Here is a 72089-nt window from a genome sequence, read left to right on the forward strand (position 1 = left end):
AACCGCTCAGTCTCAAGTTTTCACTTGACACCTTCACGCCACAAGCACATGGTTAGGGACAGCTTGGTTTAGCCGCTTAGGCCAAGATTTTATTCCTTTAGGCCCTCCTATCCACTGATGCTCAAAGCCTTGGGATCTTTTTTATTTACCCTTGCCTTTTGGTTTTAAGGGCTATTGGCTTTTTGCTCTTACCTTTTGGTTTTAAGAGCTTTTGGCTTTTTCTGCTTGCTTTTTCTTTTTCTTTCTATTTTTTTTTGCCATTTTTTTTCTCTTTTTTTTTTTCTGCAAGCTTTGTATTCACTGCTTTTTCTTGCTTCAAGAATCATTTTTATGATTTTTCAGATTATCAAATAACATGTCTCCTTGTCATCATTCTTTCAAGAGCCAACATATTTAACATTCATAAACAACAACTTCAAAAGACATATGCAATGTTCAAGCATTCATTCATAAAACAAAAAGTATTGTCACCACATCAATATAATTAAACTAAGTTCAAGGATAAATTCGAAACTCATGTACTTCTTGTTCTTTTGAATTAAAAACATTTTTTTCATTTAAGAGAGGTGATGGATTCATATTCATTACTTTAAGGCATAGACACTTAAATACTAATGATCATGTAATGAAGACACAAACATGGATAAACATTTAACATAAGAAAATGAAAAACAGAAAATTTAAGAACAAGGAATGAGTCCACCTTAGTGATGGTGGCGTTTTCTTCTTGAGGAACCAATGATGTCCTTGAGCTCTTCTATGTCTCTTCCTTGTCTTTGTTGCTCCTCCCTCATAGCTCTTTGATCTTCTCTAATTTCATGGAGGATGATGGAGTGCTCTTGGTGCTCCTATCCTTAGTTGCTCCCAATAATTGTGTGGAGGAAAATGTATCCCCTGAGGTATCTTAGGGATCTCTTGATTTGCAGTCAAATGTTCTACCACTGAGCTATAGACCCTTGAGATGAATCTCTCCATCTCCTATGACTTGGAGGTGGAAGCTTTTGTCTTCCCTTTCCTCTTTCTAGAGGTTTCTCTGGTCTTAGGTGCCATCAATGGTTATGGAAAAACAAAAAAAAGCTCTGCTTTTACCACACCAAACTTAGAATGTTGCTCACCCTCGAGCAAAAGAAGAAAGAATAGTAGTAGAAGAAGAAGATATGGAGGAGATGGAGGGATGTGTGTATTCGGCTATATGGGTGGGATTGGGTGGGAAAGAGATTTTAAATTTTGAAGGTAGGTGGAGTGTATGATGGTTTTGGAGGGGAATTGGAGGTGATTGGTGAAGGGTTCTTGGGAAAGGGTGATATAGGATTATGAGGAGGTAAGGTGAGCGAAGGTATGTTGGGATCCTGTGGGGTCCACAGATGCTGAGATGATCCTGTGGGGTCCACAGATCCTGAGGTGTCAAGGAATTGCATCCCTGCACCAATTAGGCATGTAAAATGCCTTTGCATGCAATTCTGGCGTTTAAACGCCGAATTGGTGCTTGTTCTGGGCGTTCAGCGCCCAGATGCAGCATGTTTCTGGCGTTGAACGCCAGTTCTATGCTTGTTTCTAACGTTCAGTGCCAGCTTTCCTCAGTGTGCATTCCTGGCGTCTGAACGCCAGGATGCTGCTTGTTTTGGGCGTTCAACGCCAGATCCATGCTCTGTTCTGGCGTTGAATGCCAGCCAGATGCTCCTTACTAGCGTTTAAACGCCAGTAAGTCCTTCCTCCAGGGTGTGATTTTCTTCTACTGTTTTTGATTCTGTTTTTTATTTTTCTATTTATTTTGTGACTCCACATGATCATGAACCTAATAAAACATGAAAGAACAATAAAAATAAAAATAAAATTAGATAAATAAAAATTGGGTTGCCTCCCAACAAGCGCTTCTTTAATATCAATAGCTTGACAGTGGGCTCTCATGGAGCCACACAAGTGATCAGGTCAATTTTATAGACTCCCAACACCAAACTTAGAGTTTGGATATGGGAGTTCAACACCAAACTTAGAGTTTGGCTGAGGCCTCCCAACACCAAACTTAGAGTTTGACTGTGGGGGCTCTTGTTGACTCTGTTTTGAGAGAAGCTTACTGTGCCTTTTTTCCATGTTTACAGAAAGGTGACCTTGAGTTTTAAACACAAGGGAGTCCTCATTCAATTGAAGGACTAGTTCACCTCTGTCTACATCAATGACAGCTCTTGCTGTGGCTAGGAAGGGTCTTCCAAGAATGATGGATTCATCCTCATCCTTCCCAGTATCTAGGATTATGAAATTAGCAGGGATGTAAAGGCCTTCAACCTTTACTAACACGTCCTCTACTTGTCCATAAGTCTCTTTTCTTGAGTTGTCTGCCATCTCTAATGAGATTTTAGCAGCTTGCACCTCAAAGATTCCCAGTTTCTCCATTACAGAGAGTGGCATGAGGTTTATTCCTGACCCAAGGTCACATAAAGCCTTCTCAAAGGTCATGGTGCCTATGGTACAAGGTATTAGGAACTTTCCAGGATCCTGTTTCTTCTGAGGCAATCTCAGTTGATCCAATGCATGTAGTTCATTGGTGAACAGGGGAGGTTCATCTCCCAAAGTCTCATTACCAAATAAATTGGCATTCAGCCTCATGATTGCACCAAGGTACTTGGCAACTTACTCTTTAGTAACATCCTCATTCTCTTCAGAAGAAGAATACTCATTAGAGCTCATGAAGGGCATAAGGAGGTTCAATGGAATCTCTATGGTCTCTAAATGAGCCTCAGATTCCTTTGGTTCCTCAAAGGGAAACTCCTTGTTGATCACTGGACGTCCCAGGAGGGCTTCCTCCTTGGGATTCACGTCCTCCCCTTCCTCCTTGGATTCGGCCATGATGGTTATATCAATGGCCTTGCACTCTCCTTTTGGATTTTCTTCTGTATTGCTTGGGAGAGCACTAGGAGGGGTTTCAGTGATCCTTTTACTCAGCTGGCCCACTTGTGCCTCCAAATTTCTAATGGAGGACCTTGTTTCATTCATGAAACTCAGAGTGGCCTTAGATAGATCAGAGACTAAGTTTGCTAACTTAGAGGTATTTTGTTCAGAGTTCTCTGTCTGTTGCTGAGTGGATGATGGAAAAGGCTTGCTATTGCTAAACCTGTTTCTTCCACTATTATTAAAGCCTTGTTGAGGCTTTTGTTGATCCTTCCATGAGAGATTTGGGTGATTTTTCCATGAGGGATTATAAGTGTTTCCATAAGGTTCACCCATGCAATTCACCTCTGCTATTGCAAGGTTCTCAGGATCATAAGCTTCTGCCTCTTGAGTACTGCTAGATGCGGATTGCATTCCATTCAGACTATGAGAAATCATATTGACTTGCTGAGTCAATATTTTATTCTGAGCCAATATGGCATTCAGAGTATCAATTTCAAGAACTCCCTTCTTCTGAGGCGTCCCATTACTCACAGGATTCCTCTCAGAAGTGTACATAAACTGGTTGTTAGCAACCATGTCAATAAGTTTTTGAGCTTCTGCAGGCGTTTTCTTTAGATGAATGGATCCACCTACAGAAGTATCCAATGACATCTTAGCTAATTCAAACAGACCATCATAGAATATATCCAGGATGGTCCATTCTGAAAGCATGTCAGAATGACACTTTTTGGTCAGTTCCTTGTATCTCTCTCAAGCTTGATAGAGGGATTCACCTTCTTTCTGTCTGAAGGATTGAATATCCACTCTAAGTTTACTCAGCTTTTGAGGAGGAAAGAACTTGGCTAAGAAAGCCTTGACCAGCTTATCCCAAGAGTTTAGGCTATCCTTAGGTTGAGAGTCCAACCATATTCTAGCTCTGTCTCTTACAGCAAACGGGAAAAGCATGAGCCTGTAGACTTCAGGATCTACTCCATTAGTCTTAACAGTATCACAGATCTGCAAGAATTCAGTTAAGAACTGAAAAGGATCTTCAGATGGAAGTCCATGAAACTTGCAGTTTTGCTACATCAGAGAAACTAATTGAGGTTTCAGCTCAAAATTGTTTGCTCCAATGGCAGGAATGGAGATGCTTCTTCCGTGTAAATTAGAATTAGGTGCAGTAAAGTCACCAAGCATCCTCCTTGCATTATTATTATTTTCGGCTGCCATATCCTCTTCTTGTTCGAAAATTCCTGTAAGGTTGTCTCTGGATTGTTGTATTTTAGCTTCTCTTAGTTTCCTTTTTAGAGTCCTTTCAGGTTCAGGATATGCTTTAACAAGAATGTTCTTGTCCTTGCTCCTGCTCATATGACAAAGAAGGGAATAACAAAGAAAATATGGAATCCTCTATGTCACAGTATAGAGATTTCTTTGTGTGAGTAGAAGAAGAAAAGAATGTAATGTAAGGAAAGAGAAGGGAGGAGAATCCAAACACAAGGGTGAGGAGAGCAGAGATATGAGATGAGGAGAAGTGTTAGTAAGTAATTAAATAAATAGAAGAAGATGAGGGAGAGGGAATTTCAAAAATTAATTTTGAAAAAGAGTTAATGATTTTCGAAAATTAAGATAAAATTAATATTAAAATTAAAAATTGAAACAATTAATTAATTAAAAAGAATTTTTGAAAAAGAGGGAGGTATTTTTTAAAAATTAAAGGTAAAAAGTTAGTTGGGCAGTTTTACTAAAGATAAGAATCAAATAAAAAGTTAAGTGGTTAGTTGAAAGAGATTTGAAATTCAATTTTTAAAAGATAAGAAGATAAGAAGTTAGAAAAGATATTTGAAAAAGATAAGATAAAAAGATATTTTTGAAAAGATATGATTGAAATTAGTTTTGAAAAAGATTTGATTTTAAAACTCAAAATTAATGACTTGACTCACAAGTAATCACAAGATATGATTCTAGAACTTAAAGTTTGAATCTTTCTTAACAAGCAAGTAACAAACTTGAAATTTTTGAATCAAAATATTAATTTTTGATGATATTTTCGAAAATTATGAAATAAAATTAAGAAAAAGATTTTTGAAAAATATTTTTTTAAAATTTTCGAAAATAAATAAGAGAAATTAAAAAGATTTGATTTTTGAAAAAGATTTTGAAAAAGATAAGATTTTTAAATTGAAAATTTGATTTGACTCATAAAAACAACTAGATTTTAAAAATTTTTGAAAAAGTCAATCCAAATTTTCGAAATTTATGAGTGAAAAAGGGAAAGATATTTTTTGAATTTTGAATTTTTAATGATGAAAGAGAAAAACATGAAAATGATGCAATGCATGAAAATTTTGGATCTAAACATGTGATGCATGCATGAACACCTTGAATGTCAAGATGAACACCAAGAACACTTTGAATATCAAGATGAACATCAAGAACTTATTTTTGAAAAATTTTCAAGAAAAGAAAACATGCAAGACACCAAACTTAGAAATTTTTCATGTATAGACACTATGAATGCAAAAATGCATATAAAAAACAAGAAAAGACACAAAACAAGAAAATATGAAGATCAAACAAGAAGACTGGCCAAGAACAACTTGAAGATCATGAAGAACGCTATGAATGCATGAACTTTCGAAAAATGCATAAAAAAATTTTTTAGAAAAAATGCAATTGATACCAAACTTAAAAATTGACTCAAGACTCAAACAAGAAACACAAAATATTTTTTATTTTATGATTTTATTAATTTTTTTTTGGATTTTTGTATATTTTTATTTTTTTTTGAAAATTATTTGAAGAAGAAAAATAAAGATTTCAAAATTTTTAATATGAATTCCAGGAATCTTGTGCTCTTTAGTCTAAAGCTCCAATCTGAGGGTTAGACATGGCTTAATAGCCAGCCAAGCTTTAGTATGCTATTACATGCATTGAAGTAATTAGTTGAATCCTTAGTCCAAAGGAATTTGGACATGGCTTTACAGCCAGCCAGGATTCAACAAATCATCATGAAACACTAGGATTCATTCTTAAAAATTCTAAAATAATTTTCGAAAACAGATGAGAAATTTTTGAAAGATCTTTTGAAAAATTTTTGAAAATAAAACAAAAAGAAAATTACCTAATCTGAGCAACAAGATGAACCGTCAGTTGTCCAAACTCGAACAATCCCCGGCAACGGCGCCAAAAACTTGGTGTACGAAATTGTGATCCCTGGTAATGGCTCCAAAAACTTGGTGCTCTAATCTTAATTCATGATTTGTCACAACTTCGATACAACTAACCAGCAAGTGCACTGGGTCGTCCAAGTAATAAAACATTACGTGAGTAAGGGTCGATCCCACGGAGATTGTCGGCTTGGAGCAAGCTATGGTCACCTTGTAAATCTTAGTCAGACGGATATCAAATGGTTATGGAGTTTTAAACAGAAAATAAAGATAGAAATACTTATGTAATTCATTGGTGAGAATTTCAGATAAGTGTATAGAGATGCTTTCGTTCCTCTGAACCTCTGCTTTCCTGCTGTCTTCATCCAATCCTTCCTACTCCTTTCCATGGCAAGCTTTATATAGGGCATCACCATTGTCAATGGCTACATCCCATCCTCTCTGTGAAAAAGGTCCAAATGCTCTGTCACGGCACGGCTAATCATCTGGAGGTTCTCGATCATACTGGAATAGGGTTCACCCTCCTTTTGCGTCTGTCACTACACCCAGCACTCGCGAGTTTGAAGTTCGTCAAAGCCATCCCTTCCCAGATCCTACTCGGAATACCACAGATAAGGTTTAGACTTTCCGAATCTCAGGAATGGCCATCCATGGGTTCTAACTTATACCATGAAGATTCTAATATCTCGGACTCGGTCCTCTGTATTAGATATCTAAGAGATACTCATTCTAGCTTGTTTGCATTTAGAACGGAAGTGTTTGTCAGGCACGCATTCATGAGTGAGAATGATGATGAGCGTCACATAATCATCACATTCATCATGTTCTTGGGTGCGAATGGATATCTTAGAAGCGGAATAAGTTGGATTAAATATAAAACAGTAGTACTTTGCATTAAATCATGAGGAACAGCAGAGCTCCACAGCTTAATCTATGGAGTGCAGAAACTCTACCGTTGAAAAATACATAAGTGAAAGGTTCAGGCATGGCCGAATGGCCAGCCCCCATGATCTAAGAACTAGACGTCCCAAGATGATCCGAAGATCATAAGATATAAATACAATAGTAAAAAGTCCTATTTATACTAAACTAGCTACTAGGGTTTACAGAAGTAAGTAATTGATGCATAAATCCACTTCTGGGGCCCACTTGGTGTGTGCTTGGGCTGAGCTTGAATGTTACACGTGCAGAGGCTTCTTCTGGAGTTGAACACCAAGTTGTAACGTATTTTTGGCGTTCAACTCTGGTTCGTGACGTGTTTCTGGCGTTTAACTCCAGACTGCAACGTAGAACTGGCGTTCAACGCCCTTTTGCGTTATCTAAACTCGGCCAAAGTATGGACTATTATATATTGCTAGAAAGCCTGGATGTCTACTTTCCAAAGCAATTGGAAGCGTGCTATTTTGAGTTCTGTAGCTCCAGAAAATCAACTTTGAGTGAAGGGAGGTCAGAATCCAACTAAATCTGATTTTTGCTCAAGTCCCTCAATTTCAGCCAGAAAATACCTGAAATCACAGAAAAACACACAAACTCATAGTAAAGTCCAGAAATGTAAATTTAACATAAAAACTAATAAAAACATCCCTAAAAGTAACTAGATCCTACTAAAAACATACTAAAAAGCGTATAAATTATCCGCTCATCAAGGCGCAACCCCAAAGCTATTGCAGAGATTTCCACTAGCAAAGAGACTACCGCTCTCACCTAGAGTATATGTGAAATGACCAACCTACTGAAGCAGATGCAGTTGAATCAACAACAAGCACATCAAGCTCAGCCTTCACCACAACAGAGCCAACAGTTAGTTCCACAAAGAGTATGCGGGATCTGTGCTTATTATAGTCATTATACTGATGAATGCCCACAGCTCCAGGAAGACAACACTGTAGCAGTCACTCATAACTTCTATGACCGCCCAAATCAAGGATACAATCAACAAGGTGGCAATTACAACCAAGGTGGCAACAATAGCCATGGATGGCAGGACAATTCCAACCAAGGTTGGAGAGATAATTCTAACCATGGCTGGAGGGATAACTTTAACAGAGGAGGCAAAGACAATAATGGAAACCAGAGGTGGAATAATAATAACAACAACCGACAGCAGAATCAGAACCAACCTTACAGAGCACCTCACCTAAGACAACCACAAGGACCCCAGCAAACCCAACAACAAGTTTCTCAGACTACTTATTCTAATTCCACATCAAATGACGAGATACTCCATTCTCTTGCACATGGACAACAAGACATGCATGCGCAGCTTAACTCTAGTCTGAATGGCTTAACTGCCACTTTACAAGCTCTCGTCTCCCAGATGGATTCTTTACTTAATTCCACATATCAACCTTCAAGCTCTAATGGAATTCCTTCTCAACCACTGCCTAATCCTAAGGGTGGCATCAATGCCATCACTCTAAGGTCCGGAACCACACTGCAGGAGAGGAACCATGAGGAGCCAAACCCACCAAAAAACGTGCCAACAGAGGATGTGGTGGAAGTAGAAGAAGCTGAAGAAGAAGAGGACGTACAAGACATAGTTGAAGAAGAAGAAGCTCAGCCGCAGAATGAAGCACCAAGGGACGCTGAAGCTACAAATCGCGCCCCTCCTATTCCATTTCCACAGCTTGCAAGGAAAACCAGAAAGCAGATGGAACTTGACCCCAAAATGATAGAAATATTCAAAAAGGTCGAGGTAACTGTTCCCCTTTTTTATGTTATTCAACAGGTACCTAAATACGCAAAGTTTCTAAAAGATCTATGCATATATAAAGATAAAATTAATGAATTAGAAACTATTCCTTTAGGTAGTTCTATATCTGCTTTAATGGGAAATATACCTGAAAAATGTAGTGATCCAGGTCCATGTATGATTAACTGTACCATTGGAGGTGTGATATTTTCTGATTGTATGTGTGATTTAGGAGCATATGTTAGCATAATTCCTTTGTCTATATATGATACTTTGAGGCTCCCTCCCTTAAAAAGGTCGGCAGCTCGTTTTGGGTTAGCAGATAAAAGCATTATTACAGTAGTTGGAATTGCAGAAGATGTACTAGTGAGCATTAAGGGGCTCACGTTTCCCATTGATTTCTACATCCTGGAAATGCCCCCTAATGACTTAGGAAGACCATCATCAATCCTGCTTGGAAGACCATTCCTGAAGACTTCAAAGTTCAAGTTGGATGCATTCTCAGGAACTTACTCTTTTGAGATAGATGGCAGAATAGTGAGTTTCAGTTTAAATGAAGCTATGAAGCATCCTCTGAAAGATCATTCTATATTCCAATGCGACATTATTGATGAAACTGTAGCTGAAGTTCACCAGGAAGAATTAGAAGAGGAGTACATGGAGCAAGGTCCAAGTGTGGGGACACTTTCTGAAAATAATGAGAAAACTTTACCATTATCACCAGCCCCGGATGATCCAGAGCCTAGCTATGAGCAGAAATTAGAGTTAAAGCCCCTTCCTCCATGCCTCAAGTATGCTTACCTAGAGGACAAGCAGAAGTTCCCAGTTATCATTGCAAGGGAACTCACTTCTCAACAAGAAGAACAACTACTCAGAGTGCTGCGAAAACATAAGAAAGAAATTAGATGGAGCTTGGCGGATATAGTAGGCATTAGTCCCCAAATTTGTGAACACATAATATTCTTAGAAAAGGGAGCAAAGCCTGTCCGTCAGCCTCAAAGAAGATTGAATCCCACCATCTTAGAAGTTGTCAAGAAGGAAGTGACCAGGCTACTTAAGGCAGATATTATTTACCCCATCTCAGACAGTGAATGGGTCAGTCCAGTACAAGTGGTGCCCAAGAAGTCTGGAGTCACAACAATAAAGAATGAGCATGGAGAGCTTCTGACAACTAGAGTGCAGAATTCATGGAGAGTTTGCATTGACTATAGGCGTCTCAACCAAGCCACTCGCAAGGATCATTACCCCTTGCCATTCATTGATCAAATGCTTGATCGCCTGTCAGGTAAATCTCATTATTGTTTCTTAGATGGTTATACAGGCTACTTTCAAATTCATATAGCTCCTGAAGATCAGGAAAAGACTACTTTTACATGTCCTTTTGGGACTTATGCTTATAAGAGAATGCCCTTTGGCTTATGCAATGCACCTGCTACTTTCCAAAGATGCATGATGAGTCTTTTCTCTGATCTTATTGAAAACTGTATGGAAGTTTTTATGGATGATTTTAGCATATATGGTGATTCATTTAGCCTTTTCTTGGATAGTTTATCTAGAGTGTTAGACATATGTGTTAATACAAACCTTGTATTAAATTTTGAAAAATGTCACTTTATGGTCATACAAGGAATTGTACTAGGACATGTTGTGTCTAATACTGGCATTTCTGTAGATCCATCAAAGGTGGATGTTATTTCTAGTTTACCTTACCCCTCCTCTGTGAGGGAAGTCCGTTCGTTCCTTGGCCACGCAGGTTTTTACAGGAGATTTATTAAGGACTTCAGTAAGGTAGCATTACCTTTATCCAGATTGCTGCAGAAAGAAATTGAGTTCGAGTTCAGTGAAAGCTGTATGCAAGCATTTGATAAGCTGAAAACCGCCCTGACTCAAGCTCCAATTGTGAGAGGACCAAACTGGAGCCAGCCATTTGAAATCATGTGTGATGCTTCCAACCATGCAGTAGGAGCAGCACTGGCTCAGCACGAAGGTAAGGACCCTTTTGTAATTGCTTATGCATCTAAGACTTTAGATGCTGCTCAGTCTAATTACACTACTACTGAAAAAGAGCTTCTTGCTATTGTTTTTGCTCTGGATAAATTCCGAGCCTACTTACTTTGTACTAAGGTAGTAGTGTACTCAGACTATACAGCTCTAAAATATTTATTAGTTAAAAAGGAGTCCAAACCAAGGCTAATACGTTGGATACTTTTGTTACAAGAATTTGATTTAGAAATTAAAGATAGGAGTGGTAACCAGAATTTAGTGGCAGACCACCTGAGTCGCCTTGAGCACATTAAGGGTGACTCCACTCCTATAAATGATAATTTCCCATTTGATAGCTTACAAGCAGTATCTGAAGTAGTTCCTTGGTATGCACCTGTAGCTAATTATCTAGTTAGCCACACTTTTCCTCCATATTTTACTAAGCACCAGAGAGACAAGCTGAAAAGCGAGTCCAAATATTATATATGGGACGATCCATATTTATGGAGGTGTAGTGCTGACCAAGTAATTAGACGGTGTGTGCCTCAATCAGAATTCCAGTCTATTTTAGAGGCATGCCACTCATCTGAGAGTGGAGGACATTTTGGCCCTCAAAGAACAGCTAGAAAAATTCTAGACTGTGGATTCTGGTGGCCTACTCTTTTTAAAGATGCTGCTGAATTTTGTAAATCTTGTTCCCCATGCCAAAGGTTCGGTAATATATCCAAGAGGGATGAGATGCCTCAACAGCTTATGCTTTTCTGTGAAATTTTTGATGTTTGGAGCATCGACTTCATGGGTCCATTTCCAAATTCTAATGGTTACTCTTATATACTGTTAGCCGTAGATTATGTTTCTAAACGGGTGGAAGCAATTCCTACCCGTACTGATGATGATAACACTGTTGTTTCCTTTGTTAGAAACCATATTATATGTTGCTTTGGATCACCTCGAGCGATCGTGAGCGATCAAGGCACCCATTTTTGTAACAGGAGACTAACAAGATTATTGAAAAAGCAGGGATAATTCACAAAGTAGCAACAGCTTATCATCCCCAGACCAATGGGCAAGCAGAAGTCTCTAACAGAGAGATTAAACGTATTCTAGAGAAGATAGTAAAACCTCACAGGAAGGACTGGAGTGCCAGGCTAAAAGATGCACTCTGGGCATATAGAACAGCGTACAAGACACCCATTGGGATGAGCCCATTCCGCTTGGTATACGGAAAGGCTTGCCACCTCCTTGTACAGGTGAAACACAAGGCTTTATCGGCTATGAAGGAGTGCAACATGAATCTTATGAAAGCTAGTGTAGAAAGAAAGCTGCAACTAGCAGAACTAGAGACCCTCCGCCTAAAAGCATATGACAACTCCAGGCGTTACAAGGAGAAAATGAAGGCTGTCCATGACAAGCACATAAAAAGGAAAGAATTCAGACAAGGGGAGTTAGTTCTACTATATAACTCCAGACTGAGGCTCATGCCAGGTAAACTGAGATCAAGATGGGAAGGTCCATACAGAGTAGAAAAGGTAGAGCCATACGGAGTTTTCCACCTGCGTCATCCTGTTAACTCCAAATTTCTTAAGGTTAATGGACATCGCCTAAAACTTTATCATGGTGAGAAGATGAAGAATCAAAAGGAACTAGAGATCTTCCTCTTGGAAGACCTACCAAGAGGAGCAGAATGAGCCTAAAAAGCGTCCAACTTAAGGACGTAAAAACAAAGTGCTAGATGGGAGACAACCCACCATGGTATGATCGTTCCGTTTCAGTCTTAGTTTTATTTTTACTTTATTTTTATGATGTTAATGACTCTTCTCATCATCCCTGCATTTAGCTGCATACAGTTTGCATGTGCATTTTTCATATTAGTTTTATATAAAAAAAAAAAGAAGCACACAACGCGGCAGCGTCGCTGACGCGTCCGCGTCACCAGTGCGTTATGAAGAAAAGAAAGCTGAGCAACGAGTCATGCGAAAGTGTGGCTGGAGGCGTGCCTTAGGCACAAACATGCCCACGCGTCCGTGTCACCCACGTGGCCACGTCGTTTGCGAAATAGCCTCCCCACGCGACCGCGTCATCCACGCAAACGCGTGGCCCTGTAAAATCGACGTAAATAGATGTATGGCAGCATGTTGCGATGGAGCTGGGCTGGACTGATACTAGAAGCACCAGCTACATCACGCGACCGCGTGCCCTATGCAGCTGCGTCGTTTTGAAAACATCACCATTAACGCGACCGCGTCAACCACGCAATCGCGTCACCTTAAAAATTCGACAAAAAGAGTTTGAAACAGAGAGTCGCGCGAATGCGTGGCTGCTCTCGCGCTATTTGCACAATTCAAGTCACGCGACTGCGTGACCCACTCGTCCGCGTCACTTGGCACATTCACATGCCACGCGACCACGTGACCCACGAGTCTGCGTCGCATGCAGCGCACAGAATATTCAGATCAGCCAAAATATCTTATCTTTTCTTCCCCAAATCCTAATTTTTCTTTTCCTTTGTTATTTCTTTCTTCCCCCTTCTTCTTCCTCTACTCATTCTCACTTTTTACCTTATCCTTCCTTATTTTTCACACCCATCATCAAGGTTCTTTTCTTTCTTTCTTTACTTTTTACTTTCCCTTATCAATTTTATTTATGTTTTAAATTTTTCTTTTCACCTTCATTATCTATATTTTCCCTTATTTTTCTTTCTTTTTATCCTTTTTTATTGGTGTTGAAAATTTATTTCAGTCTTTATTTTCCATATTTTGCTTGTGGATTATCATGGATTTGTTTGACAATTATATATTACTTTTCATAAGGGTTGCTTGCATGTTCAAATTTCCTACTTTTAATAACATTTTCATCATGCATGCCAAGTATTTGTGAAAAAGCCCGTATGGCGTTGCACATTATTTTAAGTTATTCTATTCCACTACTTTAATGACTGCTTTTCACAAAACCCCTTTTATATTTTATTGATTAAAATATAATTGTCCATACAAACATGTTGTTATTTTGAATGATGTGGTAATCTAACTTGGACATTGAATGCTTGATCTATGCTACTCATGCCTTTGCCGGCATGCCAATAAACATCTTGCATTTAATTGCCATCACATGCATTTACTATCTTACCTTTGATGAACTTTTCACATGTAATCTAGACCATGTGTTAACGACATCCCTCTTTACCGTGCATTGATTACCACGGCTTCAGCACTTACCTTGGAGGCTCGAGTATGGGTACAGATTATGTCTCATTATGTCTGCAGTGAAGGAGGACTCCTTCACTGCAGACATGGCTGTTTTACTCTGGTGTATCCTTACAGACCAGCACCTAAACTTACCAAGACACATCCGGAATGCAATGGGACACGTACAAATTGCGGGCAACCTACCTTTTCCCGCCTTGGTTTCAGATCTCATCTCGGCAGCTGGAGTCTCCTACAGAGCTAGGGACACCAAAGCCTTCCTTCCACGGGATGATCAGTATGTCCCTAACGGGAAATATATCAGACCATCAGCAGCCACTACAGGTCAGCCTACAGAATCGGCTGAAGACATTCCTCCTTCAACACCACAAGCACCTACAACAAACCAACTGCTCCATCAGATACTTGAAAGGTTGGATCAGCAGGAACACAAAGCAAAGCTAAGAGAGCATCGTAACAAGCGCCGATTTACATACCTCAAGGAGCTACTTTTGGGAAACTACAAAGACCCAGATACCTCGGAGTCCACTTCATTTACCAGCACAGGGAGCCATGACGATCCCGATGGTGGAGATGCTGCTACCAGCCCCCCTCTGTTCCTGACAGATGGCACCAAGGACGGTGCAAAGCCTTAAGTGTGGGGAGGTCGGTCAGTACCTGACTTCCAGAGGTAATTTCTTTTCCTTAAACACCAGTAAAATAGGATATTTAGTTAATTTTTCTTTTGTTTAGATTAGAATTGATTGCATAGTAATAATTAGTTGCATACATGTTATACTTGATTGAAGATAATGAGTTTCTTCTAAGACCCTATTTTTTGAAAAATTTCACTAATTCAAATCAAAACCTTTGTGTAAAATTGTTTGAAGTTGTATTTGGAAAATAGTTTAAAAAGCTAAGAACACACAACCTGTGAGATTTGAGCTTAATTTCATGGTTACATTATTTAACCATAAATATTTTATTCTTGTGTGTTTGCTTCTCTATGATTGTAATCTTATTTTGTTTCATCCTATATGTCCAATGTTTAATATGTTATATGCATGCGTATGATTGAGGCCATTATTTGTTTAGCTCACTTATCCCAAATAATGCCTACCCTTTAAATTACCTTTGTCAGCCACTTTGAGCCTTTTTATCCCATTTGTTCTATATTTTACCACATTACTAGCCTTAAGCGGAAAAATAATTAAATATCCCAATTGAATCTTTGGTTAGCTTAAGATAGGAATGGTGTGTTAATTGAGTATGGGAAAATTGTGGGAACAAGGGATAATAAGGGAATGTGTCACGATAAAATAATGGAAATTTGGGTACCTACTCATGTGAGACTAGAAAAATTAAAAATCCATGTGCGTTGATAATGTTATGTTTACTTTTACTTTTAGTTAAAAAAAATCCAAAAATATTCAATAAATATCTAAATGAATAAGGGGACAAAATTACCCCAATGTTAAACTAATGAAAAATCAATGCATATGTGATAAAATTAAAGAAAAATTGATACATGAGTATATAATGCAAAAGTGAAGACAATGGGTAGCTAGGCATGATTATAGAGTTATATAGAGTGTATGTATGTTAGGTGAAAGCTTAGGTTAATTAAAGATTCAATTTATAAAGCTCACTTAGCCATGTACATATACCCTTACCCTTACCTTAGCCCCATTACAACCTTGAAAAGACCTCATGATGTTTGCATTGGTATGTTAAATATTGTTGATTGGTTAGGTGAAGAACAAATTTTAGAAAGCATGACTAGAGAAGAGTATAGTGATTACCCTATACACCTGAGTGATTAGAGTGCACATACACTACCAGTAAGGGTTCAGTGCTTAATTCTATGTTCCCTGCTTTCATGAGCTGTCTTCTTACAACGTTACCTGTATTTACTATATGAATTAAGTCAGTGAAATCTAAATTATAATTTTCTTGAAGAGCTTATTTACTTTTAACCAAGTAGACAAGAAGCATATAGTTGCATTTACATATATATATATATATATATATATATATAGATTGCATTGCATTGCATGAGTTCTACATGTCCCTACTCATTCACTCTATCTCCTTCAACTAAGCATGAGGACATGCTGATGTTTAAGTGTGTGGAGGTTGATAAACCATTATTTTATAATTTATATTGTGTTTAATTGTGTGGTTTTATCAATTCTTTACCCACTTATTCATATGATAAGCATGTATTTACAATTCCTTCCCAAAATTACTCGTGGTTGAAAACCTGCTTCCCAAAGACTTTTAATTATGTATTTTAATTCTCCTTTATCCCATTCGATGCCGTGATCCGTGTGTTAAGTGTTTTAGGCTTCATAGGGTACGAATAACTTGGAAATTGGAGAGGAGGCTTGCAAAAATGGAAGGAACACAAGAAACTAAGGAGATGACCAGCGAGCAATGATGCGAGCGCATGGCCCACGCGAATGCGCGAAGTGAAGAATTCGCAGCGACGTGGACGTGTGCCTGACGCAAACGCGTGGATTGGAGTCTGCACGAGTGATGCGAACGCGTGAACCACGCGAATGTGTGACAAGAAAAATCGCTGACTAACGCGAACGCGTGGACGACGCGTACGCGTGACCTGCGCGATCTGCAAAAATAACAGAATACCCTGGGGACGATTTCGGGCCGCTTTTTGACCCAGTTCTCGGCCCAGAAACACAGACAAAACCTAGGGAATATGCAGAGACTCAACACGCATCCACACACATTGAGATTCATCATATTAGGATTACACTTAGTTCCAGATCTGAGTTTTTAGAGTTGCATTACATTGATAGTTTATGCTTTTGCTTGGATTTTTGGATGCTGAAAGTCATTACCTCCGTTGAAGACATTACTTTAGTTTGTTTCCTTAATCCTTTATTTTTAATTAGTTACTCATTGACTCTATTCAATTAAGTATGTTACATTTTGAATTTATTAATATATGAAGTTATTTTTATTTTAATTAATTTTAATTCTCTATTTTATTTTAATTAATTATGTCTTCTCATATTTTTATGATTATTAATTTCATGTCAATGGAGTAGAATTTCTACTTGACATGGAGGTTGATTAAGAGGTGATACTTGAGTTGGAATGCTCAAGTGCTTGGTTAAACTGGACGTTGTTGGCTAATTCCATACCTACTAACACTAGACCTCCCCAAGGGAGAGGGCTAGGATCTGAGGGTGAGAGTTAGTTTAATCACCATACCTTTCCTTATTTAGTAAGGGAAAATCGAGTGAGAATGACAACCTTTTTACACCACACTTGAGAAGATCCCAACAAGGATAGAAGTTCCACTTAGTTATTCCCCCAATCAAGGCCTTTTATTCAGAGTATCAATAATTATTCTTAGTTTATTTTTATTGCCTTAATTCACAATTATTTTAATTTCTCATTATCAAACTCAACTTTCTGGGAATTTTCTGATTAATAAAATAGCAGTCTTGCCTGCAACTCATTGGGAGACGACCTGGGACTCATACTCCCAGTATTTTATTTCTAAAATTTGTGACAACCCTTTTTAAATTGGTGAGGCAGATCTTAGTTGGTTAAGAGCTATACGTGCAACGCTGTCTCTTAATTGAAATCTCTAAATTGGTTAACTTCTGCCACGCATCAATACGCCACCTTAACAAATGATTCACCAAAATGTTCAACTTAAGGACAATAAACCAAAGTGCTAGGTGGGAGATACCCCACCATGGTAATATCCTTCTAACCCTTTCCTTCTTTCAACTTTTGTTTCTTGAATAACTACTTATCTTGCTTAGCTTAGTTTAGTTGCATTTTGGTGATGATTATGTGTTTTTAAAGGAAAAATGTGTTTTGGGGTCTGAAAGTCTCTGTTGAATATCATGTTAATGCCCTTAGAGGCTTAAAAATTTTGTGAAAATAGAGTTTTGTGTGTACGCACACACCTGTACGTACAGATACTTACCTCATTCGCATCAATCTGTGCGCACGCACCACCCTGCGCGTATGCACACTCTATTTTATGCTTCCTGCCGGGAGTGTCCGCACATGATTGTGCGCCGCAACCCAGCCCTTTTCCCCCTCTATGCGTACGTAGGCCTATGTGCGCATGCACACATGATCCTTTTTTCTGTCAATAAAAAATTTATTGTTTTGCTTTCTGTGTGCATGCACTGACATGTGCGTACACACATCTGTTATCACCTTTCCTGCCGGGAGTGTCCGCACACTATTGTGTGTATAAACACCCTTTGATTTCCTTAGTTTGTATACGCACACGTCCTTATGCGTAGGCATAAAGTGTGTTTTTAACGTTCATTTGAAACAAAACCTTTATCGCGCCTTACCCGCACCCTCAACCCTTTCTTCCTTTTTCGTCCCCCTGGCCAACCCATCCCAACTCAAACCACCACACCACCCCCAGCCCTCCGCCCAACACTAGTGCCACCACCACCAGCGACCACTGTCACTTACCCTCTCTCTCCCCATTTCCCCGAGCTCCCATGTTCCTGCGCCAATCCCCAGCTCGCGTCCACTGCTCCACCGACGCAATCCACGACGACCCTAGTGGTGATGATTTCTGTGCCGCCGTGGCTGCTTTTTACCCACCTCTGTCCCCCCATTCGTTTTCCATCATCAAAGCAGGTTCTACCTCCTGCCCTCTATTTCTCGTTTGTTCATTTTAATTGCTTTTTAATTTGGATTTATGGTTAATTAAGTTAGGTTTAGATTAGTTAATTACTGTTTTTCTAGTCTTAGCTGCTTTGATTGAGCTCAAATTCTCTGTTTATATACAGTGCACGCCATGTGTTCGATGAAATATCTGATTGAGATATTTTTGTTTAATTCATGTGTTTTGCCACCACATGGTTTAGATTTTGTCCTTGTTAGGCATTATAATTTAGAATTGTGAAATTTTAAGTGACTTTTGATGATGTTTGGGATTAAGTTCAACATGGCACTTAGTTGTTACTTTGGATTTAAACACCAAATTGGTTTACAATTTCAAGTTTGGTCATCTCTTTGGTGTCATTTCAGAAATGCATATCGTATTAAATTAAGTGAATTGCATGAAATTGCTTATTTGTCCTGGTTTTGAATATAAATAATGGTACACGAAATCACAATCACACTTTTGTAATTCCGCACAACTAACCAGCAAGTGCACTGGGTCGTCCAAGTAATACCTTATGTGAGTAAGGGTCGATCTCACAAAGATTGTCGGCTTGCAGCAAGCTATGGTTATCTTGTAACTCTTAGTCAGGATATCAATAATAATTCTCAGTTTTAATTGGAATGAGTAATAGAACATGTATTAAATAATACTTGTTATGCAGTAATGGAGAATAGGTTGAGGTTTTGGAGATGCTCTGTCTTCTGAATCTCTGCTTTCCTACTGTCTTCTTCTTCATGCACGCAAGGCTCCTTCCATGGCAAGCTGTATGTTAGTGGATCACTGTTGTCAATGGCTACCATCCGTCCTCTCAGTGAAAATGGTCCAGCTACGGGTTTCATAGGGCTAATCATCTGTCGGTTCTCACTACTGTTGGAATAAGATCCATTGATCCTTTTGCACACTGTCACTGCGCCCAACATTTGTGAGTTTGAAGCTCGTCACAGTCATCCCTTTTCGGATCCTACTTGGAATACCACAGACAAGGTTTACACTTTTTGGATCTCAAGAATGCTGCCAATTGATTCTAGCTTATACCACGAAGACTCTGATCTCACAGATTTGAATGCTCTATTGTTAGGAGAGGCAAACAAACTCGTGAACCAGAAACCAAAGAGATACACACTCAATCTAAGGTAGAACGGAAGTGGTTGTCAGGCACGCATTCATAGGTTGACAATGGTGATGAGTGTCATAGATCATCACATTCATCATGTTGAAGTACGAGTGAATATCTTAGAATAGAAACAAGCGTGATTGAATGGAAAACAGTAGTAATTGCATTAATCCATCGAGACACAGCAGAGCTCCTCACCCCCAACTATGGAGTTTAGAGACTCATGCCATAGAAGATACAAAATTTAGATGTAAAAAATGTCATGAGATACAAAATGAATCTCTAAAAGTGGTTTTTATAATAAACCAGTGACCTAGGTTTACAGAAAATGAGTAAGCTAAGATAGATAGTGCAGAAATCCACTTCTGGGGCCCACTTGGTATGTGTTTTAGCTGAGCATTGAAGCTTTCACGTGCATAGGCTATTCTTGGTGTTGAACTCCAGCTTTTGTGTCAGTTTGGGCGTTTAACTCCAACTTTTATGCCAGTTCTGGCGTTAAACGCCAGAAAAGGGTAAGGAGCTGGCGTTTAAACGCCGGTTTGCACTACCAAATCTCGGAACAAGTATGGACTATTATATATTGCTGGAAAACCCAAGATGTATACTTTCCAACGCAATTGAGAGCACGTCAATTGGACTTCTGTAGCTCTAGAAAATCCATTTCGAGTGCAGGGAGGTCAGAATCCAACAACATCTGCAGTCCTTTCTCAGCCTCTAATCAGATTTTTGCTCAGGTCCTTCAATTTCAGCCAGAAAATACCTGAAATTACAGAAAAATACACAAACTCATAGTAAAGTCTAGAAATATAATTTTTGCATAAAAACTAATAAAAATATAATAAAAAGTAACTAAAACATACTAAAAACTACATGAAAATATCACCAAAAAGCGTATAAAATATCCGCTCATCAAATAATCACATACATAGTCACTTGTTCTTTGATGTTTTTGAGCAATTCCACTTGATTTTCATCAAGATTACAACTTTTGCACTAAGACCTGTGTTTATGTGATTATTTTCTAATTTTTGAGACGAATAAGTAGGTTTCTCTATTATTGCATTGGTTATTGTCTTTGTGCTATTTTTTTGTTAAATCTTGCATTGTCGTTGCACAATCGCAATAACTATGTTTTTATAATTCAATTCACTTCCATTGCTCTAGCCTAAGTTGGTTATGCTTTAATTGTTAGTCATCCTTTTATTTGCTACGTAGGCTTCTTAATTGTAGATTACATTGTTTTTTCTTGAACATATTACACTTTTCAAAATGTTTTCCCCAAATAAGTACTTATTTACTTTCTTGGCCCTAAATTTTGTATTTTGATTAATCCCACTTTTGTTTTATTGTGCTTTACCATTTGATACTGAGTTGTATTTCGTTCTTTCTTTTACAGCATGCGTCGCAAAGGCAAGATGCCGGCTTCATCATCAGCTCCCGTCGTTGTTCATCCGAGTGATCCGCCGGACACCTTTGTGACTGAAGAAGCCCAAATTCATTACAAGAAGCTTGACGCAAAGACCTTCTACTATGAAAGGAAATTAAATTTTTCGGAGAGATATGCACATGTTATTCATAGCCGGATTGACTATTACCATCGGAAGTTTATAGAGCTTGATCCGATGGAGATTAATGAACCCATCGTGAGAGAGTTCTATGAAAATCTGCTGAAGGTGGATGCTGAGACTGTCTTTCTCCACTGGGTACAGCTAGATACCTCGACTCGTGTGTTCGAGGCCCTCCTGCAACTTCCTCACATCCCGCGTAGCCGAGACGCCTATCCAAAGATAAAGGCGAATGTGATCAAGGGCGACATTTCATTAGACACCATCCTGAAGAAGATTGGCCGACCTGAGGCCCGCTCAGAGTACAGTTCAGGAGAGATAGTGGCTCCCGTTAGTATTGCATGCTCCTACCTTCACGCTGAGGCAAGGATTTGGCAGCAGATAATCACTATTATCTATTGCCGAGTACTCATGCCACACACATCAGAGTTTGAATGGATGTGCTTCTTTGGGCAATCTTGTAAGGTAAAAAGATATCCATTCTGCCCGTGATCAGAGAGTCGATGTGGAAAGTGAACCAAAACCAGAAATTCAACATTCCTTTCCTATTTCTTATTATGAGATTAGCCACGGCATCTGGGGTGGAGCAGAGGCCAGGTGACCTGATGTCCAAACTTCCGATTGGCCAAAATTTTTAACATTTGGGAAATGGGAGGAGTCGGCACACAAGAAGAGGAAGAATATGGATCCATCATCATCTTCAGCACCACCAGCAACATTTACCCCTACACCTGCAGCACAACCTCTTTACGAGTTGGTTTAGGACCTTATTCAAGAAGTCCGCCGCAATGCACGTCATTCTTAGTGGTTGGTGGCGAAGCTTCAAGGACGAGACCCTGGTCCAACTCCTGCAGATACACCTGAGCCTGAGCCTGAGCCGGTAGTAGAGGAAGAGCCAGCTGAGGATGTTGTTACTGAGCCGACCCTGGACATCATTTTATATCAGCCACCACAGTACCTACCACCACCACTAGAGGATGGAGCTTCAGAGAGACAGTCATCCCCATCCTCATTTTTGGCACGGAGGACCGTGCAACGCTTAAGTGTGGGGGAGGATTCGCGACTTTTTGGGTGTAAAAATTCTCTTACAAACACTTTGCTATCCATTTTATTTTTTCGTGATTATGCTATGTGGATATCTCTAGTACTTCTGACTTTTGCACTATATACTCTTATTTTACTTGTTTCTTTATATTTTGGCTTGCTTCTAGTTTTATTTCTAGTGTTGCATTTTCATTTTGGTTGATATATATATATTGCACTTTTATTCTACTTGGTATATATTATATATATAGTAGTGTGATTGGATGTTGTGAATAGTATATCACCTAGTTCAATTATGTCTTAATTGTTCATAACGGATTTTAGATATTGGAAATTAGGAAAAGAACTAGGAAATTTTAAAATTGCATCTAACACATCATACATACATACATAGGAAATAATTTTGGTGAAAAACAACAAAAATTTTCAAGAAATATTTTTTTAAGGCGTTCTATTGAATTAATTTGGAAAACTATTTTTGAGCTTGCTTGAACGGTTTTTGTGGAACATAGAAGATAGATAGAACAAACAACCTTGTGAGTTGTTGAGCTTTGAATGTGTGGTTCCATATTTTAACCACTATTTTATTCTTGTGTGCTATGCTCCTTCTATGATTGTGATCTTGGTTTTGCTTGATTCTTTATTTCCAATAGTTGATGTTTTAATGCATTGAGCATGATTGAGGTCATCGTTGAATTTAAGCTCACTAACCTATATGGTCTTACCCTTGCATCTACCATTGTTAACCCCTTTGAGCCTTATTTACCCCATTGTTTTTAACATTCCCACATCACAACCTTAACCGAAAAACCATGAATTACCTTGATTTGCATCCTTGATTAGCTTGGTTGAGAAGTGTATTACATTTAAGTGTAGGAGAATTTTGGACGAACTTTGGTAGAAATAATAAAAGTATTTTGGGTATGCATTGAAAATTTTTGAAAATAGGTGCATTCATGTATGAATTCCTAAGCTATATGCAATTGCTTTCTTAAAAAAAAAAGGACAATGGTTTCCCAGAGAAAAGAAAAATATAAATAATGAATGGATATGAGAATTGAATGAAAATCAATGCACGGATGTGTGGGAAGGAAAATTATAGAAGGTTAGGTTGCATTGTTTGTTATTAGATTGATATAGGTTGAGTGGATACTTAAACTAATCAAAGATTCAATCTTCTAGTCCACTTGGCCATATTTATCTCACCTTCACCCTAACCCCATTACCACCCTAATAAGTCCTCATGATATTGGCATTCATGCATCATATATTTATTTTATTGATTGTTAGATGAAGAGCAAATCCTTGAAAGCATGATTAGAGGAGACTTGAGTGATTAAACCCTGAAACACTGAGTGATTAGAGTGCAAACACATCCAGTGAGGGTTCAATTACTCAATTCTATGTCTCCACCTCGGATTTTATATTTTCTTGCAAGTTGCTTCATTTTAAAATTCGAATCAATTCTTTGGATTTTGATTACGTTGCGAAATTTCTTTAATTAGCCCTATATGTCCATATGCTAACTTGGTTATTTGTTTGTTTATTTTGACCTAATCAATAAGAAACTATAGTATAGATAGAAATAGATAGCATTTAGTTTACTTGCATGCATATAGATAGTTACATTTAATAAGTTATTTACTCTTTGATCATTCTTCTTGAGCATGAGTACATGCTATTGTTTAAGTGTGGGAGAATTGATGAGTCAGATTTGATGGTAATATTGGCTTGAATTGGACGGGTTTCATCTTATAAACTCACACTTATTCACTTAAATAGCATACTTTTGTGATTTCTCTCTAAATTTGACCTAAATGTGAGAACATGCATTTTTGTGCTTACATTGATTATTTTAATTCTACTTTTATTCTATTCGATGCCGTTATATATTTTGTGAGTGATTTCAGGTCAAATCGGCAAGAATGGCTAGGCAAAAGTGGAAGAAAGCATGCAAAATAGGAGATTTCATGAAGAAAACAAAGGAAAAGCACACACTCAAGTGTGCGTACGCACAAGTCCTAGCGCGTGACCTCATTAATGAAGCACATGCTTGTGATTTTGGGGGCCTCTTGGCCCAATTTTGGACTTCTTGAAGCTGATTTAGAGTGTATATGAAAGGGACGTCATTCCATATCAAAGAGGGGGATTTGGAGAGCTCACTTTTACATTAGATTATAACATTATTAGGGGTAGGAGTAATTTTAGTGTAGTTGAGGGAATTCTCTCTTAGCATTTTTATTAGGGTTTATAGTAGAATCAGTTCAAGTTCAGTTTTGATCTTTGATTTTGCTTGCTCCTATTGTAAGTACTCTTTAATTTCCTCTTTAATTACACTGCTTTTGCTACATGTTCTTCTAGTTCAAGCTACTTTGTTAATATATGCAATTTCGATTTCTTGAATCCTTTGTTTATGAATTTGGTCTTTTATGATTTATATATGCTTGATTGAGTTTCTATTGTTGATATTGTAAATAGTTTGGTTATAGTTTTTATTTTCCTTTGTAATTTGCCATGTTTTGTTATTATGCCCAACAAGTGTTTGTGAAAATGCCACTTGGGAATTTTGAATAGATTTTCACACCTTGGCTTTGAAAATGAGTTCCTAGAATACTAGAATCATAATGTCTGACATTTAGTGATAATTCTTGGTTTTTTAGTTGGCTGTTATTTCCATTAACTCTAGTTTTTTACTAAGTTAATTAGTAAGTTAGCAAGGACTTATGGATTAAGGTCAATTATGCTTGCTTGACTTACTTATCGATGTTATGGGTTGACGAAGTGAGATTAGCTCATCATAGTTGGCATAGTTGTGGTTATGACAATGATAGGATTCCTTAATTCTCATTCCCAAGTCAAGGCTCTTTTAAACAATTATTGCATTTTCACTAGTTCTGATCTTGCTTTCTTCTAAATTGCATTAATTTACTTTTGATCTATTGCTTGTTCATTTATTCCTTTGTTCGTTTTAATTTTCCGTTCAAAGCATGACACTATAATAGAAACGGTAATTTGCGGGAATTTATTTAGGGATTTACGGCAATTTTAAATCACCGTGAAACAAAATTCCAGCGGTTCCACAAACGTCGCCTATTAGGGGTGGAGATTTGATTTTGCGGCGGTTCTAATGAACCGCTGGCACAATCGAAGCAAATCAGGCTGACGATTTTGCGGTGGTTGCAAAACCGCCGCTATTTCGGTAAGTGGATTTTAAAAAAATCTTTGGCTGTTTTAAAAACGCCGCTAATTTATTTAGGTTTTTTTAAAAAAATTGCGTCGATTTTGAACCGCCATAATTTTCATACACAAGCTTAAAAAAATGACCAACTACAATAGTTTATACCATTTTTCTTCACTATAATTAAACATGAGATATTAACATAAAAAATACTAAATAAATAATATTAAACTCGTAGACAATTATAAAACGTTAACTAAAAAAAACATTTATTTGTAAATTATTTACTCAAAAAGTATTGAATACAAGACTACTATGCTAAGAAAATTATATTAGCTGTATCAAAACTTTTAGTTGATGCTTTGATAAAATTTTAGCAAAGCTTTTAGTTGATGCAGTACCAGGAGCACTTATACCAACACCAAAGTCTCTATCAGTTGTTGGTCCTCTACTAGACCTGCAAATTGTTTCCATCAATCATCCAACAATACAAAGCCAAAAGAACTTGTTTAAATAAAAAAGGTAGAGGTTCCCCCGGTGGTTATCCAGTTATGAGATGAAAGCATATAATCACTGTCTTTGAAAATTAGTTGTATTACCTGCCATTGTCATCATATCTCACCAGTTGTTGGTCCTCGATTAGACCTGCAAATCGTTTTCATCAATCATCCAACGATACAATGCCAAAAGAACTTGTTTAAATAAAAAAAGGTAGAGGTTCCCCCAGTGGTTATCTAGTTATGAGATGAAAGCATATAATCACTGTCTTTGAAAATTAGTTATATTACCTGCCACTGTCATCATATCTCACCAATAAAGAAAACATATTTACGCCCTTTTCATATCACTATAATAATATATATGATCAATGGTAGGTAAGCTTATTGCTAATAATTTAATTTAAGTATTGATTACTAAAGTCTGTGTAGCAACTGTTGGAGATTCTTCTTATTAAATGGAATTATTAGGGTGGAATATGCTATCTAAGTTTTACTAAGTTGTGAGCTACTTGGTTGGCTATACTTTTTATATGTGTGAATTATTGGTGAGTCCGAGTAAAGTGTGGTTGCTAATAACTCTATACAATCATGCATGCATGACACTATGAAAATAAGAGCTTATACAATCTAATTTTGAAAAGATGAATGCTACTTGCCCAATACTCTAAACAATGGTCTCTGGTTTCCAAGTGTTATGTCCCGCATTTAGCTTGTAAACCCCACCTTTAATTTTTTTTTCCTATATTGACTCAAAAGAATTACATATATATCAAGCTTAATTAACTATTATGTATGTAACAGTGTTAATTGCAACACTAGGATCTTAGGTATCATTTGGTATGGTTATTGTTCTAAAATAAAGGCTATTAAGTTGTTAAATATGAAAAGGAGGAGGTCCTTGATCAGTTGAGTGATGAGAAACCTTTGGAATTATAATATTGTACCTAAAATTCCCATTTTGGTAGTTGTTGATTATTTAATGGCATTCCATTTTGATGAAAACACTCTCTGTCTTATGCTAAATTCCAAAACAATGTGGCCCTGCTTTCACTCATGTCACCATATATATATATAAGACTCATGCAGTTAATTCATTAAATTAGAGGATCCTCAATACTGGTGTTTAACTAAGAAATACAAAACTTAATTCGTGAAAAGACTTTAACAACATTAGTAACCGATAAGAAAAATCTATAAAATAGAAAACAATGAATCTATCTAGAATGTAAATATATGGGGATAAAGTGATAAGCATTCACTATGCATGTGTATGTAAGATTCATCATAGCATGCATCCCCTTTGCTCCGATCCGATCCTATTCATTACAAACAACACTAGGATCGTTTGGAATGATGCTTCATAATACCAACAATAGTATATATGGATTAAACAGCTGGAATTTGATTTCTTTTCTTATAAAACCTATAAAAATAGCTGAAATTTGATTTCTTTTTATAATTTAAAGACAAATATCTATGTCCTTGCAACTACACACACATGAATTAAACATGGAGTGAGAGAAAGTACCTGTAGCACAATGAGTTGGCGCAAAATCCCCAGAATGTTTGTCCATCCAATCCAATCACTTCCTAATCAAATAGTCCAATGACATAAACAACAAGACATCATTACATAATCACTCAAACTCAACAAAAAGAGTCCGAAAAATGCCACAATTAATAATCATTTTGTATCTCTATAGGCACAACCCACATTGATTAACACCACTTTCACACTTTGTTACATTCAACATTTCACAAAAAGGGTGAAACTGCAAAGTCAACATAGAGGTCAAAACCAAATACAACCCAGAAAATGAAACCAACTTGGCTCAACCAAGCTATAGTTATAAACTTAGATTAACCATAACAACTACCAACACTACCTGGTCCCAGACCTAATTATACAATTTCGCACCTACCACCACTTCTTAAACTATACAAACCAAGTTCCTACACCAATCTAATTAAAATATAATATACACAAGGCACCACGTGCATAATTATATAACCTTTTACATTGAATTAAACCAATAAATTGATGAATAATTTTTTACAATAAATTAAGAAAATATATATAACTTTTTCCCTCACCCACAACACAAGCTAATTATTTGGAGAAATTAGTGAAGACTCACATGCTAGATAAACTGATCATGCATGAAAATACTAAAATCTAAACAAAAATATTAAAACTTTTAAATCAATTAGTTAACTTGATAAGTATAAAAATAGAGAGGAAGTATATTAGAGGAGTTTCCTTCAACAATTTATGGAGAAGAGTGATGATCAGAGGAAATTTGAATTGAAAGTGAAGAAAACACTCTCACCAATACGGAGCACTTGACCTTCTTTATTTTGTTGATGTTCTGCAATATTTAGATGATATGAGATGAAACAAAAAAAAAAATTTAATCAACTTAATCCTAACACTTTTAAATTGTCAGGTTAATTTAGTCTTAAAATTTTCTCAAAATAAAATTTCCATCAAATAACTATTACAAAACTAAATATATAGATTACTTTATAAATATCAAAGTAAAATGTGAACTTCACATGGTAGAGAACTGTAAGTTCAGAAAGAATACCACTATGTAGAACGTTACATTTGATCTCACTGTTCCACAAATTCTATTCTTCCTTCTAACTTCAAACTCTCAAATAAACATAATCATTGCAGAATAAGAACCAAATAATGAAGTCATCAAGTGACTAAAGAACTCAATAATTAGAAATCAAATATGAGGATAAAATCAAGTAATAAAGTAAGAAAACGTAGAACCACAATAACTTACAATCCATTTTGAAAACCCATTTTCCATTTAGGATTGCCATAAGAACTTTTAGTGTCCAAGAGCATGCTCTATTTTCATCCGTAGCTACAATCACATGGGTGACTTCTAAACTCCAAATGTTGGTAACTATAGCACCAATCTTGCTTGCAAAATTAATCAGAAGTATCTGTACTGTCAACAGAGGAAAGATTAAGAATTAAATATTGGGAAATACTAATTGACTAATCATATGGGAACTCAAGACAAAAAGCTTAAATGGAAACTCATCAATTACAATAGATTCAAAAGCTCATCCTAATTCCTAATAGATAACCCTAATACACATTAATTAACTGAAAGCGAGCACAGAGAAGATCAAACCAGGAAAGAAGAAAGTAAGCAGCAGCAAAGATGGAAAATATCAGAATGAAAGAAGGATGGTGCGTGGGTGGCAGATTGTGGGAAGATTTTGTTTGCGGGATTTGCAGGAGCAACGGATTGAACAGGCAGTGAGAGGGGGATACGCACGCAAGGCGATGCAATAGGATGGAGCGATGGTCAAGCGATATGATGAGGGTGACACAATTTCGAGCACAACAGAGAGGCAGAGAGCCCTTGGAGGTTTTGCATTTTTCTTGAATCACAGAAGGTAAGGATTTTTTTAATTCCAATTGGAGATTTCTTTGTGTGCATTGCGTTTTTCCCTTAAGCCAGAGTCAAATTTTTTTATTTAGCATCCCTATTTAAAACCGTCACCGAGACTGCTGTAATCTAGCATTTTAGAGGTATTTCTAAAAACCACTGGTATATTGCCGCTGCCATTTGCCACTTCTGGTGTAGTGTGAAAACCCCCGTATTTCACAACCAAAAGTGTGCACCTAATTGCTAGTCTGAGGGAGGATGACCCGGGATTCAAAACTCCCAGTTTATATTTGTTTTGAGATTGTGACAATCTCTATATTTTAAACTTTGATTGAGAGGATCGATTGTCAGTTTGGACTATGATCACAACAGAATTGTTTTGTCTGAATTTTCGAACTGGCGTAATCCTCTCCGTCATCGGTTTATCGAGGACTAGGTCATGATTTGATGTGGTTTGGGTGATCATGGATTGCTTAACCAAGTTCGTTCACTTTCTGTATATCCGAGTGAACTATTCATTGGAGGAATTGGTGAGGTTGTACATCTAGGAGATTGTAAGGCTGCACGGTGTTCTTAAGACGAGAGTTTGGGATCGAGATCCCCGATTCACATCAAGGTTTCGGGGAGCTTTCCAAAGAGCTTTTGGTACGAGACTATGTCTCAACACGGCATTCTACAAATGGATGGACAGTCCAAAAGTACTATTCAGACATTGGAAGATATACTAAGGGAATGTGTGTTGGATCAACCGGGAAGTTAGGACTGTTACATGCTGTTGGTGGAGTTTGCTTACAACAACAGCTTTTATGCGAGCATCGGAATGGCTTCGTATGATGCTTTGTATGGATGAAAGTGTCAATCTCCACTGTGTTAGTATGAAGCCAGTGAAGCAAGTGTGTTGGGGCCGAATTTGGTAGTAGAGACCACAGAGAAGATCAAACAGATTAGGGTCAGAATCTTAATTGCACAGAGCCGACAAAAGAGTTATGCGGATCAGAGAAGAAAATCATTGGAATTTGAAGTGGGTAAGCATGTATTTCTCAGGGTTACTTCGACAATGAGAATTGGAATAGTGATGAATCCACATTTCATGATATTTATTTGCTCCATTTGGATGGATTTCACTAACTTTTCTTGCATTTATCCATTGAAATAGCATATTTTCATAATTTATTCTTAAATTGTGCTTGAAAGTGAAAACATTCTTTTTAGGCCTTTTAATTGCTAAATTTTATTCACTTTAATCCCATTTGGTGCCTTGATATGTTTGTTAAGTAATTTAAGGTTTCCAAGGCAAGTATGGGTTGAAGAAGTGAGGAAAGTGGTTTTGGATTGTTCTCTTTCTTGTCTCTTGGAGTGGCTTGTTTTCCTTTAGGGGCCATGATCTTGGTGAAATTTTGCTTAGTGATCACGGAAAAACACACCAAACTTAGAGGTTTGCTTGTCCTCAAGCAAAAGAAAGGAAGGGATTAGAATAGAGGGGAGACATATTCGAATGGTTGAGGGATAGGGATGGCCAAACGTGTATTTAAAAGTGGAGGGGTAGGATTTTGAAAATTTTGAAAAAAATATGATAGAAAGATATGATTGGTAAAAAAATGAATCATAATATGAAAAAGATGAGATTTTAAAATTCAAAAGATATGAAAAAGATATAAAGAAGTTAAATCTGAAAATTTGTTGATGCATCTAAGAATTAAAAGAAGATATGATGAGTTGAAAAAGATTTGGAAAAGAATTGAAAAGATACATGAGTTTTTGAAAAAGATTTGGAAAGGATTTGAAAGAAAATTGAAAAGGGATTTAGAAGATTAGTAAATTTTTGAAAATTGAGTGTGAGTGTTGAAAATTTGTAACATGTTTATGCAAAAATTTATGAATTAAAACATGAGAGTTTGAAAAAATTTGAAGTGGAAACAAAATCTCCTCCCCCTTCCTTTTCTGGCGTCAAACGCCCAGAATGGTATTCATTCTGGCGTTTAACGCCCAAATGTTGGCCATTGTGGGCGTTTAACGCCCAGCCAGGTACCCTAGCTGGCGTTAAATGCCAGAAATCTTTTATCACTGGGCATTTTTCTAAACGCCCAGGATGCTGCAACTCTGGCGTTTAACGCCCAATTTACCCCATACTGGTGTTTTCGTGCCAGTGAGCTCTTTTTTTCTGCTTTATGCTCTGAATCCTTCTGTAACTCTGTGAAATCCTGCAATTGATAATTAACCTTGAAGAGAATTTATATCAAACTCCTATAATTATTATTTAAATAACAAATAAACTTTGCTAATGGCTGGGTTGCCTCCCAGAAAGCGCTTCTTTATTGTCTTTAGCTGGACCTTACTGAGCTTTAATCTAGTCTCAATTTTGAGCATTCTTGCTCAACATTGCTTTCAAGATAATGCTTTACTTTCTGTCCATTAACAATGAACTTTTTGTTAGAGTCAATATCCTGAAGCTCTACATATCCATATGGTGACACACTTGTAATCACATATGGTCCCCTCCACCGGGATTTTAATTTCCCAGGAAATAGTATAAGCCTAGAGTTAAACAGCAGAACCTTCTGTCTTGGCTCAAAGACTCTAGATGACAGTTTCTTGTCATGCCACCTTTTTGTTTTCTCCTTGTAAATTTTTGCATTTTCGAAAGCATTGAGTCTGAATTCCTCTAGCTCATTCAACTGGAGCAATCTTTTCTCTCCAGCTAACTTGGCATCAAAGTTTAGGAATCTGGTTGCCAGTAGGCTTTGTGTTCCAGTTCCACTGGCAGGTGACAGGCTTTTCCATACACAAGCTGGTACAGAGAGGTCCCTATAGGATTTTTGAATGCAGTTCTGTATGCCCATAGAGCATCATCCAGACTCCTTGCCCAATCCTTTCTACGGGTACTTACAGTCCGTTCCAGGATTCGTTTTAGTTCTCTATTTAAGACTTCATCCTGCCCATTTGTCTGTGGATTATATAGAGTTGCCACTTTGTGGTTAATTCCATATTGGATTAGAGCAGAGTCAAGCTGTTTATTGCATAAATGAGTCCTTCCATCACTGATTCATATTTTAGGGACACCAAATCTGCTGAAGATATGCTTCTGGAGGAACTTCAGCACTGTCTTAGTATCATTAGTAGGTGTGGCAATTGCCTCTATCCATTTAGATACATAGTCTACTGCCACCAGAATGTAACTGTTTGAGTATGATGGTGGGAAAGGCCCCATGAAGTCAATACCCCATACATCAAACAACTCAATCTCTAAGATCCCTTGCTGAGACATGGCGTAACCATGAGGTAGATTACCAGCTCTCTGGCAACTGTCACAGTTACGTACAAACTCTCGAGAGTCTCTATCGAGGGTAGAGGTTCCCTCGGTGGTTATCTAGTTATGAGATGAAAGCATATAATCATTGTCTTTGAAAATTAGTTATATTACCTGCCACTGTCATCATATCTCACCAATAAAGAAAACATATTTACGCCCTTTTCATATCACTCAAATAATATATATGATCAATGGTAGGTAAGCTTATTGCTAATAATTTAATTTAGGTCTTGATTACTAAAGTCTGTGTAGGTAGTGTTGGAGATTCTTCTTATTAAATGGAATTATTAGGGTGGAATATGCTAGCTAAGTTTTACTAAGTTGTGAGCTACTTGGTTGGCTATACTTTTTATATGTGTGAATTATTGGTGAGTCCGAGTAAAGTGTGGTTGCTAATAACTCTATACAATCATGCATGCATGACACTATGAAAATAAGAGCTTATACAATCTAATTTTGAAAAGATGAATGCTACTTGCCCAACACTCTAAACAATGGTCTCTGGTTTCCAAGTGTTATGTTCCGCATTTAGCTTGTAAACCCCACCTTTAATTTTTTTTTCCTATATTGACTCAAAAGAATTACATATATATCAAGCTTAATTAACTATTATGTATGTAACAGTGTTAATTGTAACACTAGGATCTTAGGTATCATTTGGTATGGTTATTGTTCTAAAATAAAGGCTATTAAGTTGTTAAATATGAAAAGGAGGAGGTCCTTGATCAGTTGAGTGATGAGAAACCTTTGGAATAATAATATTGTACCTATATCTCTCATTTTGGTAGTTGTTGATTATTTAATGGCATTCCATTTTGATGAAAACACTCTCTGTCTTATGCTAAATTCCAATACAATGTGGTCCTGCTTTCACTCATGTCGCCCTATATATATATATATAAGACTCATGTCAGTTAATTCATTAAATTAGAGGATCCTCAATACTGGTGTTTAACTAAGAAATACAAAACTTAATTCGTGAAAAGACTTTAACAACGTTAGTAACCGATAAGAAAAATCTATAAAATAGAAAACAATGAATCTATCTAGAATGTAAATATATGGGGATAAAGTGATAAGCATTCACTATGCATGTGTATGTAAGATTCATCATAGCATGCATCCCCTTTGCTCCGATCCGATCCTATTCATTACAAACAACACCAGGATCGTTTGGAATGATGCTTCATAATACCAACAATAGTATATATGCATTAAACAGCTGGAATTTGATTTCTTTTCTTATAAAACCTATAAAAATAGCTAAATTTTGATTTCTTTTCATAATTTAAAGACAAATATCTATGTCCTTGCAACTACACACACATGAATTAAACATGGAGTGAGAGAAAGTACCTGTAGCACAATGAGTTGGCGCAAAATACCCAGAATGTTTGTCCATCCAATCCAATCACTTTCTAATCAAATACTCCAATGACATAAACAACAAGACATCATTACATAATCACTCAAACTCAACAAAGAGAGTCCGAAAAATGCCACAATTAGTAATCATTTTGTATCTCTATAGGCACAACCCACATTGATTAACACCACTTTCACACTTTGTTACATTCAACATTTCAAAAAAAGGATGAAACTGCAAAGTCAACATAGAGGTTAAAACCAAATACAACCCAGAAAATGAAACCAACTTGGCTCAACTACCAACACTACCAGGTCCCAGACCTAATTATGCAATTTCGCACCTACCACCACTTCTTAAACTACACAAACCAAGTTCCTACACCAATCTAATTAAAATATAATATACACAAGGCACCACGTGCATAATTATACAACCTTTTGCATTGAATTAAACCAATAAATTGATAAATAATTTTTTACAATAAATTAAAAAAAAATATATAACTTTTTTCCTCACCCACAACACAACCTAATTATTTGGAGAAATTAGTAAAGACTCACATGCTAGATAAACTGATCATGCATGAAAATACTAAAATCTAAACAAAAAGATTAAAACTTTTGAATCAATTAGTTAACTTGATAAGTACAAAAATAGAGAGGAAGTATATTAGAGGAGTTACCTTCAACAATTTATGGAGAAGAGTGATGATCAGAGGAAATTTGAATTGAAAGTAAAGAAAACACTATCACCAATACGGGGCACTTGACCTTCTTTATTTTGTTGATGTTCTGCAATATTTAGATGATATGACATGATACAAAATAAAATTAATCAACTTAATCCTAACACTTTTAAATTGTCAGGTTAATTTAGTCTTAAAATTTTCTCAAAATAAAATTTCCATCAAATAACTATTATAAAACTAAATATATAGATTACTTTATAAATATCAAAGTAAAATGTGAACTTCACATGGCAGAGAACTGTAAGTTCAGAAAGAATACCACTATGTAGAACATTACATTTGATCTCACTGTTCCACAAATTCTATTCTTCCTTCTAACTTCAAACTCTCAAATGAATATAATCATTGCAGAATAAGAACCAAATAATGAAGTCATTAAGTGACTAAAGAACTCAATAATTAGAAAACAAATATGAGGATAAAATCAAGTAATAAAGTAAGAAAATGTATAACCACAATAACTTACAATCCATTTTGAAAACCCATTTTCCATTTAGGATTGCCATAAGAACTTTTAGTGTCCTAGAGCATGCTCTATTTTCATCCGTAGCTACAATCACATGGGTGACTTCTAAACTCCAAATGTTGGTAACTATAGCACCAATCTTGCTTGCAAAATTAATCAGAAGTATCTGTACCATCAACAGAGGAAAGATTAAGAATTAAATATTGGGAAATACTAATTGACTAATCATATGGGAACTCAAGACAAAGAGCTTAAATGGAAACTCATCAATTACAATAGATTCAAAAGCTCATCCTAATTCCTAATAGATAACCCTAATACACATTAATTAACTGAAAGCGAGCACAAAGAAGATCAAACCAGGAAAGAAGAAAGTAAGCAGCAGCAAAGATGGAAAATATCAGAATGAAAGAAGGATGGTGCGTGGGTGGCGAATTGTGGGAAGATTTTGTTCGCGGGATTTGCAGGAGCAACGGATTGAACAGGCAGTGAGAGGGGGATACGCACGCAAGGCGATACAATAGGATGGAGCGATGGTCAAGCGATATGATGAGGGTGACACGATTTCGAGCACAGCAGAGAGGCAGAGAGCCCTTGGAGGTTTTGCATTTTTCTTGAATCACAGAAGGTAAGGTTTTTTCTTAAATCCAATTGGAGATTTCTTTGTGTGCATTGCGTTTTTCCCTTAATCCAGAGTCAAATTTTTTTATTTAGCATCGCTATTTAAAACCGTCACCGAGACTGCTGTAATCTAGCATTTTAGAGGTATTTCTAAAAACCACTGGTATATTGCCGCTGCCATTTGCCACTTCTGGTATAGTGTGAAAACCTCCGTATTTCACAACCAAAAGTGTGCACCTAATTGCTAGTCCGAGGGAGGATGACCCGGGATTCAAAACTCCCAGTTTATATTTGTTTTGAGATTGTGACAATATCTATATTTTAAACTTTGATTGAGAGGATTGATTGTCAGTTTGGACTATAATCACAACAGAATTGTTTTGTCTGAATTTCCAAACTGGCGTAATCCTCTCCGTCACCGGTTTATCGAGGACTAGGTCATGATTTGATGTGGTTTGGGTGATCATGGATTGCTTAACCAAGTTCGTTCACTTTCTGCATATCCGAGTGAACTATTCATTGGAGGAATTGGTGAGGTTGTACATCAAGGAGATTGTAAGGCTGCACGGTGTGCCTAAGTCGAGAGTTTGGGATCGAGATCCCCGATTCACATCAAGGTTTCGGGGAGCTTTCCAAAGAGCTTTTGGTACAAGACTATGTCTCAACACGGCATATCATCTACAAATAGATGGACAGTCCAAAAGTACTATTCAGACATTGGAAGATATACTAAGGGAATGTGTGTTGGATCAACCGGGAAGTTAGGACTGTTACATGCTGTTGGCAGAGTTTGCTTACAACAACAGCTTTCATGCGAGCATCGGAATGGCTTCGTATGATGCTTTGTATGGATGGAAGTGTCAATCTTCACTATGTTGCTATGAAGCCAGTGAAGCAAGTGTGTTGGGGCTGGATTTGGTAGTAGAGACCATTGAGAAGATCAAACAGATTAGGGTCAGAATCTTAACTGCACAGAGCCGACAGAAGAGTTATGCGGATCAGAGAAGAAAATCATTGGAATTTGAAGTGGGTAAGTATGTATTTCTTAGGGTTACTTCGACAATGAGAATTGGAATAGTGATGAATCCACATTTTATGATATTTATTTGCTCCATTAGGATTGATTTCACTAACTTTTCTTGCATTTATCCATTGAAATAGCATATTTTCATAATTTATTCTTAAATTGTGCTTGAAAGTGAAAACATTCTTTTTAGGCCTTTTAATTGCTAAATTTTATTCACTTTAATCCCATTTGGTGCCTTGATATGTTTGTTAAGTGATTTCAGGTTTCCAAGGCTAGTATGGGTTGAAGAAGTGAGGAAAGAGCATCCAAAAGAAGAGAAATAATAAAGAAAATGGAGTTTGGAAGCTGCAGCAATGATGCGTACGCATAACTTTTGGTGCGTACGCACAATGGGAATTTTGCGCAACTGTGCGTACACACGGTAGGTCGTGCGTACGCACGAATGCATGGATGTGAGCTCATTAAATGCAATTCATTGGCGGTGATTTTTGGTCTTTTAGAGCTCAATCCAACTCATTTCTAAAGCTATTTCAAGCCAAAGTGAAGAAGGATGAAGGGGGGAGCAATTAGGTTTAGGTTTTTACATGTTTTAGCTTAGTTTTCTAGAGAGAGAAGCTCCCCCTTCTCTCTAGAATTAGGGTTTTTAGCTTAATTTTCTCTTCGATTTCTCGCTTTAATTCGTGTTTAAGTATAGTTTCATTTATATTTTCATGTTTTCTTTCCTTGATCTTCTTAATTTCTTTTGTCATTTTTTGTTTATGAGTATTCTTATTAATTTCAATTTTATTTAATGCAATTTTGATGTTTTATATTTCTTTGATGCTATTTGAGTTGTTATTATCATTTTATTGCAATTGGTAGTATAGATTTTATTTTTATTGCAATTTATGATATTTTTCCTTTTATGCATTCTAGGTGTTTAATGAAATCTCTCTTTTAGTTTTTGCATAGTTTTTCACATTCTTGGCTTGGAATTGGATAATTAGGTGACCTTGAGTTATAGATGTCCATTCGATATTGTGATTAGGATGGTTAGTTGGTTTGGTTTCCACTAACGCTAGTCTTCCACTAAGTTAATTAGTGAGTTAACTAGGATTTATGGATTGAGATCAATTATGCCCTTACTTATCCTAGATGTTAGGATAGACTAATTGGGGTTAATTTTACGCAATTACCATGCTTGTGGTCCATGATTAGGATAGGAATCCTCAATTCCTCAATCCTTTCCAAGAGTCATTTTTTGCCACTTGAATTCTATTTTTGATTTACTTGCTTTAAGTTTTAATTTCCTTGCATGCTTATTTAATTTCTTGCCTTTTAATTTTCTTGTCACTTGCAATCACAACCCCCAATTCCTCATAGCCAATAATAGGACACTTCATTGCACTTCCTAGGAAGAACGACTCAGGGATTTAAAACTCCCAGTTATTTTGATTTGAATTTTGATTTATCTTTATTTTAAACTTTGATGTTGGTTGATTGTTGGGTTTGGACTATAATTACAACGCCAACCCTATTTTTGTGAAATTCCTAAACCCACTTTTGGCCATTATCAAGTTTGGCGCCGTTGCTGCGGATTGCAATTGTGTTACATTATTGGCTACTGTTAATATGTAAATATATGAATAGTTTGTTTTTGATTAGTTACTTATTTTTTCTTGTAAATATGTCTCTTGGTTGTTTGCTTGCCTTAATAGATTTTTGTTTCAAATTGCATATGTGAATAGTTAGTAATTTTGTTTTAAATTTCCTTTTTAACTTGAATTGCATGTTTAAAATTTTCAATTAGTTTTTGAATGTTTGAAATAGTTTTGGGTAGATTTTTGTTTGTGCATATTACAAGTGCTTTGAATAGTCCAATGATTTTGATTTGGAAAATAAAATTTTGGGTTAATTTTAAAGCTTAATGTAAATAGTTGCATATTTTTGTTAATTTCTTGTTTATATGCATATTATAATGTTGGGTGAAATTCTGTTTTGAAAAAAAAAAATTTGCCTTCTGTGTGTATGCACGCATACGCATAGCTCTGTGCGTACGCACACTTTCATACCACCCCTCTGTCCAGAGCACGCGCATACCCAGTGCATGTGCACGCTTCTTATCAAGTATGCCTATCACGCGTACGCGTGACCTTCCATTTTCACCACACCACGTGTACACCTCTTCAATGCATACGCGTTAATTCCAATTTTTTACCAGTCCCGCGTACGCACCCTCTTGTGCGTACACACTCCTAACTCAACCCCTTCTGCTGGGAGCACCCATACAACTATGTGCGTCCGCACCCCCGTACTCTTGCCTTTTCTTCTCTTTTCTTCTTCTCTGAGCCACCATAACCCCTCCTCTTCTCTACTCTGTCTTCTTCACCATCTTTACTGCCACAGCACCTCACCGTCCATCCACCTTCACCCCCAGCCATCGGCGACCGCCGTAGCCGCCGCACAACCCCCTCTTCTTCCCTTTTCTCTCATCTCTTCTCTTATCCCTACTCTGTTCCCCATTCCTGATTCTCTTTTCCCCTGCCACCAAACTGTCGCGGCACCCAACCTTTGCCACCGCGTCTTTACCGCCCCCCCATTCCCTCATAGCCAATAATTGAGAACTTTATTGCAATTCCTAGGGGATGACTCGAGATTTGAAACTCCTGGTTATTTTGTTTTTATTGTGACATCATTGATTTAAACTTTGATTGATGGTCAATTGTTGGGTTGGGACTATACTTACAACGGAGAAATTCTATTTGGTGAAATTCCAAACCCACTTTTGGCCATCATCAAAGAGCAGTCAAAACAAAGATGTTGAATCTGAGGTTCATTGGACCTTTTGAGGTCTTGAGGCAGGTCAGGCCGGTAGCATATCAAGTAACATTGCCACCGCATTTGTCTAACCTATATGATGTATTCCATGTGTCACAACTCCATAAGTACACATCGGATGCAGCTCATGTATTAGAGCCTGAGTCTATTGAGTTGAAGGAGAACTTAATGTTTCAAGTAACATCGGTACGGATTGATGACACTAATGTAAAGAAATTGCGCGAAAAGGAAGTTCAGTTGGTCAAAGTGGCTTGGAGAAGAGATGGAATGGAAGAGCACACTTGGAAATTAGAGTCATAGATGTGGAAGGATTATCCCGAGTTATGTTCAAGTAATCATTAAATTTTGGGGACAAAATTTCTTATTTGATGGAGAAAATGTAAGAATTGTGATTAATTAACCACTTAATTAAAATAATTTAATTCTCCAGAATAGGTTCAAAAATTTAGAATAGTTATTAGAAAATTTAAATATGATATTTGGACTCAATAGATTTTTCTGAGTTGGAAAATGTAAATTTCTGGAAAAATTACATAAAAACACGTACCAGTAAATCAGTCTACAGTACTAGCTTAAATCTGCCTAGTATAGTGTGAAAATAATAAAAACTATAGAAAAACCTAGAAAAATAATTAAAGTTGAAAATCGGACACTAATTCTAAAGGTTTGGCCCAAAACGGGTAAAAAATGCTAATGGGTTGGACCGGGCCCAAGTTGGGCCCAAGCCCAACATATATATACTCATTAATGAACCCAATTCAGCTCATAATTCACACTCAAACACAAGTGTGCAGCTGAAATGAGGAAGAGAGCAAGGGTTTCAAAACACTATTCACATCTATCTTCATTTGATCATATCTCGAGCTACAGTACTTCGATTTGTGTCCCATTTGCGGCTACGCGAAGCTCTCGCCGAGCCCGTTAATTTGATCTAACCAAAGTGGTAAGATTTTTTAAAATATCTTCTTAGTTCTCAGCCCAAGTGAATTTCGAATTTAAAGTTTAGTTTTTGAGTGAATTTTTGTGATTTAGTTGTTTAGGTGCCAACTAATAGTGAGAAATCATTGGCTTTCATCCCTAATTTTTGTGATTAAGGTAAGGTTTCTCAAAAATCCTTGTGATTTAGTAAATTGTGAATTCTAGGTATTGATATTAGTGATATTGGTATGTATAGCTTGATTATTTGGTGATTTGGGAGTGGTGTTGGTGATTACAAAGCTTGTTGGAAGTCAAACTGGGCGTTTTGTGCGTGGAGGGTAATCGGCCAAGGTATGGTTTCGGTTTTTTCTTTGTAATATATAATGTTTCGTGAAACATAGGCTAGTAGACCTTAGGATAGGATTGAAATGGTTGTCGATGATTGTGGATTTGACGATGTATAATGAATTTGATGATTGTGATAATTTTGATGATTGATATTGATTAATGATGTTATTGAGAATCGTTGATAATTGTTGAGTTTTATGAGTATTGAGAAGGATATATATGTGTGTTGGTAAATAATGCATGTGAGGGATTCAAATTATGAAAATTGTTGGAGTTGTATGTTTGGATTGAGATTTATTGAATGTATGAATTTATTGAGTGGAGAAGAAGAAATATTGAGTGAAATGGTTGGAAAGTGATTGAGGGACTTTTGGTATGGATTTAGTATGTTTTGGTATTAAATTGGTTAAGTTTGGAATGATTTAGTGGTGAGTTTTGTTGATTTGAAGGACTTATGTATTTTTTGAATAACTGAAATTTTGATGAACTTCAACGAGTTATAACTTGGATTTTGGACCCCATTTTGGATGAAAACTAATTCAAATGAAAATTAGGTCTGAGAGGTTTACACTGTTTGAAGAATGGATGAAACATATTTTAAAACAAAAAAGTTTTGAACGTTTGAAGTTTGGTGTCTAAAACTAAAATTTCTACAACTTGACATTTTTCTGCAATCTGAGGTACATTCATAGAGGGCACATTGGGTGCGTACGCGGGCATTCTTCTTTGCCTATCCCTCTCACATACACGGCGCATGGACGCGTACATGGCATGGTCAAAATTTGGTGTGTGCGTAAGCACACAGGGGTGTGCGTACGCACAGACCCAGTTTTGTTGAAAAATGATTTTTTTCTTCTTTTTTAAGGATTTTCTAGCCTTCCAAACTTCTTTATCTACTGTATAAGATTCCTAACTAATAATTAGGTCTTAATACTAATAGAGAAGAGTTAGTGACTTAAATTAGTGAAATTCTATATGAATTTAGAAGACGGAGACTTAGGTTTCTGAAGTTGTGAGTGGACCATTGGAGTACTATATTGATGATGGTTATGGAAACTTAAGAGTTGATGGTAAACTTGTGAAATCAATGATTAATGATGGTTATGACGAGTTTGGGTCTCGAAGAGAAATGGTGAATTATTGAATATTGAAAGTGATCACTAAATGAAATATGGATATACATTGTTGTATACTGAGACTGTTGAGACGCTATACGCCTGGAAAGGACGGTTGATTAATCCCGCTTGTCAAGGTCGTAGCGACGGCGTAAGGGGGTGGTTAGTCCCGCTGAAAATTGCACTCGCATCCTTTCGGAATCACAAGAGTGTGCCAGACACTATATCCTTCGACCGTGTGTCGGGCACGATATCTCTGGGGGTTCTCATTTATATTCATGACTGAAAGGCGACATTTTCATGGGAATGTGTTGCGTTGGAAGTTGAACCGACAATGTTATATTACAGCCAATAGGACAGGCATTCCTCGTGCGCATTTTCTATATGTTTGCTTGGTTTGTTTATTTTCATACTATGCCTAATTGTCTAACATGCTTAAATGCTTCTTGATTTACTTGCTATACATGATAACTACTTGTGCTTTATTTGTATGAAATTTCTTGTGTTTTCTACTGGGATTAAGGAGGCTCGGTAGGCAGTGGCGATGGGATCGCATGGAAATTAGGCTGGTGAAGGCTGTGGGACAGCGGTGAACTGATAGTTTAGAAATCCCCTAAGTTAGATGACCTATTTCAGAATTTTGTTAAATTGTTTTATTAGTTTGAATCTTATGATTGATGTGAAGTTCTAGGATTGCCTTTGGCATTCCAGAACCTTATATATTACATTACTGGGTACTGTTATCGCACTGAGAACTTCCGGTTCTCATACCGTATTCTGTTGTTGTTTTTCAGATGCAGGTCGTAACCCACCTCGGTGAGTTGCGAGAGGGTGACGGAACGGAGGATCTTTTACCACCTTTTGTATTTTGGATTATGTTGTTATAGACTCTCTTTCACTTTCGTATCTTTGTTGCCTTAGAGCCTTGACGTTGAGAGATAAGTTGTATAAGCTGTTTTAACTCAAAAACTCTGTTATGTCTGTATGTAACTAGTCGGCCTAAACTTTGCGGATTGTCGCTAGTATTCTATGACTATTATGCTTATATATCTACATATACCTTGTTATCCTGTACCTGTGTCTTATCAATTATTCTTTTAGTTATCATGTAAATGTTTCTGCTTTTCTATTTCTATTTTGAGCTATAATTCTTCATCGGGTTTCTATTATTATTGTTATTATTCCTTTCTATCTATCTATCTATCTATTTATCTATCTATCTATCTATATATATATATATATATATATATATATATATATATATATATATATATAGATATATATATAAGCCTTAGAATTGCCGTGACTCTTAGTTATCCTTTGCTTTATGGCATGAGGTAAGGCTTAGGGTAATTAGGGTGTTACATCTGTCCTTTATCGATGCATACTTGGGTTACAACTAAATTCTGATGTACAAACTGGAGCAAGAGAAAACCTCTTTCATCATTCCAAAAGCTAACTATTGTTACATAAAAATGTCTTTTGGATTGAAAAATGCTTGAGCCACATATCAACTATTAATAAACAAGGTGTTTTTACCTCACCTCTGAAAATTAATGGAAGTGTATGTGCATGACATGCTTGTCAAGATTAAAGAAGACGTCAACTTATTGTTCAACTTAATTGAGGTATTTAATACAATAAGAAAGCACAAGATGAAACTAAATCCCTCAAAATGCACCTTCGCAGTGGAAGCCGAAAAGTTCTTAGACTTTATCCTTGATATCGAATTCATAAACCAATTACAAAACTACAGGCAATTGCATCGAATCACATAAAGTAATACCACGGTGAGTGGGTTATCGTTCCTACGAGGATTAAGGAATTAAGCAAGTAATGATTAATTCAGTATTCTAGTTAGACAATTCACAGTTTGATGATGAACAATTGATAGTTAGTTTGCATTGAATAAATTTTAATACCCTTTGCTTCTTTCTTGAGTTTAGCATAAGGACATGCTTAGTTTAAGTGTGGAGAGGTTTGATAAACCCCAATTTTGTGGTTTATCTTGTGCTTATTTTGGAGATTTTATCACCATTTCTCACATTTATTCAATGAAATAGTATGGTTTTGTAATTCTCCCTTAAATTGTGCTTAAGTGTAAAAACATTCTTTTTAGGCCCTTAAATTGGTGATTTTAATTCACGTTAATTCCATTCGATGCCTTGATGTGTTTGTTGAGTGATTTCAGGTTCATAAGGCAAGTATTGGATGGAAGAAATGAAGAGGAAAGCATGCAAGTGGAGAATTCATGAAGTAATGAGCAAAATGGAGAATTGAGGGCCACGCGCACGCGTCATGCACGCGTACGCGTGCATTGAAGATTCGCAATCCACGCACACGCGTACACGTGAGTGGAGGTTTTGCCAGCGACGCGCACGTGACCCACTTAAAGTGAAATCGCTGGGGGCGATTTCTGAACTGCCCAGGCCCAAATCCAGCTCGTTTCTGAGGGTATTTGATGCAGAATTGAAGATCGAGCAAAGGGGGAGCACTTAGTTGTAGCTTAGCATCATGTAGTTTAGTTTCTAGAAAGAGAAGCTCCCTCTTCTCTCTTGAATTAGGGTTCTTAGGGTATTTCCATCTTAGATCTAGGCATGATTTCTTGATTTCATCTTGTTTCTTTTACAATTTCTTGCTTCTACTACTTCATTCTTCTTAATTTTCTTTTTAATTATACTTTTATGTCTCTTTCATGTTTTAGAATGCTCATGTTGGATTTGGTTTACATTTAATGCAATTTGATTTTTGATGTTTCTTTTTTTGTTGATTTGAGTTGTTGATTTACTTTTCTTGCAATTGGTAGTTGTTAGATTTTATTATTCTTGCACATTTACCATGCTTTCCTTTTATGCCTTCTAAGTGTTTGACAAAATGCTTGGTCGGATGTTAGAATAGATTTTGAGCATTCTTGGCTTAGAAAAAGAAAGTAGGTGATCTTGAGTCATTAAGACCCAACTCATGTTGGCGATCTAGAGCTGCTGTTAGCTAGTATTGTTTCCATTAACTCTAATCTCTTGCTAATTCGATTAGTGAGTTGATTAGAACATTTGGATTGAGATTAGCTAGTCTTATTAGACTTTCTTCGAGTGTGAAGATAATATGATACCTTCTTCTATCGTCGAGGATGACGTAGTGGTGCACGAAATTGTGATCACACTTGTCACAACTCCGCACAACTAACCAGCAAGTGCACTGGGTCGTCCAAGTAATACCTTACATGAGTAAGGGACGATCCCATGGAGATTGCCGATTTGAAGCAAGCTATGGTTATCTTGTAAATCTTAGTCAGAAGATTAATGATAAAAGTGATTTTGTTTATGAAAGATAAATAACATGAAATAAAAGGTACTTGTGATTCAGTAATGAGGAACAGGTTGAGGTTCTGGAGATACTCTGTCATCTGAATCTCTGCTTTCCTACTGTCTTCTTTTCCAAATACGCATGGCTTCCTTCAATGGCAAGCTGTATGATCCTCTCGGATGAAAAATACCAAGTACGATCTCTGCACGGCTAATTAACTGTCGGATTTCTCATCTCGGATGAAAAATACCATGTGCAGCTACCACATGGCTAATCATCTGTCGGTTCTCACTAGCGTCGGAATAGGATATCTCTATCCTTTTGCACACTGTCACTGCGCCCAACATTCGCTAGTTTGAAACTCATCACAATCATCCCTTCCTAGATCCTACTTGAAATACCACAGACAAGGTTTAGACTTTCCGGATTTCAGGAATGCTTCCAATTGGTTCTAGCCTCTACCACGAAGGTTCTGATCTCACGGACTCGGTCCGTGAATCAGAACCCAAGAGATACGTACTCAAGCTGTCGCCCAATGACTACATTGAGCTCAGATAGAATGGGAGTGATTGTCAGGCACACGTTCATAGAATTGAGAATAATGATGAGTGTCACAAATCATCACACTCTCTATATTGAAGTACGAATGAGTATCTTAGAATAGAATCAAGCGTAATTGAATAAAAAACAGTAGTAATTGCATTAATCCATTGAAACACAGTAGAGCTCCTCACCCCCACCTATGGGGTTTAGAGACTCATGCCGTAGAAGAAACAATATGAAGTGTAAAATGTCATGAGTTTCAAAATGAATCTCTAAAAGTAGTTTTTATGCTAGACTAGTAACTTAGGTTTACAGAAAATGAGTAACTAAGTGCAGATAGTGCAGAAATCCACTTCCGGGGTTCACCTGGTGTGTGCTTGGGCTGAGCATTGAAGCTTTCACGTGCATAGGATATTCTTGGAGTTAAACATCAGCTTGGGTGCCAGTTTGGGCGTTTAACTCCAGTTTTGGTGCCAGTTCTGGCGTTTTACTCCAGAAAAGGGTCTTTGGCTGGCGTTTAACGCCAGTGCCATCAAATCTCGGGTAAAGGATGGACTATTATATATTGCTAGAAAGTACAAGATGTCTACTTTCTAACGTAATTGAGAGCACGCCAATTGGGATTCTGTAGCTCTAGAAAATCCATTTCGAGTGCAGGAGGGTCAGAATCCAACAGCATCTGCAGTCCTTTCTCAGCCTCTGAATTAGATTTTTGCTCAGGTCCCTCAATTTTAGCCAGAAAATACCTGAAATCATAGAAAAATACACAAACTTATAGTAAAGTCTAGAAATGTGATTTTTGCATAAAACTAATAAAAATATAATAAAAAGTAACTAAAACATGCTAAAAACTATCTAAAAAAATGCCAAAAAGGGTATAAATTATCCGCTCATCATGTAGTAAGATAAATTCTTGTTTATTATTGTGACATGATTAACTAGTCTTGTTTGACGTTCTCCCTATGTGAAGATAACATGATACCTTCTTCCATTTGATTGAGTTGACTAAATAAGGTGAATTAATCATTGTATGACCAGGATAGAAAGCCTATATTATCAATCCTTGCCATGAATATCTCTCTCTTTATTACTTGCTTCCTTTAATTGCTTGCTTTATTTACTCTTCTTGTCATTTAAATTCTTGCCCATTTAATTTCTTGCCCTTTTATCAATCAAATCCCTTGTCCCTTCATAGCCAATAATTGACCACTTCATTGCAATTCCTTGTGAGACGACCCGAGGTTTAAATACTTTGGTTAATTCTTATTGGGGTTTGTACTTGTGACAACCAATATTTTTGCATGTGAGATCTCTTTGTTGGTTTAGAACTATACTTGCAATGAGATTTCATTTGAGGAAATTTTAAACCATACAAGAAATCCGATCATCAACTTTCTCTATGAGTTATCACCCTTGTTGCTTGGAGCTTGGTTGTGATTATATTGTAGGGTATGATGACTTCAAATTGGGATTACATCATGGAGTGGGAGAATCAATTGAGGGAGGAACCGTATGCATATGAGCAACACTCATGCCAACCATCTCCCCCGTGTTACAATGAGCCAAACCCTCCCCGATGTGCATACCAACACCAAAGATATGAACGGTACCCTCTACACAACCCTCAACCATCAAACCTTCAAGCACCACACCATCCACCTACATAGAATCAAAATGCTTATATACCTTGCCACCAACCATATGAACCATCACCTCCTTACACACTACCTCAATATACTCACCCACATAACACACCTTCCAGCTATACGACCTTTCTCCCGACCATTTAACCTTCTTTTTTACCAAAATATGAAGTTCTCCAACCCTTGCCCCAAGAACAACAAGACTTTCAAGATTTTCTCCAAGAGCAAGGAGAATTTTGAAAGAAGCAAGGGGAGTTCATGGCTACCATAGTGACGAATGGATTTTTGATGGTATAGAATTTCACAAATGAATTCTCGTTGTAAAGTATAGCTTCTAAACCAACAATAATCCTTTCATACAAAAATTTGTTTGTCACAAGTAACAAACCCCTAAATTCTATAAACCGAAGTATTTAAACATCGGGTCGTCTCTCAAAGGACTTGCAGGGTAGTGTTCTTGTTATTGGTTATGGACTTGTTTATTTTGGGGTTTTGGATGAGGAATGTGAATAGTAAATGGTAGGAAAACTTTATTCACAAAATGGTCTTGGCAAGGTTTGGTTGTCAAGGGTCTTCATCATTATCACTAGCCACAAGTATGGTAGTTGCAAGGATTAATCCCACTTAGTCATCCTTAAATCGATTAACAAAGGAAAGTCAAATGAGTTATATCAATCCTAGTCCATAAGTCCTAGCTTTCCACTAATTGGATTAATGAAGGCTAGAGTTAATGGCTATCAACTATCAATCAATTGGACACTAGTGACTCAATAAATCCTAAGTTACCTTCTCAAGCCAAGAACATAAAATCCTAGTCTAAAATTCTTCCAAGCATTTAATCAAACACTTGGAAGGCACAAAAGAAAAGTATAGTCAATCACAACAAGAATGAGTTCTAACTACAATTGAATGTAAAGAATTAACAACAACAATCAAGGAAATCACAATTATCATGAATTACCTCAAATTGCATTATTGAAAGAAAATAAAGAGAACAAGAGTATCATGATTACAAAACCTAGAAGCAAAATAAGAGAAATTACAACAAGAGAATAGGGAGAAAGAGAAGAACCAAAGTGTAGCAATCATCAATTGAAGGTAGAAGTAGAAGGAGACTTGAATTAAACCTAGAACTATGAGATCCTAATCTAACCCTAATTCCTAATCCTAATTCTAGAGAGAAGAGAGAGCTTTCTCTCTCTAAAACTCTAAACTAAAAGTGAAAAGTGGTTGGGAATGATTATGATGCCTTCCCCTTAATCCTTCATCCTTTTATTCCTTTCCCTTAGCAATTTGGCGCCAAAAATGGGTTCAGAAACCCTCTCAAATCGCCAGGCACGTGTTGCATTAGTGAGGTCATGTGCCCTCATCGACGCGTGCGCGCACGGTATGCGTGCGCGTCCCTGGCTAATTCTGCGATGTGCGCGCGAGCGCCTTGTGCGCGTGCGCGTGCATGGCTGACTTTGCTTCTTTGCCTTTTTATGCTTCTCTCCACTTGTATGCTTCCTTCCTTGCTTCCTTTGATCCATGCCTAGCCTATTTCAATCCTGGAATTACTAGTAAACACATCAAGGCATCTTATGGAATCAAAGAAGAACTAGAATTCATCAAAATAGGGCTTAAAAAGCATGTTTTTACACTTAAGCACAAATATGGGAGAGATAACAAAATCATGCTAATTCCTAGGTTAAATGTGACAAAAGGTTATCAGAATACTCTAAATTCAATGCAAGACAAACCGTCAAATTGGGGTTTGTCAACCTCCCCACACTTAAGCCTTAGCATGTCCTCATGCTAAAATAAGAAGGAACTAAGGGTTATGACATTTATTGAATGCAACTAAACTATATGAGTCCTATCTAAATGTGATTATCTAAAGCAATTAAAAATGCTTAGTTCAAACAAATCAATTCCCAAGAGAGCATGTGTAAGCACAAGAGCTAGGCAATAAGGACTAAGTCCAAACCGCAATTGTATTGAATTGTCAAAAGGAGTTCAAACTTGCAAGAATATAGATAAATTGGGTGAATACATGTGATTGAACTTTTGAACCCTCACCGGATGTGTATCCGCTCTATTCACTCAAGTGTTTAAGGGTTAATTCACTCAATTCTCTTCTAATCATGTTTTCCAAAATTTGATTTTCTTCTAACAATCAACACTTATTCAATGCATGCATACATTCATCATGAGGTCTTTCATTTAGGTTGTAATGGGGTTAGGGTCAAGGTAGGATCATTTATGGTCAAGTGGACTAGGATTTGAATCTTTGATTAGCATAGACTTTCCCACCTAACCTATTTAATGACCTATACAAATGCAAGCTATTCTAACTACCCATTCTTCACTTTTTTCTTACATACTCATGCATTCTTATTTGATTCATAATACTTATGCATTGATCCCCTTTTTATTGACTTCACTTTGGGGCATTTTGTCCCTTCTCTATTGTATTTTTTTTCTTTCTCATTATCATCATTTTTTCATTTTTCTTTTCTTTTCATCATTTTTTTTTCTTTTCTTTATATATATATATATTTTCTTTTTCTTCTTTCAAACTAAATACAAGAACATCAATGCATGAGGTCTCTACATTTAATCAATACATGAATATGTTCCCAATTCCTAAACATAAAAGTGTACTGCCCCTCTTTATCCCATCTAATGTTCCCAAGCCTCACCAACTTTGAATAATAAAACACTCTCACTAGCCTAGGTCAATCAAAGATCCAAACAAGGACTTTTCATTGGTTTTCCGCCTTAGGCTTGTAATGTGCTAAAATAAGAATAAGTTGGTTAAGCATGGGCTCAAAATTGGCTAACAATGGAGAGTAAAAGGTTGGCTATTTGGGTAAGTGGCTAATGAAAGAATGGCCTCAATCATATAAATGCACAAACACAAGAAATAAACAGATATATAGAATCAAGCAAATCAAGGATCACAATCATGGAAAGAGAACAATTTCACACAAGAATGGAAAATAAGTGGTTATAAAATGTAACCACATCAATAGGCTCAAATCTCACAAGCTTGTGTTCTTAGCTCAAAATCATGTTCCAAAATAAATTCTTTCAAGCAAGTTCAACAAAAATTTTCAAATTGGTAGGGTGCCCTAAAAACATAGTTTTTAAAGAAATCATCACCATAACCAAGTAGTCCTAATATGAAAGAAGTGGTAAGAATATGTACAAATTCTAACTAACATGCAACCTATCGTGCAATGCAATAGCTACTCTAACAAAGAAAAATAAAAAAAAATTTGGTGTTGAAAAGGAAATTGTTACCCATGGAGATCGGTCGAATGACCTCCCCACACTTGAAGATTGCACCGTCCTCGGTGCATGCAAAGAAGAGCAAGGTGGATGGGTTGCTACAATTGATGAGCTTCTTCGAAAGGTTGTGCGGATGAACTTGTTTGTTACCCCATTTGAAGCTTTTCCATTCCTTTCCTTCTTGGTGGCCAGCCTAAAAGGAAAGAAAAAGAAAGAAAATTAAGCCTACAACAAAGATATCAAAGTAAATAGAACATAGGCGGGGGCTAATGCCAAATAAGAGTATGATTCTCTTCTACATGGTAGCTACAACATGTGAGTGAGAAATCAATATAAGCAAAAGGCATATCAACTGATACTTGATGCAAGAGTAAAGTTAAAGCATGGCGAGTATATTGAGCATCATGATCAAATAAGAATTGACACAAACAAGATTAGTGATACGCATGAAAGCATTTGATTCTATCCTAACTCAATGATGAAGCGGTACAAGAAAAAAAACAAAGGGTAATGAATTAGGAAGGACTAAAGCACTAATCTTGTGTGTTGACAAATATTACAATTAATGTAACAAGTCATGAAGCACCAAAATAAATGCAAGAAATTCTCAACAATTTAGTGAGAGAATTCAACACCATTATTAAAATGAGAAATTTAGAAAATAAAATGAGAACGAATAGAATTAAAATGCAAAGAATAAAAGTATGCAAATGTAATAGACAAAAGGAAATGGAAGAAGAGAAAAAAAATTTTTTTTTTATATTTTTAATTTTGTTTTTTTTTAGTATTTTATTTATTTATTTATGTATTATATTTTTTTTTATTATTAAAAAAAAATTTTTCTTTTTTTTTTTATTTATATTAAAAGAGAAAAGAAAAAAAATCTTTCAAGAGAGGAAGAAGAAAAAAAATGAGAAAGAAAGAAGAAGAGAAGAGGAAAGAAGGAGAAAGGAGGAAGGAGAAAAGCAGGGTGCAAATCCGCGCGCGCGCGCACAGCGCGCTCACGCGTGGATGCAGCAGGGACGATCCGCGCGCGCGCACAGCGCGCTTACGCGTGGATGAGCTTGTGCTCCCAGCACAATGCTGGCACAAAGCGCGCACAACTCTCTGGTTTTTGTACTGGAAGTTGCAGAAGTGCAATCCGCGCGCGCGCGCACAGCGTGCTAGCGCGCCGATGCCCTTTTTTTTTTTTTGGCCCAAAAAGCAGAAAAAATGCCCAAGAGCTCCCTATAATGTCCAAAACTCTTCTTTATTCAATCAAATATCAAACAATTCACAAAAATGCAATTTGATTTTAGGATTTATTCATCTACTACTAATGAATACAACATACTAACAACCAATCTTTACAAACAAATCAATATGAAATGAAAATCTACCTACAATGGCAACTCAAATCACTTATTAAACAAAACTAAAAGAGGATGGAAAGAGTTTACCATGGTGGGGTGTCTCCCACCTAGCACTTTTAGTTTAAGTCCTTAAGTTGGACATTTTGAGGAGCTTATTGTCATGGTGGCTTATGTTTGTACTCATCCTTGAATCTCCAAGGATCCTTGCTTCTCAATTGGTTGACAGAATATCCAACCGTCTTCACCAAGCTTGGGCAAAGTTCAACCCAAGATATGAGTCCCCATAGTTGGTCTTCATTCAGCGAGCCGGGGTCCCATATCTTATCTTCGCACCCCTCTTCAATTTGATCTTCATACTTTTTCTTTCCGAGTGGTTGATATATAGAATTCTCTTTAGCACACCTAGCCTTCCGTCGAGACCCATGCAAAGTGGTATTCTTCCAATCATCGTTCCTATACCTTGAAGCTTTGACCTTAATGAGCCTAATTCCCAACTCGCAACCACTACACAACTCATTCTTGCTTTTAATTCCACAAAGAGCTCTAAGTTGTCCATCCGTTTCAATCAAACCATATTCAAGCGAGAAAGTAAAGCTTATGGATAAGAATTTTACCCACTTGAATGTTGTGTTGGATGGTGACTCGGGAAGGGAGGCCTCCCCACACTTAGATAATGCAAGGTCTACTTCTTTGTGCTCTTCTTTATGTATTTCCACCTCTTTGCGAGCTTCCTTGATTTCAACCTTTCCCCTTTTATCACATAGCTTGGTGTTGTCTTCAAGAACTTTGATTTCTTGCCTAATGGGAGGTGGTTCAATTTTGGATAGAAATTCATTGATGAATAAATCCATTTCTTGGTCAACCTCTTCATATTCTTCAATTTCAATATACACCATGCCAACATTTTCCTCTTGGTAGCTCTCTTTCTCATTGCTCACCAAGGGTATGGGAGGTTGTGCACACTCTTTTATACTTTCAACTCCATGTCCAATGGGAGAGGATTCCATTGTAGAGAGAAATGCATTCATGATTGAATCCATCTCTTGATAAGCCTCTTCCAAGTCTCCAACGATGATATGCCTTGGGGGTTGCGCACCTTCTTCAACTTCAATATCAAGCTCCTTGGAAAAGTGCTCCATGAGACTACATTCCCTTGGACTTTCAACATCTCCTAAATCTTCAACCACTTCTTCCTTTTCTTCAATGATTATAGGTTCCTCTAGTTGCTCCAATACAAAATTTGACTCCTCTTTCTCCACCGAATTTTCCAATTTCTCCTTCATACTTTGCTCTTCTTTTGACTTTTCACATGTGGTCACGGAAGTACCTTGAGTATTCAAGCATTGGTGGGCTAAAGTGTGCACCACATTGGTCAAATTGGTCACAAACTCAAGTGTATCCCGCTTCATGGCTTCTTGTCCTTGGAGTAACAAAGTGAGAGGATCGTCTATTGGGGCTTGGGGTGAATAGGAAGGTTCATTATTTTGGAGGGAGGGTTCATGGTAGGAAGGTGGTTCTTCTTGGTAAAGGTATGGAGATGATGAGTATTGAGGTGGTTCTTGGGAGTAATCTTGATATGGTTGTGGTGATTCTAGAGGTTCTTGCTCATAATGGCCATAAAAATATGGTATGGATGATTAGTTATATGATGGATATGGATCATAGGGTGGTGCTTGGTGATGAAAGGCTTGTGAGAATGGTTGAGGTTCATGTTGAGGATGAGATTCATAGGCATATGATGGTGGTTGTTGAGTGTCACAAAAAGAATCATCATAGCCGCTAAGTTGGCATGCATTAGGATGGAACTTATACCTATAAGTATCCGGAGGTTGTTGCCAATAGGAGTGATCAATTCCTTGAGGCTCTTCCCATCTTTGTTGGTTCCATCCATGGTACATGTTGCCATTAAAGTCCACATTTCCTACAACACACTTAGAACCAAACTCAAAGCCAAAGTGGTGAGAATTCATAATGAGAGAACAAAATAAAACTAACAAAAATTAAGAAACAACAAAAGATAAACCTATTCACAATATTCACATATGTACAATAACCAATAACATAACACCATTGCAAATCCCCGGCAACGGCGCCATTTTGACGAATGGATTTTTGATGGTATAGAATTTCACAAATGAATTCTCGTTGTAAAGTATAGCTTCTAAACCAACAATAATCCTTTCATACAAAAATTTGTTTGTCACAAGTAACAAACCCCTAAATTCTATAAACCGAAGTATTTAAACATCGGGTCGTCTCTCAAAGGACTTGCAGGGTAGTGTTCTTGTTATTGGTTATGGACTTGTTTATTTTGGGGTTTTGGATGAGGAATGTGAATAGTAAATGGTAGGAAAACTTTATTCACAAAATGGTCTTGGCAAGGTTTGGTTGTCAAGGGTCTTCATCATTATCACTAGCCACAAGTATGGTAGTTGCAAGGATTAATCCCACTTAGTCATCCTTAAATCGATTAACAAAGGAAAGTCAAATGAGTTATATCAATCCTAGTCCATAAGTCCTAGCTTTCCACTAATTGGATTAATGAAGGCTAGAGTTAATGGCTATCAACTATCAATCAATTGGACACTAGTGACTCAATAAATCCTAAGTTACCTTCTCAAGCCAGGAACATAAAATCCTAGTCTAAAATTCTTCCAAGCATTTAATCAAACACTTGGAAGGCACAAAAGAAAAGTATAGTCAATCACAACAAGAATGAGTTCTAACTACAATTGAATATAAAGAATTAACAACAACAATCAAGGAAATCACAATTATCATGAATTACCTCAAATTGCATTATTGAAAGAAAATAAAGAGAACAAGAGTATCATGATTACAAAACCTAGAAGCAAAATAAGAGAAATTACAACAAGAGAATAGGGAGAAAGAGAAGAACCAAAGTGTAGCAATCATCAATTGAAGGTAGAAGTAGAAGGAGACTTGAATTAAACCTAGAACTATGAGATCCTAATCTAACCCTAATTCCTAATCCTAATTCTAGAGAGAAGAGAGAGCTTCTCTCTCTAAAACTCTAAACTAAAAGTGAAAAGTGGTTGGGAATGATTATGATGCCTTCCCCTTAATCCTTCATCCTTTTATTCCTTTCCCTTAGCAATTTGGCGCCAAAAATGGGTTCAGAAACCCTCTCAAATCGCCAGGCACGTGTTGCATTAGTGAGGTCATGTGCCTTCATCGACGCGTGCGCGCACGGTACGCGTGCGCATCCCTGGCTAATTCTGCGATGTGCGCGCGAGCGCCTTGTGCGCGTGCGCGTGCATGGCTGACTTTGCTTCTTTGCCTTTTTATGCTTCTCTTCACTTGTATGCTTCCTTCCTTACTTCCTTTGATCCATGCCTAGCCTATTTCAATCCTGAAATTACTAGTAAACATATCAAGGCATCTTATGGAATCAAAGAAGAGCTAGAATTCATCAAAATAGGGCTTAAAAAGCATGTTTTTACACTTAAGCACAAATATGGGAGAGATAACAAAATCATGCTAATTCCTAGGTTAAATGTGACAAAAGGTTATCAGAATACTCTAAATTCAATGCAAGACAAACCGTCAAATTGGGATTTGTCACATAGCCAAAGCAGTGAACTGCTTGGCCCTACTACGCTCAAGCAATCTAGACATTCCCCTTGAGGAATGTGAAGGATCAATTAAGGAGTGTAGTGAGGGGGAGAACATGGAGCCTAAAAGGGAAGGAGTCAAGGCTTGAGTTACAAGAGGCGGAAGGTAGAACTATTGAACCGAAAGAGGTAAATGGAGAACTGAGGAAACTTGATCAAGAAGTGGATTCCATCATCAATGAATTTTTGTCCACCTTGGCCAATCCCCTCAATGATCTTGATGAACCTTTTCTTCCAGAGCTTGAGAAAGATATGGATGTAGACTTTACACAACTTCCTAAGTATGGATTGAATGATAGTGAGGAAAGTGATAAACTACTATTTTATGGTTTATCTTGTGCTCATTTGAGTGGTTTTTATCAAGTCCTTACCCACTTATTCATAATATTTGCATGGTTTTACATTTTCCTTCCTGATTTTGTGCTATGATTGAAAACATGCTTTCTATGGTCTTAATTTGCTAATATTAATCCTCTTTTATTACCATTAGATGCCTTGATATGTGTGTTAAGTGATTTCAGAGTTTATAGGGCAGGAATGGCTCAGAGGATGGAAAGGAAGCATGCAAAAGTGGAAGGAATACAAGAAGTTGGAGAAACTGCTAAGCTGTCCAGCCTGACCTCTTCACACTCAAACGGCTATAACTTTAGCTACAGAGGTCCAAACGACGCGGTTCCAGTTGCGTTGGAAAGTTAACGTCCGGGGCTTCGATTTGATATGTAATATGCCATAGTTTCCCTGAAGCTAAGCAACGCGACCGTGTGACCCATGCGACCGCGTCGCAGTGACGAAAATCAGCGTGTTTGAATTCACAACCAGCGAATTCTGGGCTGTTTCTGACCCAGTTTGCGGCCCAGAAAACACAGATTAGAGGCTATAAAGTGGGAGAATGCATCCATTCATGATCAAGCTTTCACAATTCACAATTTTAGGAGTAGATGTAGTTTTTAGAGAGAGAGGCTCTCTCCTCTCTCTTAGGATTAGGATTTAGGACTTCTCTTAGTTTTAGGAGTGACTCTCAATCCCAGGTTCAATGTTCTTTTTATTTATTTCTCCAATTTAATTTGTATGTCAGATTTAAGTTCTTTTGTGAATGCAATTCGAGGTATTTTCAGACTTAATTTTGCTTTGCTTTATTTATATGAATGCTTTTAATTTAATTTAGATATTTTCCCTTTTGGTCTTGGTTAAGAAATCAGTAACTCAGGAGTTATCCAACTCAACAGCATAATTGATAATTGTTATCCTTGCTAATTGAATTGATCTTCAATAATCCCAATCTTTTCTTAGGAATTAACTAGGATTCAAAGATCTAACTAATTAGTCACTTGACCTTCCCTTGTTATAGCAAAGGTTAACTAAGTGGAATTAAGATTCAGTTTTCATCATCATTGATAAGGATAACTAGACTGGACTTCTAATTTCTCATACCTTGCCAAAAGTTTATTTTACAGTTATTTTATTTGTCATTTAAATATATCTGTGCTCATTGCCCAAGCTCCAAAACCCCCAATTTACAAAACTCATAACCAATAATAAGAACATACTTCCCTGCAATTCCTTGAGAAGACGACCCGAGGTTTAAATACTCGGTTATCAATTTTAAAGGGGTTTGTTACTCGTGACAACCAAAACATTTGTATGAAAGGACTTTTGAAGGTTTAGAAACTATACTTGCAACGAGGATTTATCCGCAAATTTCTAGACCACGCAAAAGTTCTCTCATCAAAATGGCGCCGTTGCCGGGGAATTGCAAACGTGTGCCTTATTACTGGTTATTGTAAATATTTGCTTTTTGATTTCTTTTTATTTTTATTTTTTTTTGCTTTTTCGTAAAATTAAGAGGTTATTGGTTTTTATCTTAAATTTTTTTATCTTATCTTATTTAAAAAAAATCAAATTTCAAAAAATTTAAAAAATTTTCAAAATTCAAATTTTCAAATTCAAAATTTAAATAACCTTTTAATTTAAATTTGTTTTTATTTTTGTTTTTAATTTTCATTTGCTACTATGAACTCACACCCCTTTGGCTATGAGTCTGGTTACAATTATGTTGCAGGAAGAAGAAATTACAATGAGAACAGGCATCAAGGTTGGAACAATCAAAGATGGGAGGAGCCACAAGGATTTGATCAACTCTCATGGCAACAACCATCTCCAATGGACTATCAACAACCACCACCATATGCCTATAAACCCTCTCCTCAACATGACTTTGGACCACCATACTCACAAGCCCCTTTTCACCATTCACCTCCATATGATCCTAACTCATATCCACCATACCAACCACCTTATAAGCCAAATGAACCCTCCTATCCACCCCAAACCTCCATGGAGAAAGCACTTGCCGATCTAAACTCTACTATACAAGCTTTCACCGCCCAAATCGGACCACCAAATACCTTCAACAATCAACCCTCAAGCTCTAGTGTACTTCCTTTTCAATCACAGAATGATCTCCCCATCCCACCACCACCTCAATATTTGCCATCTCCATATCCATCAATCCAAGAGCACTATGATCCTACCTATGATAGCCGAGCGCAACAAGAATCAACGGATCGTCTCAAGGATCAATTTCATGCAACCCTTTATCAATTAAATCAAGCGATAAGTCAATTAGGTTCCCGACGCTCGGACACTCAAAGTGCTCCCATGGCTACATATGAAGAATCAATAAAAGAGCGTAGCATGAAGGAGATACTAGAAACTCCATTGTACAGTACGGAGCATGACTTTGTACTGGAACAAGTAGAGGAAGCCAGAATTATTGAAGAAGAAGAAGTGGTTGAAGACTTAGGAGATGCTGAACCTCCATGGGAAAGTCCAGTCATAGAACCCCCTTCCAAGGCGTTTGAAATTGATGCTGAGGAGGGTGTACAACCTCCAAAGCATATCACAGTTAAAGACTTGAAAGAGGCTGATCAAGAGATGGAGATTCAAGAAGAAGAAGCACAACCTCCCATGCCCTTGGAAAGCAATGAAGAAGAGATTGAATTGGAAGAAAGCTACCAAGAGAAAGAGGTTGAAATTGAAGAAGCTTGCAAAGAGGTGGTAATTATCAGAGAAGAGCACAAGGGAGTGGAGCTTGCAATTTCATTGAAAATACCTCCACCTAAGTTGCCATCATCCTTCACAACATTCAAGTGGGTAAATTTCATATCCCTTAGCTTTCTAATCCCACTTGAATATGGGCTACTGGAGACGGATGGTCAACTTAGAGCTCTTTGTGGCATTAAGAGTAAGAGGAAGATGGTCAGTGGTAAGAATTGTCCTGCAAGGTTCATCATGGTTGGAAGCTTTAAGTTTAAATGCAAAGGTTGGTGTAAAGCTCAACTGAATGGGTCTAGGAAGTTGTTTGGCCGCTTACGTGAGAATTCAGACTGCTTGCCACCCAAATAGAACAATATTGCTCAACCAAAAGAGGGGTGCAAGGGCAAGGTCTGGGACCCCGGAATCCATTCTATCAATAACCACTCTTGGGGCCTGGTCACTTGCTTTAACTTACTTGAAGGCTTTCTGCGCCTAGTTTGGGACCCCGGAGGTTACTCGAGATACAAACATTGGTGGAGATTCCTGGATGAATACAAGCATAAGCCACCATAACAGGAAGCTCATCAAATGTTTAACTTAAGGACTCTAACTAAAAGTGCTAGGTGGGAGACAACCCACCATGGTATGATCGTTCCTTTTTCATTTTTATTTAGTTTTATTTGTTTTCGAGTTTTATTTTATTTTATTATATTGAACCTAGAGCTTTGTATCACATTCATATTAACACTGCATTCTGCATTTTTTCAGATTATGAAAAAAAAAAAGCACGTACATGACGTGGCAGCATCGCTGACGAGTCCGCGTCACCAGTGCATTAGGAGGAAAAGAAATTGAACAGAGAGTTACGCAGGAGCAGGGCTGGAGGTATGCCAAGGGCACCAATTGTCCCACGCGTCCGCGTCACCCACGCGACCGCGTGGCCCTGGATTTCGACGTAACAAGGTGTATGGCCGAAAGTTGAGCTGGAATTGGGCTGGACTCGTGCTGGAAGTCCAAGCCCTACCACGCGACCGCGTGCCCCACGCGGCCGCGTCATTTTAAGAAAAAGGCCACCCGCGTGATCGCGTCGACCACGCGACCGCGTCACCCTGGATTTTGGCAATACTAAGTTTTGAACAGAGAGTTGTGCGACCGTAAGGCTGCACTCGCGCCACTAGCACAAATCAAGTCACGCAATCGCGTGCCCCACGCGTCCGCGTCACCCAACCTTATCGCGCACCACGCGACCGCGTCACCCACGCGACCGCGTCGCCAGCGTCGCACAACCTATCCAGATTAGTGCCAATTATCTTATTTTTCTTTTCTAATCCTAATTTCTTCTATCTTTTCTTCTTTCTTTCTTACTTTATTTCTTTCCCTTCTCATTCTTCTTATCTTTCTTTTTTTTATTTTATTTTATTTGCATACTTTCATTCATTTGAATTATTTTCATTGGTGTTAGAAATTTATTTGGAATATGTTGTTAGTTTGAAAGACTTGGTAATCTAACTTGGACATTGAATGCTTGATCTATGCTACTCATGCCTTTGCCAGCATGCCAATAAACACCCTGCATTCACTTGTTATCATATGCACTAGCTATTTTCCATTGATGACTTTTCACATGTACTCATGAGCGTGTGTTAACGTCATTCTTCTTTATTGTGCATTGATTACCACCTTTCCCGCTCTCTTCCTTGCTCTAACCCTTAGCTTTAAAAGTCACTTTCTTTTTCCCTTTTCAGGATGGCCACCAAGAAGGGTAAAGAGAAAGCTACTCCCAAATCAACAGCAAGGAAAGGAACAGAAAGAACCCCAGCTGAGGAACCACAACCCCCGTCCACTTGCACGTCTTAGCATGCACCGAGGACGGTGTAATCTTTAAGTGTGGGGAGGTCGATACCGATCTCCATGGGTTAGTATTTCCTTCTCAAACACCAATATTTTATTTTTCTTGTTAGTTGTTACATTTGCATGTTTGATTGCATATTTGTTTGTTTGATTTTATGCATACTCTACCACTTGGTTGAAGTAATATTTCCTTTTTCAAGAAACCTTTTAAGAGTATTTCACTAATTTGAATAAAATTTAATGTTACACTTGTTTGAAGAGATATTATACTGGAACATGGTTTAGAGCTCGAACACACAAAACCTGTGAGATTTTTTAGCCTATTTGAATTGGTTGCATTTTACCAACCAATATTTTATTTTTGGTGTGTGTTTTTCTCTCTAATATTGTGATCTTTGTCTTGCTTAATTCTATATTTCTATTATTTGATGTATGCATACACTTACATGATTGAGGCCTTTGTTTCACTAAGCTTACATACCCATATGGCCTTAATTTTCATTATCCTTTGCAAACCAATTTGAGCCTATTTTACCCCTTTGTTCTTTACTTTAGCACATCATTAACTCTAAGTGAAAAACAATAATGTCCTTAATTTGAATCCTTGGTTAGCTTAGACTAGTGAAAGTGCTCATGAATTAAGTGTGGGGAAAAGTGAATTTGGAAACATTTGGTTTGAGAATTGAGTATGTTAGAATTTTCTGAAAATATAAAAAAAATGTTTTAGGACATGATTCATGCATCCAATAATTTAATCATATGCATTGAGAAAAAAAAAGAAAAGAAGGAAAAAGAGCAAATAAGAAAAAGGGGACAAAATGCCCCAAAGTAAATGTTGAAAACAATGCATATGTACTGTACTTGAAATTAGAATGCATGGATATGTGGAAAACATGGTTAATGGATGGTTAGATATTGTATTATGATTACATGGATTATCTAAAGTTAGGTGGAAAGTTTAAAGATAATTGAGGATTCAAATTTTAGTCCACTTGGCCAAATACAATCCTACCTTGACCCTAACCCCATTACAACCCTTAAAAGACCTCTTGATATGTGTATCTGTGCATTAAATTTATGTTGATTGTTAGATGAAGAGCAAGCCTTAGAAAGCAAGGTTAGTGGAGAATTGAGAGAATCGAATCTAAAACACTTGATTGATTAGAGTGTATACACTATCAGTGAGGGTTCGATACTCAATTCCTTGTTCCCTGCTTTCATGAGCTATTTTCTTCTTGCAAGTCTATTTGTACTTCATTTTCATGATTTGAATTGGTGAAATCCAGTTCATATTTTTTTCTTCAAGGATTTGTTTACTTTTAACTAAGTAGGTAGAATCATTTTGCATGTAGTTGCATTCATATAGATAGGTTACATTTCATACTTTCTTACATTCCTCTTCATCTTTATAGCTTCTCTTGAGCTTAGCATGAGGACATGCTCTTGTTTAAGTGTGGGGAGGTTGATAAACTACTATTTTATGGTTTATCTTATGCTCATTTGAGTGGTTTTTATCAAGTCTTTACCCACTTATTCATACTATTTGCATGGTTTTACATTTTCCTTCCTGATTTTGTGCTATGATTGAAAACATGCTTTCTATGGTCTTAATTTGCTAATATTAATCTTCTCTTATTACCATTAGATACCTTGATATGTGTGTTAAGTGATTTCAGAGTTTATAGGGCAGGAATGGCACAGAGAATGGAAAGGAAGCATACAAAAGTGGAAGGAATACAAGAAGTTGGAGAAACTGCTAAGCTGTCCAGCCTGACCTCTTCGCACTCAAACGGCTATAACTTTAGCTACAGAGGTCTAAACGACGCGGTTCTAGTTGTGTTGGAAAGCTAACGTCTAGGGCTTCGATTTGATATATAATATGCCATAGTTTCCCTGACACTAGGTGACGCGACCGCGTGACCCATGCGACCGCGTCGCAGTGACGAAAATCAGCGTGTTTGAATTCGCAACCAGCGAATTCTGGGCTGTTTCTGACCCAGTTTGTGGCCCAGAAAACACAGATTAGAGGCTATAAAGTGAGAGAATGCATCCATTCATGATCAAGCTTTCACAATTCACGATTTTAGGAGTAGATGTAGTTTTTAGAGAGAGAGGCTCTCTCCTCTCTCTTAGGATTAGGATTTAGGACTTCTCTTAGTTTTAGGAGTGACTCTCAATTCCAGGTTCAATGTTCTTTTTATTTATTTCTCCAATTTAATTTGTATGTCAGATTTAAGTTCTTTTGTGAATGCAATTCGAGGTATTTTCAGACTTAATTTTGCTTTGCTTTATTTATATGAATGCTTTTAATTTAATTTAGATATTTTCCCTTTTGGTCTTGGTTAAGAAATCAGTAACTCAGGAGTTATCCAACTCAACAGCATAATTGATAATTGTTATCCTTGCTAATTGAATTGATCTTCAATAATCCCAATCTTTTCTTAGGAATTAACTAGGATTCAAAGATCTAACTAATTAGTCACTTGACCTTCCCTTGTTATACAAAGGTTAACTAAGTGGAATTAAAATTCAGTTTTCATCATCATTGATAAGGATAACTAGACTGGACTTTCAATTTCTCATACCTTGCCAAAAGTTTATTTTACAGTTATTTTATTTGTCATTTAAATATATCTGTGCTCATTGCCCAAGCTCCAGAACCTCCCAATTTACAAAACTCATAACCAATAATAAGAACATACTTCCCTGCAATTCCTTGAGAAGACGACCCGAGGTTTAAATACTCGATTATCAATTTTAAAGGGGTTTGTTACTCGTGACAACCAAAACATTTGTATGAAAGGACTTTTGAAGGTTTAGAAACTATACTTGCAACGAGGATTTATCCGCAAATTTCTAGACCATGCAAAAGTTCTCTCATCAGAAAGCTTAGAGGATATTGGTGAGGAAGAACTAGAAAAGGGTGGTGAAGAAGGGGTGGTCATCTAAGAAGTGAAGACGTTCATGCAAGAGTCCAATAGGATGACTCCAATCCAAGGAAAAATTGAGTGGGTAACAATATCATCAATGAACTTCATAGGTCCACATCAATTTGTTATCTTGGAAACGGATCACCAACTTGAGGTCCTTCTTGAGATGTTCAACAATGAAGACATGGGTGTTGGTTGCCAATGGAATTCAAGACTCACCATGGAAGCCAAGGCAAGAAGTGTAAGGTCCCATATCAGTTGGGGAGGGGAACAAAGCATGCCTTATAAGGGTGTGGATACCTCTCCCTAGCATGACGCGTTTTGACGAGTTAGTGTGGGGGCTTCGGCCATCATCCCTATCATCAAAGGCAAAACCATGAGGCCTTGTGTGCCAAAGCGGACAATATCGTGCTAGAGGGTGGTCTGGGCTGTTACAAGAAGTAGAATTCAAGGGTGGTCTGGTCTGGTCAATCAAGCAAGCATAATTCGTTAATATATAAATCCTAGCTAACTTACTAATTTCTTAGTAAAAAGCTAGCGTCAATAGAAATAAGAGCCAACTAACTTTCCAAGAATTACTAATACATTTCAGACATTATGACTCTAGTATCCTAGGAACTCATTTTCAAAGCCAACGTGTGAAAATATACTCAAAATTATCAAGTGGCATTTTCACAAACACTTGGTGGGCATAAAAGCAAAACATAAGAAATTGCAAAGAAAAATGAAAACTATAACCAAACTCTTCACAAAATCAACAATAAATATTCAATCAAGCAAATAGAAATCATAAAACACTAAATTCATCAACCAAAACTTTAAGAAACCAAAATTTTATATATTAACAAAGTAACTTGAACAAAAGGAAAATATAGCAAAAGTAACTTGAACACTTGACTGTGTGCTTCTCCTTCGTTTTCTTCATGTGTTCTCTCTTTTTGCATGCTGCCTTCCACTTCTACCAACTCATTCTTGCCTAATTGACCAGAAATCACTCACAAAACATATCACGGTATCGAATGAAATAAAAGTGGAATTAAAATGATCAATTTAAGCATAAAAATGCATGTTTTCACATTTAGGTTCAAATTAGACAGAAATGACAAAAGTATGTTATTTTAGGGATTAAGTGTGAGTTTATGTAATGAAATCCATCCAATTCAAGCCAAAAATTATCATCAAATATGGACTCATCAGTCACGCATACGCGTGGGTCAAGCGTACGCATGGGTCACGCGTACACGTGACAAGATCAACAATCATATCACAATTTCTAGCCTCCATGCAAGCAATATAGTATAGAAACACCTAGAACACAATGGTATCAACCAAAATAGCTAAACTAACCAAGCTAACAACAAATAAAGTCTCATAAAACAATTATAATTCAAATCCAACTAAGCAAACTCAAGAAAATCAATCAAAGAGTCTAAAACTAAGTAAAAGAAGCTATAGATAAGGAAGATCATACTATGGTGGGTGATGTTAGGAAAATCGTCGGTTAAGAATTTCTGAATAGAATTTTGTTGTAAGAATAGTCTAAACCAACAATTTAACCTTCAATCAAAGTTTAATTTGATTGTCACTTAAGGAAACTAATAAAAACTGAGAGTTTTTAAACCTCGGGTCGTCTCTCAAGGAATTGCAAGGAAGTATGCATATTATTGGTTATGAGAAAATATTTTTGGGGTTTTGAAATGATGAACAAGAAAGTAAATTGTAAGAAAGTAAAGGAAACTCAAATGGTAAAAAGGTCTTGGCAAGGGTTAATGGTTAAGGATCACTATCCTTGTTATTAACCACAATATGATCATTACAAGGATCAATCCCACTTTGTCATCCCCAATGTTAGAGGATAGTCAAATAGGCTTAATTAATCCTAATCCATAAGTCCTAGATAACTCACTAATTAATTTAGTGAGAGACTAGAGTCAATGGAAACAAATTATCAATCACTTAGATATTAGTAACTCAAGGTTACCCAAGTTACCAACCCAAGCCAAGAACATAAAAATCTACTCTAATATCCAACCAAGCATTTTATCAAACACTTGGAAGGCATAAAAGAAAAGCATGGTAAAATAGAAAGAAATATTAAATCTACAACTACCCAACGCAAGTAAATAACAATAACATCTCAATTAAACAATAAGAAATATAAAAACATAAATTGCATTAATAGAAATTAAAATCAACAAGAGTCATGAACATAAAGGACACAAAATAAAGGAAATAACAAGTAAAACTAGGAAGGAAAAGATGTAAGAACAATAAATTGCAAGGAAAACTAACATAAAACAAGAATTAAACCTAAATCTAAGAAGGGATTAACTAAATCTATCCTCTTTCGAGAGAGAAGAGAGAGTTTCTCTCTCTAGAATATAACCTAAAGTATGTTTCTATTCTACACCTAATTGCTCTCCCCTTCATCATTCTTGAATTTGGCCTCTAATAGCTTTAGAAATGAGTTGGATTGGGCTTTGACAGCTGCAGAAATCGCCCCAGTGTGTTTCATTAAGTTGGTCACGTGCTGCTTGTCACGCGTACGCGTGAGTCACGCATATGCGTGGCCTGGTAAGTTTCCCTCTCACGCGCACGCGTCGCCATGGATTCCTCCAATTCCTCATTTCTTCATGAATTCTCCATTTTTCATGCTTTTTCTTCACTCCTTCAATCCAATCTTTGTCTTCTAAACCTGAAATCACTCAACAAATATATTAAGGCATCGAATGAAATTAAAGTGAATTAAATTTATCAATTTTTTGGCATAAAAAGCATGTTTTCAATTTTAAGTACAAGTTAGGAGAAATTCACAAAACTATGCTATTTTATTGAATAAATATAGGAAAAGTTGATAAAATTCACCGAATTCAATACAAAATAAACCATAAAATTGTGGTTTATTAACCTCCCCACACTTAAACAATAGCATTTCCTCATGCTAAACCAAGAAAGACAAGGAAGGAGGTATGGACTTTTATTTAATGCAAACTATCTATATCTATCTAAATGCATGCAACTACTTGGTCAAAATAAATCAAATTCCAAGACTACATATATGAACATAGGGGCTAAGGCAATAGCAATCAAATCAAATGCACAATTGAATTGAGTTATTGAGAAGAATTTACAAACTTTCAAGATAAGAGATAATAATAGGTGGAAGCATATAATTGAGCAATCGAACCCCTCACTCGATGTGTATCCGCTCTAGACGCTCAAGTGTATAGGGTTGATTCACTCAATTCTCCTCTAATCATGCTTTTCAATATTTGTTTTTCATCTAACAATCAATAATTATTCAATTCATGCATACAAATATCATGAGGACTTTTTCATAGGTTGTAATGGGACTAGGATAATGGTAAGGATGCATATGGTCAAGCGAGCTTGAAATTTGAATTTTTGACTAACTTAAGCTCCCACCTAACCTACAACAACCTATTCAATTCTAATGCAAAAACTAAATATCCATTATTCATTTTTTCACACTCATGCATTCTCTTTTCATTCCATATCACATATGCATTTTCATTATTACTTTACTTTGGAACATTTTGTCCCCTTTTTATTGCTTTTTTCCTTTTTTTTCTTTTCCTTTATTTTTATTTTTTCTTTTTTTTTCTTTTCAAAATAGAATATATACAAGAGTATCAATGCATATAGTTTAAATATTTAATGCATGAGTATGTACCCAATTTCCATGATTTTCAATGAAAACTCAAAATACACTTTTACCTCAACCAATATTCCTAAACTTCCCCACACTTGAATGATACACACTCTCACTAGCCTAAGCTAATCAAAGATCTAAATTAAGGACATTTATTATTTTTTACTTAAGGGTAGTAATGTGCAAAAATTAAAAACAAAAGGGGATTAAAATAGGCTCAAAATTAGTTAACAAGGGAAGATAAAAAGGTAGGCTATTTGGGTAAGTGAGCTAAATGAAATGAAGGCCTCAATCATATAAATGCATTCATACACAAAATAATGGACATAAAGAATCAAACAAATCAAAGATTGCAATTATAGAAAGAGAATAATACACACAAGAACGAAAGTAGTAGTTATATGATGCAACCACACAATTAGGCTCAAAACTCACAAGGTTATGTATTCTTTGCTCAAACATATGTTCCACAATATATAATTCAAGCAATTTTTATGAAGAATATTTTACTCAAATCAATTGGGATGTCAATGCCCTATGGATAAATTCCTTGAAAAATTTTCATTATTTTGACTAAACTTATTATATATATGCAAACCAAGAAAATGAAACTAAGAATTTTAAAAGACATAATAATAAAATAAAATGTGAAAGTGTCAGGGTTAGAAATTTGCCACCCAAAAATCAACCGATTGGTCGGATGACCTCCCTACACTTAAAAGTTTGCACTGTCCTCGGTGCATTCAAAGATGAGCAAGGAGGTACGACGACTTCACATGTTGCCACCTTCAACTAATGGATCAACTAGCTGCTGCATGTTCATTTTTTGCTTCCCCTTTTTTGCTTACGTTGACATATCCTGAAATTAGAAAACAAGATAGAAATATGAATAAATGAAAAAGCAAGGGAGCGTAGATTGTTGGAATGAGGTAAGAATCACTAAAATGAAGTGAGTGAATCAATGTGTGACATGGATAAAAACAAGTGTGTGAATTCTTAGTTGCGCGCGGTTTAGAACTTACACACTTGCATGAAAAGCATTGTCACCATTACAGAAAAGAGGCATACACTTCACTGATAAACCCCATTTTTAGGGTTCATCTTGTACTTAATTTAGGGGATTTTATCACCTTTTCTCACATTTATCCAAGGAAATAGCATGGTTCCATGATTGTCTCCTAATTTGTGCTTAAGTGTGAAAACATGCTTTTTGGGCCCTTTATGTGTTAATTTTGATTCACCTTTGATTCTACTAGATGTCTTGATACATTTGTTAGTGAATTCAGGATGGAAAGGCTAGGAATGGATCAAAGGGATGAAGAGAAAAAGCATGTAAGTGGAGAACTCATGAAGAAACAATGATTTGAGATGCTGAGATCGATGCACACGCGCAGCAGACGCGCACGTGTGGAATGTGAGGTCACATGGCGACGCGTACGCGTGACCCACGTGTACACGTGGATAGCAAAATGTCACGCAACATGTACGCATGATCATCACGCATACGCGTCGATGCTTGCACGTGACTCACTTAAAGGCAAAACGCTGGGGTGAATTCTGGCTTCCAAGGCCCAGATCTAACTTATTTCTAAGGCTATTTAAGGCAGAATTCAAGGGAGTCAACACTTTCCACCATATTAGTTTAGTTTAGTTTTAGTTTAGAGTTAGTTTCTAGAGAGAGAATCTCTCTCTTCTCTCTAGAATTAGGATTGGGTTTAGGTTATTTCTTCTTCTAGATCTAGATCTACTTCTTCTCTTGCTTCAATTTTTCTTTTGCTCTATGAATTCTTATGTAGATCTCCATTTACCTTTCAATGGAATTCATGATTTCTATGCTTTTTCATGTTTGATTTGGTTTTCTATTATTGATCTCTTGCCATTGTAGTTAGATCTCTCTTTACTTCTTGCAATTCATGTGTTTACCTTTTATTGCCTTTTATGTGTTTGATGAAATGCTTCTTTTAGTTATGAGTTAGATTTTGTTCCTCTTGGCCTAGGTAGAGTAATTAGTGACTCTTGAGTTATCTAATTCTTTTGTTGATTGATGATTAGAAGTTGCTAATTGACTTGAATGCCACTAAAGCTAGTCTTTCATTATGATTTGGCTAGGACTTGTGGAATCAAGTTAATTCATTCACTTGACTTTTCTTCATAGTTAGAGGTTAACTAAGTGGGAGCAATGGACAATTCTCATCACAATTGATAAGGATAGCTAGGATAGGACTTCTAGTTCTCATACCTTGCCATGAGCTTTTCTAGTTGTTAGTTTCTTTCTTTTGCAATTTACAATTCTTGTTTCTTATTTAAAAACCCCAAAACATACCTCTAACCAATAACAAGAACACTTTATTGCAATTCCTAGGGAGAACGACCCAAGGTTCGAATACTTCGGTTATTTTTATAGGGGTTTGTTACTTGTGACAACCAAATTTTTGTATGAAAGGATTATTGTTGGTTTAGAAACTATACTTGCAACGAGATTTCATTTGTGAAATTCTATACCGTCAAAATTCTATAGCGTGCTTGAAATACTTCAAAGAAAACTTGTAGGTTAAGACAACGAACAAGTAATAAAGATGCATGAAAGTACTCAAGCAAATAATCAAGCAATTGTGAAATGGATGATAAATGGGCATTGATTGATGTGCAAAAAAACTTAATGAACAAAATAAAATACGAAACTTACACATCAATCAATGACACTCTTTGAATTTTGCTTGCATCACCTAATTGACATAAAGTCGGACACATGGGTGCTATACAACTTATTAAAAGAGAGATATAAGTTGAAAATAAATCACATAGCAAGCATGGTCCATATAGCTTGAGAATTTAAAAAAAATGTCCCTAGGTGAGTTTACAATCCAATTTCACAAATGAAGCATTATGCCAAAATGACTAGTTTTAAATGTGTAGAGCACGTAGTTAAACAATTGAGGGTCAACATGTCATTAAGGCAAAAGCATAACATATGGATGCATATGATCAAGCAACACAATGCATTGAGATAAATACACAAAATCCATCAAGAAAATGCCTAGTCAACGTAAAAAATTCAAATCACATGTTGGCCGAATCATGCAATTCAAAAGATTTAGAAAGCTTTGAAGGCAATGTCACATGTACTTGGTATTCAAAAATATTAAGCATGAAGAACTCAAAACCAAGTAACAAGTTGTAACCTCAATAAAGAAAGCCAACATTGAATAATTTCAGCATCAAGAAATAACAAATCAAATCAATAATCCAACACTTATTACCTAAAACAAAAAAATTAAACTAACTAACTAACTAAAGAAAATGATGGTGGATGGTAAATGGTTATGGTAGATGATGGTTGGAGAGGGGAAGAAGAGAGAAGAAGAGAAAAGAGGAAAAGAAATGAAGAGAAGAAAAGAAAAGAAGTGTGTGTAAACAGGGGTGCCTACGTGTACGCGTGGGCCACGCGTAGGTGTGGGTTGGGAGAATGGAATGCGATGCGTGCGCGTTTGGCAGGCGTACGCGTGATACAGGAAAATAGGGGGTAACGCATACGCGTGGATCACGTGTACGCGTGGAAAGAGTTTGTGCTAGACGCACAGTTTCCGCATACCATGCCCACAACTCACTGTTTGGACCGTGCAATGGCACATTGCTTGCGCAATCCTGGCATGCTCAAATTCTTGGGGTCATGCGTACGCATGACAGGATGCTCTATTTTTCAAAATTTTTCAACTTCTAGCACCAAAGCAAGCATTCCAAATACCCAAACAGTCATATAAACACCATCAAATGTTATTTAACACCCTAGACTACCAAATAAACTTAACAAACCAAACTAGACATGAAATTAAACTTATTTACCTATACAAAAGAGAAAAGATGAAAAGAGTTTGCCATGGTGGGGTGTCTCCCACGTAACACTTTTATTTAAAGTCTTTAAATTGGATATTTGATGAGCTCCTTGTCATGGTGACTTGTGCTTGTACTCTTCCTTGAACTCGCACCAATGCTTGGACTTCCAATAGGCTCCAAAATTCACAATTAATAGCTCCAAGCTTTTATGAAGTTCCACAAAAGTTAAGGGCTTCCAAAATTGATCTTCATATATGCCGGGGTCCCAAATCTTATTTCTACACCCTTCTTCAAGTTGATCATCATTATTCCACTCGGGTGGTATAGCCTTGGAATCCTCACTCAAGCATTCAAACAACTTCCTAGACCCAAGCAATCTAGCTCTACACCAACCTTTGCATTTCAACCTTGACCTCTTAACCACAATGAACCTGGAATTTTAACGCCAACCACTATACAACTCCCCTATACTCTTCAATCCACAAAGAATTCTAAGTTGACCATCCGTTTCAAGTAAGCCATATTCAAGTGAGATAATAAAGCTTAAGGATATGAGTTTTACCCACTCAAATGATAAGATGGATGGTTGCTTAGCGAGAGAGGCTCCAACCAGCTTTGGCAAGGTGATTGCAACTCCTTTTTGCTCCTCCTTGATAACTTCCACCTCTTGACAAACTTCTTCAACTTCAACCTCTTCCTCACCAAATTCTTCTAATTATTTTCTATCACTCAAATAATACGTTGGAGGTTGAGTAAAATCTATCTCAACATCAACCTCAAATTCAATGGGAGAAGACTCTTCAAACTCAAGAGGATCATATGTTGATGTGGAATCATCATAAATAGGAGGACTTGTTGCTTGCTCTACTTCCTCCAATTCTTCACTCATG

At 36.9% G+C, this 72089-nt stretch overlaps 1 protein-coding gene and 1 non-coding gene across 2 annotated transcripts; both read left to right on the forward strand.

Annotated features, from left to right (window-relative positions):
• The first annotated feature begins 3598 nt into the window (after window positions 1–3598).
• Window positions 3599–3702, forward strand: LOC112781265 (small nucleolar RNA R71). Its single transcript, XR_003192051.1, has one exon. It is a non-coding gene; the product is annotated as a small nucleolar RNA R71 (small nucleolar RNA).
• Window positions 3703–39724: 36022 nt separating this feature from the next.
• LOC112778394 (uncharacterized) lies at window positions 39725–40045 on the forward strand. Its single transcript, XM_025822713.1, has one exon. It carries the CDS (start codon window positions 39725–39727, stop codon window positions 40043–40045), a length of 321 nt encoding a protein of 106 aa, XP_025678498.1.
• Window positions 40046–72089: the final 32044 nt, after the last annotated feature.

The sequence above is a fragment of the Arachis hypogaea genome, chromosome 19 (genome assembly GCF_003086295.3).
Source record: "Arachis hypogaea cultivar Tifrunner chromosome 19, arahy.Tifrunner.gnm2.J5K5, whole genome shotgun sequence".
Taxonomy (NCBI): Eukaryota; Viridiplantae; Streptophyta; class Magnoliopsida; order Fabales; family Fabaceae; genus Arachis; species Arachis hypogaea.

Excerpts from the sequence above, each read along its gene's own strand:
- LOC112778394 (XM_025822713.1), top strand. The coding sequence starts at position 39,725 with ATGTTGAATCTGAGGTTCATTGGACCTTTTGAGGTCTTGAGGCAGGTC.